The sequence below is a fragment of the Pan paniscus genome, chromosome 1, assembly GCF_029289425.2.
Source record: "Pan paniscus chromosome 1, NHGRI_mPanPan1-v2.0_pri, whole genome shotgun sequence".
Lineage (NCBI taxonomy): Eukaryota > Metazoa > Chordata > Mammalia > Primates > Hominidae > Pan > Pan paniscus.
In genome coordinates, this window is record NC_073249.2 from 166,550,192 (window position 1) to 166,622,280 (window position 72,089).

General features: G+C 37.7%; 1 long non-coding RNA gene across 1 annotated transcript; it reads left to right on the top strand.

The window, feature by feature from the left end:
• Positions 1 to 23,721: 23,721 nt before the first annotated feature.
• LOC117981443 (uncharacterized) lies at positions 23,722 to 55,587 on the top strand. Its single transcript, XR_004672974.3, has 4 exons — positions 23,722 to 25,376; positions 27,873 to 27,947; positions 28,778 to 28,878; positions 54,255 to 55,587. It is a non-coding gene; the product is annotated as an uncharacterized LOC117981443 (long non-coding RNA).
• Positions 55,588 to 72,089: the final 16,502 nt, after the last annotated feature.

The window sequence follows — 72,089 nt, forward strand, 5'->3', positions numbered from 1 at the left end:
AATCATTGGATTTCTAATGTAAGGTTTATAGAGAAGATGGGGTTTAAACTGTATTTAAAAACAACAACAACTAGAAACTAATGGCAACAGAATACATTGGAGAAGCTTGTTTCTTCTCTTAGTTCCACTCCTAAGCTGTGGCTCTCTACCCCTTATTTCCTTCTTTCTAAGGGAGGAGGAGAAATAGATCTGACTGGGAAGACATCATATCAGGAGATACATCAGGTAAGAGCCTGGTGTTTATTGAGTCACATCGAAGTCGCTGCATTGAAAAAGACAGTATAAATCCTATTTCACTCTCTTCTGAACACTCTGACATCTTGCATTCTTACCAAGATTTTGTTTCTAGGTCAAGACACAATTGTTTACCTCCACAAGAGTAGCTACTGTAGGATAAGTATACTTAGTCTTTGCAGAATAAATTCTCTCCAAAGATTCAAAGTCTGGACTTGAGGTAAGATGCTAAGAGTTGCTCTTTCTGGCATCAGGTAATTCCTCAGTTCTCCAATTCAGTCCTAGTAGGGATGCATGGAGAGAAAATGTTACCAAGGTCTATTAATAAAGACTGTTGTTCACTATTTACCATATATTATATTTTTATTACTTGTTGGAATCTGGTTTGGGGGAAAGGGAATGGGATAAGATGTTGCTGTTCCAAAAAAGAACTCCAAAACCTGTGAAAAAGTAGAGGAGGAGAAGGAAGAACCCACATATTATATTCGCTATATAGCAACACTAAAGTATGAGGGACAGGTAAAAAGGTAAGAAAGATTTCAGTGATCAGGCATGGTGGACCATGCCTATAATCCTAGCACTTTGGGAGGCCAAGGCAGGAGGAATCCTTGAGCCTAGGAGTTTGAGACCAGCCTGAGCAACAAAGGAAGGCCTCATCTCTACAAAAAATAAACAAAATAAGCTGGGTATGGTGGCATGCACCTGTAGTCCTACTCAGGAGACTGAGGTAGGAGAATCACTTGAGCCCAGGAGGCTGAGGCTGCAGTGAGCCAAAATCACACCACTGTACTCCAGTCTGGGTGACAGAGTAAGACCCTCCCTCAAGAGAAAAAAAAAAAAAAGAGAGAGAGGGAGAGATTCTATATTTACATAACACATACACACATATATATGTATACATATGCATATGTGTGTATGTATATGTGTATGTGTGTGTATGTATGTGTGTGTGCGTGTGTGTGTGTGGAGAGAGAGAGAGAGCCTCTATAAAGTGCTTGGCCCAGTTCCTGAAATGTAGTGTTCAATAAAATGTGTCTTAAACAAAGATAAAGACTTACCATTTATTCCTTCATCATGTTGAACTTTTTGAGTAGAGGAAGAAATAAGGGTAAAGAGGTGATATGAAATATTAGATCCAAGGAGGTAAAAGGTCTTAAATATACCTAATGTTAGCCTACCATATTAAATTTGAGAAGTGTAAGGCAGACCAGGGGGAAAAAGACTCCCATAGGATTATATGACAAGCGACAGGCAGAGCTGGTTAGAGGACAAGCGTATATCTCATATTGGGAGCAGAAAATGTAAATGTTAGGAAAATTTTTATGTTTAATACAGTTTGTGTTATCAGTGACCAACCAAATGCTTGACATATATTAAGTGTTAAATAAATTATTGTAAAAATAAAAAAAGATGCTGGGCATTGTGGCTCATGCCTATAATCTCAACACTTTGGGAGGCCATGGTAGGTGGGTCACTTGAGCCCAGGATTTTGAGAACAGCTTGGGCAACATGGTGAAACCCTGTCTCTACAAAAAATACACATACACACACACACACACACACACACACACACACAAATCAGCTGGGCTTGGTGGTGTGTGCCTGTAATCCCAGCTACTCAGGAGGCTGAGGAAGGAGGATCACTTGAGCCCAGGAGATTGTTGAGGCTTCAGTGAGTCGGGATTGCACCACTGCACTCCAACCCGGGCAAAGGAGTGAGACTTTGTCTCAAAAAAATAAAAATAAAAAAAGAATAGAAAAAAAGTCAAGTATTTAGAATATTGATAGGATATAAAATAGATACAAAAACTAGAGACAGCATTGTCAGCCCAGAAATAACTAAAGTCCCTTGTCTCCTAAGGAGATTCACCTTTGGCTTGATACCTTGAATTCTTAATATACTGTCCTGGGTGGGGAAAGGGAGAGAAGGGCTTAATTTGAACTTTTTGAAATTGAGAAGGACATTTCATTCCAGAAACTATAACTTAGGAATCCTTCAAGCTGGCCACTCAGAACCAACAGACTACAGAAAAATTCATTTTAAAAAGAGTCAAGTGAGGTTTATGAATAACAGAGGGTGTTGAGGAAAATAGGGCTGCAAGAAATTACGGACATTCCTCTGCTCTCCCAAACCTGTCTTTAGAGGGCCTCCTGTTTAATCGATAACCCAGTTTAGATTCTAAAGGTAATGAAAGCTGGACCCAAGTAAAAGTGTATCTGTTTAGAATAATTCAACCTTGAGAGAACCAAATAAGAACTTAGTCCCAAACATCCAAGAATTATTTGGCATCAAGTAGGTGCCAGTGGCAATGTAGTAGGAGATCTATTGCAAAAGTACATGACAGAAAGTGGCATTTACAGAACAGTAGAGTAAGGCTCCAAAAATATGCTTCTTCAAATAAGCAATGTCAATACTGGCAAAAATGTCAGAATCAAAGTTTTCTGCACTCTGGAAATTAATAAAAGGTTTGTAACAACCTGAGGAGGGTTATTTCAAGAAAATTGATATGTCTTAATAAGAAAAGTAAGCCTATTGGTGTTTTTACTTACCCTATTCCCATCTCTCTTTCCTCAACCTTGAAAACCAACAGACTTTCAACTACAGTAGCTGTGAAAAGCAGCAGTCCAGCAGACTTTGGAAGGTTCAGCATTTTCTTAAAAGCTCCATCTCCAGCAAATTGTCACTCTTTAACCTATCAGAAAATACCCGAAGAGCTATATTTAACTCAGGTCTTGATCTGTGTTAACATCCCTGTATTCAGTACATTTGTCAGAAATAATCACTGGCAATTGGTTAACATTGCAGCTTTTTGAGGTGGCAGTATCAGCTGTAGCTAAAAGAGGCTGGCCAAAAGAACTCAGAGAAATTAGAGAATGAGATGTCCCTAGGGTGCTCTGAAAAGGTCTGACATATTCCCGGGAATCTAGAAAGACACATGCATAAGCAGAGTTGTGTGCGTGCACAGGAAAAGCCATAGAAGACTCCACTTTCTCACTTCTGGCTTACCTTGAAGCTTTGCACAGCAGAAGGTGAAGATTAAGACAATTATCAATTGCTTACCAGAGCCTTGAAGGCATGTCCGAACACAAACACACACACAGCCTCTCAACAAAAGTTAATTGGTTCCAAATAGTTAGGGATCTTGGTTCAATCATTAGCTGACCACTAAGCTAATTAAACACACATGACAAAGAATACAAACTTTACAAAATTAGACCAGGAAAGTTACCAAACAAACAGCAGGAGCAACAGCAACAAAAACAGCCCTAAGGAGGAGAAAATCTGCTTTATCTACTTACCAAATCATATTACTTAGCATGCCCAGTTTCAACACAAAAATCATGCAACATGCAAAGAAACAAGAAAATATGGCCAATACACAGGGGTAAAAACAAAATCAAGCCCAAAAACTGTCAATGGAAACTATTTCTGAGAAAGCCCAGATGCTGAACTTAATCGATAAAGATTTAAGTCAGCTACTATTAACATGTTTAAAGAAAAAGGAAATCATGTCTAATGCATTAAAGAAAAGTATGAGAACCATGTGTCATCACATATAAATATCAATTAAGACATAGAAATTATTTACAAAAAAGGAGAAGAAAAAAATTCTGGAGTTGAAAAGTAAAATAATTTAAATAAAATGTGTGTTAGTGGGGCTCAAGTGCAGGTTTGAGCTGACAGAGGAAAGAATCAGTGAATTTCAGTAAAACCAACCTCCAAATATTAAAAAAAATTTCAAAAATTTTGAGATTTGTGCAGTCAGAGGAACAGAAAGAAAAATAAATGAAAAAAATGAGCAGAACTTCAGAGACTTGTGGGACACCACCAAGCATATCAACAAACATATAATGAGAGGCTCAGAAGAATAGAAAGAGGCAGAAATAATATTTTTTAAAATAATGGCCATAAACTTCCTAAATTTGATGAAAAACAATCTGTCCATTCAAGAAAATTAATTAACTCCAAGTAGGATAAACAAAGAGATGGATATCTCAGTGATGGATGGATAGTCAAACTGCTGAGAAATAAAGATAGAGAGAGTCTTGGAAGCAGCAAGACAAAAGTAATTTATTTATTACAAACAAGGGATCTTCAATAATATTAAAAACTTACTTCTTATCAGAAACTAGGAAGGACAGAAAGCAATGGGAAGATATATTTGATGTGCTTTGTCAACCAAGAACCCTATATTCAGTAAAACTAACCTCCAAATATAAAGAAAAATTAAGCCATTTCCAGATAAACAAAAACTGAGAGAACTCATCACTAGTACATCTGCCCTACAAAAAATACTAAAATAAAAATAAAAATAAACAATATCCTTTGGAATGAAATAAAAGAATACTAGATGGTAATTTGAATCCACATAAAGACAGAAAGAACACCAGGTTAAGATAACTACATAGCTAAATACAAAACACAGTATAAACTTATTTTTTACTTATAACCCTTTTATTATCAAGTTTAAAAGATACACAGATAAAGCAATAATAATAAAACTGTGTTGATAGGCATATAAAGTATAAAGATGTAATCTGTATGAAAATAAAAGCACAAAGGAAGTGGTTAATGGAGCTACATTGAAACAAAGTTTTTTGTAGTACACTGAAATTAAGCTGGTGTTAACATGAAGTAGATTATTTTAAGTTAAGATGTTAGATGGTGTACTAGAAAATATATCTTTAACATAAAAGAAAAGAGTAATGGAGAAATAGAGAAACAAAATGTAAGATGTATAGAAAACAAACAGTAAAATGTCAAATGTCCTACCTTAGCAGTAGTTATATTAAAAGTAATTGGATTAAAGCATTTCAATCAAAAGGTAGAGACTGATAGAATGAAACTCAAAAACCTAATGCTATCACACTTTTTAGATTCAAAGTCACAATTTAAAATCTAAAGAGACTCACTTTAGTTTCAAAGACACAAATAGCTGAAAGTAAAAGGATGGAAAATTATATATATACCTTGCACATAGCAACCAAAAGAGAAATTGAGTGGTTATACTAATATCAGACAAAATAAACTCTAAGAAAAAATGTTATTAGAGTATTAAAAAGACATCTTATAATGATAAAAGACTCAATCTATTAGGAAGATATAACTATTATAAATATACATATATATATATGCATCTAGCAACAAAGCCCCAAAATACATTAAACAAAATCCAAAAAAATTGAAGGGAGAAGTAGACAATTCAACAATGGAAGTTGAAGACTTAAATACTTCACTTTCAGTAATGGATACAACAATTAGGCAAAAGATTAATAAGGAAAAATAAAACTTGTACGAAAGTATAAATCAACTAGACCCAACAGAAATCTGTAGTTCACTTCAACCAACAACAGCGAAATGCATGTTCTTTTTACATGCACATGGAATATTCAGGACCTTTCATGACACATACACACACACACGCACACACACACACACACACAAAGTAGGAATAAAAAGCAACATCTTCAGCTTGATAAAGGCTACCAAACTCCCACACTTAACATTATACTTAATGGCAAAAGGAATGAAAAATGTCCCTCTAAGCTTAGAAATAAAATAAAGATGTCCACTTCTATTCAACATTGCACTGGACCTTCTAGCCACGGAAATTTGGAAAGAAAAAGAAATAAATGCATCCCAATTGGAAAGGAAAAAGTAAAAATGTTTTTGCAGGTCTTTTATATAGAGAATCCTAAGGAATCTACAATACAACTGTTAGAAGTAATAAATGAGTTCAGCAAGGCTGCAAGATACAAGATCAATATCCAAAATTCCACTGTATTTCTAAACACTGGTGATGAACAATCTGAAAATGAAATTTAGGAATATTTAATTTATGATGGCATCAGAAAGACAAAATGCACAGGAACAAATTTAACTAAATAAGTGTAAGATAAGTACTATAAAACATTACTGAAAGAAATTTTAAAACTCTAAATAAATGGAAAGATATCTCATGTTCATGGATCAGAAGGCTTAATTGATGTACACACTCAGCACAGTCCCTATTAAAGTCTCATCTCCCTTTTCTGAAGGCATTGACATGCTAGAACTAAAACTTTTACAGAAATCCAAAAGACCCAGAATATCTAAACAAATCTTGAAAAATTGAATTAGGGGAATTCACATTACCTGATTTCAAAACTTACTGCAAACCCACAGTGATCAAGATCATGTAGTACTGAAGAATAAACATACAGATAAATGGAAAAGAATCGAGAATCCAGAAATAAACCCAGATATTGTAAACTTCCATTTATATAAAATGTTCATAATAGGGAAATTCATAGAGACAGAAAGTAGATTGGGAAAGTAGATTAAGGAATGTGGATGAAAAAGGAGTTTCAGGCAGTGACTGCTAATGGGTACAGAGTTTCTTCTGAGGGGGACAAAAATGCTATAAAATTAAATAGTAATGATGGTTACACAACCCTGTTAATATACTAAATAATACTGGAGTTCGTACTTGGAATGGCTGAATTTTGTGCTATGTAAATTATATCTCAATAAAGCTATTATTTAAAAGATAAGTAGAAGAATAACCTCTTTAGGTTATAAATATTTTTAAAGAAGCTGTATATGCAATATAGGATAGTTTCATATAAAATTTAATATTTCTCTAAATTTAATATAGAAATCACAATACACTTTATTGAAAAAAGGTTTTATTTTCTTCTTCCATATTCCTCACTCTTTTTTCATCCAGTCAGCGAGCGTCCATTGTACTCTACTGTACAAGCCATCTCTACTCATTTCTACCATCTTATTTTCGGTCCCTTTCCTTTTTCATGCGTATCTACTTACTTTTATTAAAAAAAAAAAAGGCAAGGAAATAGCATCTCTTTTTTTTTAAGTCTTAGTTTGCTTTTTCCCAAACTTTCCTCCAAGAACATTCTCTGAAGTGACTCATTTGTCAGGAATAACGGCTCACCTGCTAGAATGAGAGGAGGCTGAGAGCAAGGGGAATGATGGAAAACGCATTCACAGTTTATCAAGGTGAAAGCATCGACACTTCATGTTCCTTTTAGAAAAATAGAGAATTAAAAAAGGAAAGAAAGCACTCTCATTGACATTCACATGCCCGTTTTTGAATATGAAAGTGGAGACAGAGATAGAGATGTGGGTGGGAAAGAGTCTCCTACAACACTGAGGTTGAAAGTATCTCGGAATTATTTCCTTCAACTCCTCACTTAAAAATGAAGAAACCGAGGACTAAATGACTTTCCATAGTGACTGGGCAAGTTACTGAGCTCTTCCGGTTTCTTTTTCAGTGTCTCTTCCACTTTGTCCTTACAGCAAAGATTCCAACTGTCCCCAGTCTTTGTTCTTTTCCCTTTACATTTGGAAAAAGGATACTCTGGATTTTACAGAATACATGACCTATCACTGCAGATATTCCAGTTCCCAGTAGGGATGGCTGGGAAATATGCAATTTATGCATCTCTTCCCTGAGGGAAATCAGGGGCCTTCCAGTGCTTTTGTTTTAGTTATCTTCAACTGTGATGAGGAAGAAAACTTCCTAGGAAATGACAAATACATAGTTAGCAAAAACTGCATTTTGGTACAATTTTATGGTGCAGAGGATCCCCAACAAAACTCTCCAAACTGTTGCATGAAGAAAGGAAAAGAAAAAAAAAACCTCTATCTTACATAACTCAACTGTATTTTGGGGTCTTTTGTAGGAACTTAACCTGTACTTAACAAGTAAAAACATGAAAGAGGATTTCTTTCTTCATGGAAGAAGTGCAATGGTTCACACATGTAATGCCAGTGCTTTAGGAGGCTGAGGTGGGAGGATCTTTTGGGGCCAGGACTTTGAGATCAGCCTGGGCAACAGAGCAAGAGCCCATCTCTACAAATATTTTCAAAATTAGTTGGGCATGGTAGCACATGCCTGTAGTCCCAGATACTCAGGGGGCTAAGGGGATTGCTTGAACCCAGGAGTTTGAGGTTATAGTGAGCTATGACCATGCCACTGCACTCCAGCCTGGGCAACAGAGGGAGACCTCATCTCTACAAAGAATAATTTTAAAGAAAAATGTCCATGGGAACAAGGAATGCACATTACCTGTCTGTCTTAGTCTTTTCTGCTGCTATAACGAAAATACCATAAACTGGGTGGTTTACAAACAATAAACATTTGTTTCTCACAGTTCTGGAGGCTGAGAAGTCTAAGACATAAGTGCTGGTAGATTCAGTGTCTGGTGAGGGCTTTTTCCTCACAGACAGCAACTTCTTCACGTCCTCACATGTTGGAAGTGGTAATGCAGTTCTCTGCGGTCTCTTTTACGAGGGTATTAATTTCATTCATGAAGGCAGATCTCTTATGACCTGTTTTCCTCCCAAAGGCCTCACCTTCAAATACCATCACCTTGGTGGTTAGAATTCAACCTATGAATTTTAGGGGGACACATTCAGACCATAGCACCATCTTTGCACTCCCAGTGTTTAGCAGAGTGTCTGCTGCATGACATGCATTCAATAAAGGGCTGCTCAATAAAGACAAAAGTGAAATAGGGAACAAATAGGAAAGCTAGAAAAGGGAAAATGTATGTGGTAGGCAAACTAACAAAATTACTAGTTTGTGAAAACTAAAACTGCTTTTAGGGGAACATTTCCACAGGACCTTTTATCTTTTTTTGCTAATTCTCACAATTTAGAGTCCACAGGGTTAGCTAGATTGAGATGCAGAGGCATTTTGTTATTGAGGCTTCCCCTAGAGGTTCCAGATTGCTTGCTTGGCCCTGATTCTGGATTTGAATCTTATCTTTTAATGAAAGGATACATTTGTAGTTAGTTTTTAAGAATACTGTGGTCGGCATTATTCCAAACCACCTGAATCTCAGGAAAAGGTCCATCTGCTCCCCACGAAACTCATGATTTCCTTCAGCCTGTGACCAAAGTTGCGTCTGAATATAGATAAATCGGACAGCCAGGCCAGGTCAATGAACTGATGAGTGAAGCCAGTAATACCTCCAGTCCTTTCAAGGCTCCCCAAAGGGGGCTGATAAAGACATTTGAATGCCCTCCATCATCTCAATAGAAGACATGTAATATACTAGAGACAGACCAGAGCAGAGTGTTTTACTCTGACCCTGAAGAGATCTATTTTCACTCTAGACAGCACTTTCTGTATTAATACTCAGCCAGTGAAAGGCAGTGCTTTGAAGACAATAAAACTAGTAAGAAAATAATTATTTTAAAGAAGGCAACGATCAAAACTTAATGCCCCAGAAGTTGTGCTATGGAAAGTAGGACTTTAAGGGACATATCAATTTATCTTGCACATCCTTGGCCACTAATGGATTGTTCCCTGGAGCACATTTCCAATTATTTTAACCAGGCTACTTTTAAATGACTCAGGTGGAGAGGATTTTTACAGCTTCCATTGGGGGAGAGTATTCTGCGGTCTGATACACATCACTGTTTCGAACTGGTTGGTTTGGTAGGAAAATTTCCTTTTTAAATTTATTTGTTTTGTTATTTTCCACTGAGAACCTCCTATATTGGGAAGAATTGGGTTACCACATGCTGGTTTCGTATCCTTTTCATTTCACTGTGAATCTCTGTTCTCATGAAGTTTCAATCACACTTCTGGATATCACAGCCTGCTGCATCAATTCTATCCAGTCTCAAGATCCTTGGGTGAAACCCCTGGGGAGGGCCTCACTGTTGCCATCAGGAATGATTTCGACCAACCCCTGCAGGCATCCTTCTGGCTGATCCATTCAGTTGCCCCCTCCTCCTTCTCTAAGGGCTGATCCCTTCAGACATCCCCCTCCTCATACACAGAAACTAGTCATTCTCCTCAAAGTGTTTGTGTGACAGTGTTCTTGAACTTTTAAAGACAATGAAAATATTGAGAATTATGAAACACTTCGTAATAACATTTAATAAAATACTGCTACTCAGATGTCTGTCCTATAGTATTTACTTATTCTCTCCAATACAGATATCATGGGCAAGAATCATGTCTTCTACTTTCTTGTATCTCAAGTTTTGTATCTCTCAGAGCTTGTGTGCCTGCATGTAGCAGGCACTTAAGATGTAGTTTTTAAAAATGTAACTGAAAGAATGTGATTATCTGGATGTTTTAAACATTGCTATGAAACTCAGGATATATATATATATTATATAAATATGTATATATGATATATATAATATAAATATGTATATATAATATATATTTGAACCGTGTCACCTTAATAAAATAGCTAGTATGTTGCTGTCTTCATAACTAGTTAATATATCTTCTAATTAAATTTGCATTTATACCTCAGTCTCTCTCCAGTGAGTTGTCATAGTATAATTAAAAAATGAATGAACCTTGGATTCAAACAGTCTTTGGTTTGTTATCTACTTAAAGTTGCGTGGATCATCTAACCTCTCTGAGCTTCTGTTTCCTTGTCTTCAAAATTAGCTTAGCAATAATTATCCCATGACCTTGTCTTGCAGATTAAATGGGATCACTTATTCGAAGGTACTTAGTCTGGTGCCTGGCGTGTCGTTTTTAAGTTGAATCAATTAAGATGCTTTAGTACATGGCACAGAAAGTCAAACTAAAAGTGGATTAAATGGTAAGGAAAATTTATCTCGTATTGTAAGAAGTGTGCAGGAGGGCAGCTTCAAGGTTGGTAAATTTAATGGCTCAACAGTGCTCATGAATGTGCTTTGTACCTTTCTACTCCACCATCCTTCATGTGATAGCAACGTGTCTGCTCAGAATTACAGAATGGCTGCCACATATGTGCTTGCAGAGACAACAAATAGGAGAGTCATTTCATCTCATGTATCTCTTCTTTATAAGAGAATAATTTTTTTTCCAAAGCCAGTAGCATATATTTTCTTCATATCCTGTTGGTCAATATTGGGTTATATGTCATGTCCCAGCAGCAAGAAATCCTGGAAAAAGAAGTTTCTGTCATTTTCAACCTTTCTGAAGGAAGTAGAATCTGCCAGGCAGGAAAAAACTGCAGAAAGTCTAGTGAGGGGCAAGGCTAGTGAGTTGTCAACCTCTTACCCTCTTCAGGTCAATGACATGTCCTATTTGGTAGGCATACAGTAGCTTGATAGTTGCTTTAATGTTTACCAATTTTATTCTATACCTGGGGAAATGAAGCAGATGATTATATAGAAACACATAGTCAACCTGAATTGTAAACTAATCCTAACTCTGTAATGCAGAAAAGAACTCTGGAGCTATACATTTGAATTATTTATGTGCCTACACATCTTCTTACCAGCTATGTAACACTGGGAGCAAGTCCTTTAATCTCCCTGATCCTCTGTTTCCCAATCTACATGAATAATTAAATAAAGCCCTTGTCTCATAAGCTTAGGATGAGCTTTAAAGAAGATAATATTCACATTGGCATCAAAATTGTAACTGACATATTGTAGGCTTGCCCTCACCATGGATTCAAACCAAATCTAAGTGGTCTGTTTAAAGGCATTTGCCTTTTCTCCTATCATAGCTATTCTGACAATCAAAATACATCATAGAAAGATGACTACTGAGACTGAGGATCCAAATCCTGTTTCTAGCTCCACTGTTTGTTTGTTTGTTTTCTGTGATCTTAGCAGGTAGATTTTCTTGTCTCCCTGTTTCATAGGGTTGTCACAAGAAATTACATGGGCGAGTCACTGTGCCTTCTCATGTAGTAGGCACTTGACTAGTGAACAGATGACATCTTTGAAGTTTTTATTTTCTTTTAGTAAGAAAGATGGAAAAATACCAGGTGCTGGTGATGTAGAAAAATGAGAATGCTCATACACTGCTGCTGGGAATGTAAAACTGTACAAGTTTGGAAAATAATCTGAGTTTCTAAAAAAAAACCATATATACCATATTACTCAGCCTTTCTATTCCTAGATGTTTATTCAAGAGAAAAGGAAATACGTATCAACACAAAGACTTGCATGCAATATTCATAGAAGCTTTATTTGTAATTGCCCCAAACTGAAAACAACTCAAATACCCATCAACAGGCACAAGGATAAACAAATTATAATATATATCTACACAATGAAATGCTACTCTGCAATATAAAAAGAGACTATTAATCCATGCAACAACATGTATACATCTCAAAATAATTATGCTGAAATGATTCAGTCAAAGAAAGAACACATAATATACGATTCCATTTATATAAGCAAGTAGAAGATGTAAACTAATTGCTAGTGACAGAAAGCAGATCAGGGGTTACTGGAGGTGGGGGTCAGGGAAGGACAGGATGGAAAGATTGCCAAGGGACATGATGAAACTTTAGGAGGTGGCAGGTATATTCACTCTCTTGATTGCTGTGATGGTTTCACAGTTGTATACATACATCAATAAATATATGTTGTATACTTTAAAATGGGCAGTTTATTGCATGTAAATTATACAGCAAAAGGTGTTTTTTTCTTAAAAGATGTTAAAAGTCATAACCCAGTAGGTGCAATCTTCTGAAGCATAGAGACACAACCAAATGATTAAGTTAAGTGGACCAGGAGCAATTACCATGTAACTGCATTTGTAGGTCAATGACTAACAAAAGTCTAATGAATTATTTTAACCTACATGAGAACTTTAAAGGAAAAGTGGCTTTGAAGATAGGATGTGGGTCTCAATTAGAATCTTAAGCAAAATAGGGCATGTCTAGACTCACAATTCTTACCTTGCTTAATTGAAGTGAGTCTTGCCTTTGCTGTGGAGCTGGGAGCTTGTGCTTTCCATTGTCCCCATTTTACTTGATCCAAAGATCTTGATTTACTGTTAATCCCTCTACCCCCTTGCAATTTGATGGCCATGTTCTACTTCTCAAGCACCTCTCTAGCTTATTATTTCTTTAATTGCACCCCTTACGCATGCTGCTCTCCTTGGTCACATTTGCTCAATTAGTTTCTTAATTCTAGACCAGGGACATCACAGCCTTGTATATCATGGTTTTCTAACTACCCTGCACACTCATGATAAATGATGAATGTTAAATACCTTTAACAGAAGGAGTTGCTCCCATTCCAATGCCAAGGCAGACTTGTAATTTTGTAGAGGGTCTTGTAAACTGGTATCTTATTTTACAGGGGGAAAAACAAAAACTAGTAAGGTGCTAGAACAGGGAAGACATATAGTTTTCAGCATGTCCCACATGGAAATACAGGACAGAAAGAAAGCCGAGATTTCAACTGCAGAAACATGCAGTCTGCATTGAGTTGCCTACCTTGTGCTCATAATTGCAAAAGCCCTTTCTGTTTGGAAATCCTGGGCATGACATTCTATTCCCGATGTGCTTTACATTCCCCATATCATTTGAAAACAATCATCATTCTTTCCTCTCCTGGCAATGAATTGTGATAAAGAGAAGAATGCCAAGGTTCTGAGGAGAGAGAAGACAGATTATGCAGAAGCCAGAAATAGGAGGTAACCCATAGCAGCAGCGTCTAATCCCAGCTCCAGGATATCTTTCTATTCTGCAGGCACCATTTTCTGCTCTTCAAAACTCTTGGGGCAGGGAATGTGTTTCATGAGCTCAGAGTGTGGTCTTGAATTCTATCTGAAATCAGATAATCTTAGAGATGTAAGAGTTTTTACTTAATCCAACCTTTTTATTTTATGGGTGAAAAAAACCTGAAGTTTAGGGAGCGAAAATTACTTGTCTTATGTCCCACTGTTACTAGGAAGAGTTGGAAAAATTGGGAGAAAGGAAACTTTTTTGACAATAGAAAGGTCAGACAGCAAGCTGGGCCCGTGACAGCAGGATGCATAACCAGCAGCTGAAGTCTAAAAGAGAGTGAACAAGGAGCATAGGCTAATACTTAAAGCAAGGACAGCAGAGGCTGAGAGGGATTGACTGGCTCAACCCACTGCCGGATGGGTCTCTTATTGAATGTGGTATCTTAATCAACCATCTCTAGTAGACTACACAACGAGGGCAAACACTCAAAATTCAAATTGAAAATTGTTTCCTCTGGGTTGGCAAGGCACAAAATTAAAAAAAAATCCCCATAAATCTGGACTCCCATGTGTGGTTCTCAGCTGGTGTGAACCCCTGAATGAATTACATGCAGCCAGATAAATTAATGGTACACACATGGGGGACCAACTTGAAAGGAAGAATTGCGTCTGAGAAGACTGCCAGGCATTAAGGAACTCTGGAAAGCAGACAGAGTCCACATTGATATGGCATGCTACAGAGGACCCCCAGTGACATTATGATCAAGCACAGGAATAATGTATAATAAATGAGAAATGACACAAATTGAAAGAAGAGCAAAAAAGCAATAGCAGAATGCCTTAATATTCAGCCTCTATTAGTTGGATGGAACTAGGTGGGTGTTAACTCTCACTTTCCTGCCTGTCGGAAATGCTGCCATGTTTGTGTGAATTTAGTGCTCTTTATACCAGTTAAAGCCTGGAGCCAAATGATTTAGGATGACCCCTTTTCCTCCTGGCCTCATACTAATTGACTTGAGAGTGAGTTACAGTCCCTGCAGAATAGCAGCCATACACTGGGTATATTTTTAATGTCAATTTCTACAGGAGCTTTTACCCAAGGAAATTGTTGTAACAAAGATTCTCTCTATCCTACATCCTAGGATAGATGTAGGATAGATATTGATTTTTAGCCCATTAGGTGGAGGAATGAATAGATGGGAATATGTAAATGGAAAGTGGGATGGCAGTCAGTCACTTAGGTCTTTATGTAAAAGGGTGATACCCAGATATTTGAGTGGTTGTGATTTTTGACCCCTCTTTAGAGAGTTCTATAGATTTGGAGAGCTGGAAAACAGGAAGTTTAAATGATTTTTGTGGCTATAATCACAGGGCTGGCAGGTAGAATTAAGGTTAGCAAATTCAGAAATAAGGAATATCAACAAGTGATTGTAGAGATGCTTTCTTTCTGTCATTGATGGCAGCTTTTTGTATTTATGTCTAAAACCTAAAAGTTAAGATTATTTAGATGCCCAGGAGACAGAATTGCTGTGGTGCACAACTCAAAGGACACAATTCGCTAGCAAGACTGGCTGGAGCAACCACAGATGGGTGAAGACCATGTCCTGTAGTACCTTATAGGTCAGAATAAGGCAGGGAAGGCATTTGTAAGATGCAATCCAATGATGTGTTAAAAAATTGAAATGAAAACTCCAAAGTTCAAAACTAATTTACTTAAAAAGAGAACTAAAGTTGATTAAAGGTTTTCTCTATTGTGATATATTTTCATTTGTTTTTTTTTTCAAGCAGACAGAAGTGAAAAGGTGAAATATATTATGCAAGAGAGAGACATCTTATGTAAGTTTTGGTCAGAGGACACCGAAAAAGCTCTAAGTTACTAAAGGAGGCAACTTGAACAATACTGGCTGAAGAAGTATGGGCTCTGATTAATGGAAACAGACTTCCATGGTACAGAGAGAAAACCAGAACATGTTCACATTTTACCCAATGTCTATGTCCTAAAGTGGGTGAAGGGCCAGGTCTTAGAAGTCAATCAAAAACAACCTTTTGGCCAGGTGTGGTGGCTCATGCTTGTAATCCCAACACTTTGGGAGGCTGAGGCAGGCAGATCGCTTGAATCCAGGAGTTCAAGACCAGCCTGGGCAACATGGCAAAATTCTGTCTCTACACGAAATACAAAAATTAGTTGGGTGTGGTGGCATGTGCCTGTAGTCCCAGCTGTTCGGGAGGCTGAGGCGGAAGGATCACCTGAGCCCAGGAGTTTGAGGCTGCTGTGAGCCGTGATTGCATCATTGTACCCCAGCCTGGGTAACAAAGTGAGGCCCTGTCTCAAAACAAAACAATAGCAACACCACCAAACCAAAGAAACCACAGAACCACATTAACCTTTAAATTAAAAACTCAATTATACCAGTAATTCCTAAAATCCAAGTGAAATGCCAATCCTTTTCATTGTGAGATAGCACTAGATACCTCATTTGGAAATGAGGAGATACAGTATTTTTGTCCAAGGTCACAAACATAGTAATTGTCAGAACCAAATGAAGAATCAAGACCATCTGACTTTGAACCCACATGATTTCTTCTGATCCAGCACAGCCTTCTTCCTACTTCAGAGGGGGCAAATCCCTGGCATATTACTTTCACATTCACCTTCAGGAGGTAGCTATTTCTTAACAATCATGGTAGATATTTCTTATCAATCAGGATCCTCTGACTCACCCCTGATGTCTTTTCAGAGCAGGCTTTCAGCAGCTGCTGTCATCTGATGGGAGGCGGCATAGGTGAAGAAAACTCTTTTTTTTTTTTTTTAATTTTGCCTTAGACTAAGATGCGTTCATAATTTAAAGCCAGGTTAATTTTTTTACCCTTTTCACTTTCCACTTTGTTGGGATAATAGAACTTGATTGGTCAGCATCATTCTTGCCCATTTTACTTTACACTACTCTTACCAGCCTGGGTAAGAGTATGATGCATCTATGATGCAATGGGGAAACGTTTTGCTCTTAAGTAGTGTTTCATACATCCTGGAGGGAAACCTGAAAAAGGGCATGGGAGGGGAAGGGAGCTTCATCTAAAATCATTCCCTTTAAGAGGAACCAAATTTCCTTTTAAAGTATCAAATTGTAAACATGGGGCCTGCATCCTCTGAGATTTTATTCTGAATCTTTTAATACGGTGTAAAATAATAACTGCCCATACCTTGTATCTGTCTGTCTGAAAGTTACCTCCACTGGTCTCTTCATTGACAAATGAGTACTTCTGAAGAATAGGTTTTATTTACAAATAAGGTAAATAATAGCTGATAAAGTCTTATGAAGAGAGGCAGAACAATGTAATAGAAAGAAAACAGAGTAAAGAACTGGTGTTTACACTAGCAACAGAGTCAGCTTTGTGCATCTGAATAATGGGAAAGGCAGTGAGGATCAAAGAGAAGGTACTTTTATACTATATATAAATGCTTATCATAGTTATCATCACTATTATTTATTAAACTTTCTCTGTATCAAAATTATGTGATAATGGGGGATGATGATTTTCCTGAAAATACTGCGAGCCAGGCAGAGCTGGCATTTTCCCCACCACTGAGATGAGGAAACATAGGCTTAAAGACATTAAGTTATGTGGTTAGTAACTTGGGGAGCTGGAATGAGAATCTAAATTTTCTAACTCACAGTCAGGTCTGTCTCCATTTTGTGTTGGTATTTTAGCATACCTGATCATAAGAACCACCTGGAGCTCTTTTTAAAGTAGAGATTTCTGGGCTCAATGCCTAAGCTTCCAAATCAGCATCTCCTAGAGTGGGATTTGTGTATCTGGTTTTTATCTAGTTCAAATAGTGGTTAGCCAGGTTTAGGAACCCAAGCTGGAGAATTTCTGTTAGTGACTTAATTACTACCACAAGATATTCTCATGCTGTTTGCATTCATACAGTTTGGAGCAGCCAGATAGAGGAGGATGTATGTGACCTGTGAGGCCCACTAGACTGTATACAAAGGCCTTAAGTTCTGCCTCCTAACAGGCTGGACAACCATAGGCAATTCCATACCTCCTCCTGGGCCTCTGTTTCTTAATCTGTAAGTTGGGTAGTTAAACTGGATATTTTCTTGAGGACTCTTCCCACTCTTGATCCAAGATTTTCTGAAAATAAATAAGGGACCAATTGTTAATTTTATTTAGTATGCTCTAATATGACTAGATGCACACTCTGTTGGGGTCTTTGAGGAATGCCTGAAAATGATACCCTTCTTCCAACTTGTACTCTGTTATCATGCTCTAGCTGGAGAGATTGTTTCCTTCAGCTACACGAGCATAAAAGCTCCTTCTTGCTCTATGAACTCTGCAGTCTTTGACCGCTTCCAAAATATAGTGTTCCATGATCTTTGCATGGCTGGCTCCTCCTCATCATTAAACTCTCATCTCAACAACTACCTAATCAGAAACAGTTTCCCTGATCACCTTATTCTCTGTAGCCCCCTTTCAGCAAAACTGTGTCATCTTGTTTTATTTTTTTCCAGAAAATTTACCTCTACAGGAAATTATCATGATTTTGTATGTGCTTCTTTTTTTTGATACTTAATCTATTGAAAATTAAACTAAAACAGGTACCTTCACCAATGTATTCTCACCATCTAAAAGAACCTGGCACATAGTAGGTATTCATTACATATTTGTTAAATCAGTGACAAATAAGTATAATCTTCTTAAATTTACTTGAATATGTTAATTAGCATATTACTCACTCTGACTGGCCTTTTCATTTTTCTGGTTCTTCTTACCTTTTGGTCTCTCATTGTCCACTGAGGTTTAAACTGGAAGGCCTAGGGAACACATATGCATTTCCTCTGCTATTTTATGACTATATCTGCTTGATTAGGTGTCTCAGCTGAGCAGAATTTTTGGACTGACATTCTGAGAGGCAATGCAGGGCTACCAGATGGCCAGCTTCTCTCTCAGATGATGTGGAACCTGGCTTTGGCCTGCAGAACCCCCTCTATCTTCCAACCACAGCAAACACCTCAATGAGGACAGCATTGTACTGAGATGTCAACGCATAAAGCTTTCTCCTAACATTCTGCTCTGTTTCTTTAGAGAAGTACTGTCTAGCATTTTGAAAGTGAGAAATGCAGTTGTCTATGCTCTTTTCAGAGACAGAAGGAGTAGGAGTAGGAGGAGGAGGACAAGGAGCAGTTTGTCTTACTGCATATTCCTCCTCCCTGCTGCCATTTAAAGACCTTAACAATACCCATATTGTCAGCCACACCTCTCCCATCCTCTTCTAACTTATGATCCAGACCTTCGGGGCTGCTGATAGACAGAATGGCTCCCACTTTATGTTAGAGTATCCCTGCTAGCTATATTAGTCATTCTCACACTGCTATAAAGATATTACCCAAGAGTAGGTAATTTATAAAGGAAAGAGGTTTAATTGACTCACAGTTCTGCATGGCTGGGAGGCCTAAGGAAACTTATAATCATGGCGGAAGAGGAAGCAGGCATGTCTTACATGGTGGCAGGCAAGAGAGAGTGTGGGTTAGTGTAGGAAAAACTACTATTTATAAAACCATCAGATCTCGTGAGAATTTACTCAGTATTACGAGAACAGCATGGGGAAAACACCCCTATAATCTAATCACTTCCCTCCCTTGACACGTGAGGATTACAACTTGAGATGACATTTGGATGGGGACACAGAGCCAAATCATATCACTAGCTGTTTATAAAATCCCAGTGGCTAAACAAAGTAAACATCGATAGCTGTTCACCTCACAGTCCAATTCCAGTCAGTGGCTCTTCTCCAAGAGTGATTGGATCCACACTCCTTCCATCATGTGGCTCCTCCACATCCAGGATCTCCAGGATTTTCTGCACTTAGAAAGTGGGCAAAAAAGAGAACCCATGAAGGATTGCTCAGGGTGCTTCAGGGCCAGGCTGGAAAGTGACAAACCTCACTTCTGCCCACACTCTCTTGGCCAGAACTCAGCCAATCTCACCAAAAATGAGAGAAACAAAATATTCCAACATGCCAGGAAGTAGAAATATGCTTGGCGATCACCTGGCCAGTCTAGATACTACTTCATTTGTATTCCCAGAGTACTATATTGCAAGCAGCAGCATTTCCATTTGCAATGTTCACCAAACTTCTCTTAATTTTTTTGACTCAGAAATTTGTTGAAATATCTTATTTCATTTTGCTCTCCTGTAATGACTTTGTTCCTTTTCAAACTTAGGTGTTTTAATCTAAGTGGGATAAGTAGTAAAGGAAATGTTTGGTCTGTGCCATCATCTTAAATTGAAATAAAATATCTCAATTTTTAAAGCCATTCAGCCCTTCCCAACAATGAGGATTTCTCATTGACTATATTTCAGTCTTAAGCCTCTAGCTCAAAAATTTTGACTTTCTCTATCTCTATAGAATATTTTTTTCACATGCACTTAGTTAACCCTTCCATGTTTTTCTCTTTCCTTTCTTTCTTGCTTTCTTGCTTTCTTTCTTATCTCTTTCTTTCTCTCTTTCTTTCTCTCTCCCTCTTTCTTTTTTCTTTCTTTCTTTTTTATGTAACCTGGAAAACCACAACATTTTTCTTAGTTTATTAACAAGGACAATTTTGTTTCTTCCTCATAACTCTACTTTCCAGCCCATCGTCTTGGGGCTTATGTTTTTACAATCAAAATGCATTTCTTCCACAGCACTTCCTCCTTAGTGAAAGTACGCAACTGCATGCACAGGTAAGAAAATTGAATATGTAAAGGCTCTGGAAGTAAATCACAGAGAACTCATGTTTGTACCAGACAGGTGACAAGGCTGGAGAGAAGAGGTTGGAAGCAGTGGCCTTAGTTCCTGGACAACTTTTATTCTCTAGTTCTAGTGACAGGGTGACCAAAATAAATACACCAAAATGCAATATTTGGAACTTAGAATATGCACAGGAATTATATATTATGAAATATTATAAATTAGGCATTTGCCTATTTTCTCATTTAACCCTTCAGCTTTATGAGATAGATATCATTAAATGTTATGCACATAAGGAATTAACACTCAAATAATTTATCTAATTTTTAAAAACACACAGATAGCCAATTACAGTTTTCCTGTTTGAATGCCTGTGGACACTTTCTTCAACACACTTAAACATGTTGCTTAGAGTCTGCAGTCTGACATTCTAGACTAGTATTGAAATGTGGTAAGAATAAATACTAGAATCCTGCAGCCAGAGAGAACTTGGAGCAAGGTCTGGGCTTGTAACTTACTATGTGACTTTGGGTAAGTGAGTCAAACTCTTCAGTTTCTTCATATATAAAATGGTGAGGATTTTAACGACTTCGTAGGCTTGGGATGGGGATTAAATAAAATGTAGAAAGGCTAGCATAATGTTTAGGTCAAGAAGGAACCCAATAAATGTTAGATATTATTACTATTTTTTTCATCCAAGTATGAATTTTTTGGCTCAAAGAATGGAAACATCCTGGTCAGGGTCATAACACAGCCAACTAAATGACTGACCTGGGATGTGCAGCATTGTCTTCAAACACCAGAGAAACCCCAATCTGTCTTCCATGCCACTTTCTGCTATACAGGCCTTCAGTCAACATTTTAACAAATAAAAGAGAATTGCTTGGCATGGTTATAGATATTGAGACGCAAGGAATTTGTAGACACCATTTTTTTCCCATGGACTCATCCTTGGAAGTACTTTAAGATAATAGTTTTTCTCCTCTGTCCAGAAGAGTTTAAATGTCGACCTTTTTAGAAACATGAAGACATGGTAAATGAATTCTCAAGTGCATCTGCAGATACAGGAACATGAGCCTAGATTCACAACAGACATGTTGTGATTTAAAATTAGAATGGAGAGGGCTATTTGTTGAGCTTCAAGGACTAATAACTGGAGCATTTTATCTTGATCAAAAGATTTTTCACGGGCCTGGAAGAATAGAAGTACCAACTGCCGTACCCCATACTTTCTTTTTCTAATAACCCAAGGTACACACACACCACACACACATGTGCATGTGCACAAGCCCTGCCTGCCCACACTCACCGGTGCCCATCCTCAAGCCACCTACGCACATTCTTGGCAAAACAAAACAAAACAAAGCAAAAAACAACTATTTAAATCTTTTTATTCATCTTTGTTGAATAGCTTTCTCCATCTGGTTTCCAGAATTCTTGTCTAAAAATTATGGGTTCAGCCTAATCATTAAAAAAAAAAAACTTGTCAAATTCTGCCATACTTCAGAATTGAGAAACTTGTGAAGTAAAAATAAGAGTATAAATTAGAATGATTTAACTGACCTCAACTCACTGAGTTAACAGTGTGTTAAAAAATGAGTATTGGAAAGGGAATCATATATTTGAGATTCTGGACATTCTTTGACTCAAATTAGCCACTGTGGGGCAATTCACATCTTCTTTGGGCTTCAATTTCCTCATCTGTTAACCGAGTATCCTATTAATACTTCCTTCCCCTTAGAGTTTATTCATTCATTCTACAGTTTTGTTATTTTCTTTCAGCACCTTCTTTATTCTAGTCACTATACTGAGTTCTACAGATACAACATGAAGTAAGACACAAATAGTTCTCTGAACTAACCCACATTCTATGGGAAGAAAGCACATAAAGTAAAAAGTGCTGTGATAGAGGTATGTCCAGAGTCCCTATGGGATCAAATACATCTCAAGGGATGTGTATAATATGAGTGCACAGAGTGCTAGATAAGAGGAGGGTGGGAGATGTGTCCCACCAGTGTCTGAGCTCCTAATAGAGCTTCAGTTTCTCTGGTCCAGTTCTCCTTTGCCCTAGCAAGACTCATCCTTCTATGTCCAGGGCCCCACAACAGATTCCAGAGGCTTAACAGTGCTCTGGACCATTGAAAATGGGTGGAAAACTCTCCATGGGATGGAGAGACAGGGAACTGACATGTTGCTGGGCAATGGGCAATGATCTAGATATAGTCAGCAGGTCATCCTTGTCAGGCTACAGTGAGAAGGATCACCTAATTTTCCAAGCGATGTACAGTGCTTTCTCAAACAGAAAATCTGCTATCCCAGAAAGCCCTTCCATGGCCTTGTGCTGCTCCCTGGCACCAGCAGCTGCAGGACATTTGCTCCCAATGAGTCAGCATTCTCCCTTTGTAGACTCTATCTCTGCCTGATTATCAGCTTTACTGTGGAACCTTCAGATAGTCAAGGGAAGGAACAGATCTCTTGCTCCTAACACCTTGACCATAGATCTTTAAATTGAACAACAAAAAATTTCTCATATGGTACTCTGCTTCTGATCTAAAAACTTGCTTTGGGATGAGGAATACAGGAAGAATGGTAATTCTTCTTATTTACCCTACCAAGGGAGATATGGTAAATAAGAATTGGACACAGTGGTTAATTCCAAATATCATTCCATCATATGAGCTGTTGTTATTTGTGATGTTACTAGCAGCCAGATCACACCATCTTCCTTAGCAATCCATTCTGCCCCTAGCATCACAGCTTTAAAATGGAATGGGGTACATTTCATAGACTCACAAAAATCCAGCTTTATTTATGTAGCAAGTTCAGATAAGTGATATGATTTGTTCAAATTCATACAGCAGAACCAAGGGTAGATGTCACTTTCAAGTTCAGGCTTCCTCCCAGACCAATTACTATTTTATTTTATTTTTCCAGACCAACATTTTGTTAACTGCTGATATCTTGTTTGTTGCACAATCCTTAAAGTCAGATTGTTTTCTTATCCTGGCCTTACTATTTGCTAGCTGGATGTACTTGAGCAAGTCACTTTACTCCGCTGAGACTTATACTCTAATCTGTTAGATAGAGACTCTCATCTGGGGGAAATAATATATGCCCCTTATAATCAATGTGATGATTATATGATTTAATTCATATAAAGGTTTTAGCACAGTGACTTGTATATGATAATTGCTCCATAATTTTTTTAACATTTTAGATAAAGTTGTTTTTTAAATGCTCACCTGGCTCTTGTTTTTCTCCCCTCCTTTATAATTATAATTATTATGCAACAAATGTTACTGTGTTTTAAACACTATGTAAGGTAGATATTTTTAAAATAAGAACGATTATTCTCTAGGTTTTGTGAATAAGAAAGTAAATAAAATCCATCACTTTCTACACATGTACCCCACAAGTATATACAAATATGTAACAATGAAAACATTTTAAAATCCATAACTTCATAATTAATTTACTATGTTTTATTAAGTTTTTGAGGTTATTTATGTCGATTTTAAGCATATGGTAGAAACATTATGTAATGATATACTACTATGAATCTCTTTTCAATTTCGTGTTCAATGACATTACCTTGATTTTGAAATCAACCATGGTGGAAATATTTATACCATGAAAATTGGCAAATGCTGTAAGTCAGGGCTTGATGTATTGTTTTGATGATTTCGCTAGACTTGGTAGGTTAATAATGCTGTATTCTGTCTGTGACTATTGAGTCATAAACAACATAAATAACAGGAAATATTTTTCAGTATTAGTGGATCTAACACTATTAGTGAATTTAACAAAGATTCGGCTGATACCATTAACAAACAAGTGAAGTTTTAATATATGCCTTTGTCCATTCACTTTTTTGCTCCCTGTTAACATAAATGAAAATATCAAGCACCATTCATTTCACAATCACACTTGTTGATCAGTGAAGTAAGAGACATTTTTGCTGAACCAGACAGTATTTAAACGTTTATTTGCAGGCTGATGTTGTCAAATAATGGTTGGATTGCAATAATAACTTGGCCATGAATACAAGAGTTCAACAGAAATTAACTAATGTATTCTATGAGAATCAATTAGCTATATGGAATTTATAAAAAAGATTATTGTATATTTTATATATATAACATGTAAATTGTGTGCTACTTGTCCTGTATATGAGTGATATGTATAATAAACTTATGTACATGTACATATGCACATATTTTTCCCCCAGGGAGCTGGTTGTTAAATATTTATCAGCACACTACTGCCCCCAATTCATATCTACCTTCTAGTCATCACCTCTCTGGCTTTGGAGCAGATCATAAACTCTAGAATCCAGACACCAGCCAGTGCAGTACTTCACAAGCTCTGCAGTACTTCTCAGGATCTGTTTTCCCAGGATGACCTTGTGTGAGCTGTGAGTCATCAAAACCTGGTTCCTTTGATCTGCCCCGGGGAGAAAGGAATTATGTCCCTTTAACATGGACAAAACTCCACGGGACCTCAGCTTGCAAATTCAGGATTAAGAGAACTTGAAATTCATTGACATTCTACAAACTCAGAGCTAACGAAGCCTGTGAGGGTCATCCCTTCCAGAACTTTCGTCTTTATGGAATGAGTATCAGAACAGGCCAGTCTCAGGCTCATGTCTGAGTGATTTATCATTTTCATTCATCACCTCTAAGGCTGAGCTGGCCCCAGTTTCCCTTGTCTGGGCTATGGATGTCCCCTGCTGGAATCCAGAGCTCACTGCAGCTCAGGGAATTAGAACAAATACTGCGGCCGTAGATTCATTGTGTGTATGTGTAAGAACACACTCGCTGTCTGCGTGCCTCTCGACATGAAACCACTCTGGAAATTCACTCTCTTGTCCTGGTTTTACAGGTCGGCCCTCATTTACTGATTTCATGTCCCAAATGATTGAGAATCATTATTTATCAAGTCTTTTGAATAATGTCTACCACATGGTAAGTTCTCAATAAACATTTACTGAAAAAAATGAGCATAGCCTTGTAAGGTACATTATGCGTGATCTAATTTCATCCTCAGAACAATCAAATAACTTAGGAACTATGGTTAACTCCTTCTTGTTTTCAGGTGTTGGAACTCAGGCCTAGAGGTTAGGTCACTTACATAAGGTCACTTAGCTTGGATGTGGCAGCATCAGCCTTAGGGCATAAGTGTCCCTGTCTGCAGGCTCGCTGCTCTGCTACAGCCTGCCATGCAAGTCTCCAAAGGGTTCCTTCTCCACAGCTTCTCCAAACAGAAATATCTGCTCCTTTTTGCTTTCGTATTTCCCCACTCCCAGTATTCACCCAGGGTGAATCTCGTCCTTTGTCCTGCTTGCTGTGTACCCTGGCCAAATCCCTTCGCCTTTCAGAGCCTGAGTTTCTTCATCAGATAAATAAAGGGGATGGATTAGCTGACGCTTAATTTTAAAATGCCAATTCTAAAATGCTGACGCTTTCTGAATTTAATTTCAGGATAGACATGCTGAGGTCCAAATTGCTAGGGATTTCCTCTCTGGCCAAGGAAACATAACTCAGTCATATACTACTTGTGAGTTTGTATCAGGAGGATGAAATTAAGCCCCAAAGTCTGCACTGCCATTTGGGAACGTACTTTTTCAGATCAGAAGCCAATGGTCACTTACATGAGAGGTTATCAGTAGATGGACAAAAAGCACCATTTCTCTCTTCTTTCCAGTGAGCCAAAGCATGGTTGCCAATTCAGACAGCCAGTTGGGAGTTTTCAACATGTGACAAGCCCAAAGGCATTTCTGAAGCTGCCAGCACAGAGGCCTGTCGAATCTGCTAAGGAACCAGATGCAGCAGATAAATATCTTCCACAGCTTGGCATCTGGGGCCTGTGCTTGCCAGCTGAGAGAAGGGGCTGTGTTGCACAGTGCTGGGGGTGGGGAAGGCAGAGAGACAGCAGCTGAACAAATCACACATATTTCTCATTGAAGTAGAAAAAAAGGCAATTCTAGAGAGCATTTCAAAATTCTAAAAGGACCAGATTAAATATGGATGGTTATATGTAGGTTATTATTATATGATGGACTGGATTATGAATAGGTAAGTTATATATTGTGGTCTTTGATACCATTGTTTCATTCAGTCTGTTGATATTATTTTGCATTTCTAGAATGCAATAGTCTTTATGCAATTCACTTAGTGCAATTACATTTACAAGACAATCTCTCTCTCACACACACACACACATACACACACGAATCTTGTATATCTAGCTCTGCACCAAATAAAAATTACAGAAATAAAGCATTCTTTTCATCATGAGGCAAAAAATGACTATGTGTTGAGTCATGTGTCCAGACTTTGTTTTTTCAAAAATATATTTCCCTTTTAGATTCTTCAAATGAATATTCAATTTCATCAATTTCCTCTCAATATAATTCATAATATATTTATTGAATGCCTACTATGTGCAAGAGATTGCTTGGTGCAATTATTATGAAGAGAAAGAGACAAAGTGTCTTCAAGGAGCTTATTAACAATTCCTGGCATACTAATAATCAATGGGATTTTCCTCAACTTCAACCTGATTAAGGGCATCTTGAAAAACCTTCTGCTAACATCACACTTGGTGGGGAAAAACTGAAGCTTTTTTCTTAAGCTCAAGTGTAAGGCTGTCCAATCTCACCACTTCAATGTCCTGTGAAGGTATTAGCCAATGCAAGAAGGTCAGAAAAGAAATGAAACCCATTCAGATTGAAGAGAAAGAAGCAAAACTCTATTTGCAGACAGCCTGGTTGTCTAAGCAAAAAATTCTAAGTAATCTACAAAAATGCTACTAAAACTAATATGCATGTTTAGCAAGGCTTCATGATATCAAGTCAAAAACAATAGTTTCCTCTTATTTGCAGGGGATAAGTTTCAAAACCCCAAGTGGATGCCTACAATCATGAATAGTACTAAACCCTAAATATACAACATATTTTTCCTTTTTTTTTTTTTTTTTTTTTTTTTTGAGACGGAGTTTCGCTCTGTCTCCTAGGCTGGAGTGCAGTGGTGTGATCTTGGCTTATTCCAAACTCCACCTCCCGGATTCAAGTGATTCTCCAGCCTCAGCCTCCTGAGTAGCTGGGATTACAGGCACCTGCCACCATGCCAGGCTAATTTTTGTATTTTTAGTAGAGACGTGGTTTCGTCATGTTGGCCAGGCTGGTCTCAAACTCCTGAACTCAGGTGATCCACCCATCTCGGCCTCCTAAAGTGCTGGGATCACAGGCTTGAGCCACCGTGCCCTGCCTAATATATTTTCCTAAACATACATACGATGAAATTTAGTGAATTGTGCAGAGTAAAAGATTAACAGCAATAATTAATAATAAAATAGAACAATTATGCCAATATATTGTAATATACTGTAATAAAAGTCATGTGAATGTGACCCTCTCTCTCTCTAACTATCCTGTTGTTACTATATGCACCTATTTTCAGACCAAGGTTGATCACATCTAACTGAAACTGAGGAAAGCAAACCTATGAGGAAAGGAGGACTACTGCATATAAGAAGTAATTTTATTTTTGTATACCAGCTGTTATGGATTGAATTGCGTCCCCTTAAAACTCATATATTGAAACCCTGGCCTTCAATGTGGCTGTATTTGGAGAAAGGGGTGCTTGGGGTAATAAAGTTTAAGTGAGGTCGTAATTGGCCTTACTCCAATAGAACAGGTGTCCTTATAAGAAGAGGAAGAGATACCAGAGGGATATCTCTTCCCCTCCCCCCTCATGAGTACACTGAGGAAAGGCCACATGAGGACACAGTGAGAAGGTGGCCATCTTTAAGCCAGGAAAAAAAAAAAAAAGCCTCACCAGACACTAATCCTGCTAGCACCTTGATTTTGGACTTCTACCTTCCAGAACTGTGAGTAAATAAATTTCCATTATTTAAGCCACGTAGTGTATGGTATCTTATTATGATAGCCCAAACTGACTAATGCACTAGCCACAAATAATGGAAATTAAAATAAAAATGATACAATTACAATAACATCAACAATATGAAATGCCTAAAAATAAATGTTAACGAGCCTAAACATATGTAACATAAAGTCAATATGCAAAATTTACGATATACAAAATGTAGTCTCAAAGACTAAGCTATTAAGAGTGACTTTCCCCCCTATATATTAGAAAGACAGATGCAGATGGCTATAGATAGCAGGAGTTATCATGAAAACTCACAGAGAACTGAGGAAGCTTGTAGATGCAACTCAGTAGCTACAAGGAAACTTGTAGACACCAAGTGCTTTGGTCATAGTATGCATTTAATTATATGAATTTCTGAAAGTTTTTGGAATGAATGTGTGACATCTTCCTGTTCTTGATATTTCCTCTAGCTGACTTCAACATTCCAAGCATTAATTAATTTAAAAAAGGCATCAGAAGCCATGCCAGAGAGACTCTTTGTCACAGTCTGATTATGAATCTGGAATGACAAGTAAGTTTCAACTTGAGAGCCAACTCTGATAGATTGGTAGTGACTACCTAGAGCAAAAGCATTGAGAAAATGATTTTGAAACTTTATTTGAACTCAGTAGGGGAGGGATGTATGGTCAGAGAGCTATGCAAACTGTAGGGGTGTCAATATACATAACTCATATTAGCCCTCCCTTCCTGAAACCTCACTGGATGCAGGAGGCAGAGGCAGGCCCTCATTTGGCATTAAATAATGCTGCATATATTCAACTTGTGACTTTCAGTGATCATTTAGTTTAGTTGCTATGTGTGGAAAAATCTAGATTTTTCTTGCTCTTTTTACAATTGCTAAACCATTTGATTAGTTATTTTGCAGTGTTACATAAAAATGAAAAATTCTGTTGTTTAATTCATATACACACAGGGATAAACACATACACAGAGGGGAGAATTAACATTCATATATGTATCTTGACTTGCCCAATCAGGCAATGGCTAAATGACAAACCCAGATCTGAAATTTAGTTATTTTGTTCCCAAGTCCAGTGTGCATTTCAATACTACAAATATCTTCAACTTATAAGAATCAGAGCCACATATCAGAGCAAAGTGATTTGTTGAAAAGTAGAAAGTTAACGAGTTGCGAAAGAACTCCATGGACCAATCTGGTTAGATATAGGATTATTTTTATTTTACAGTTAGGAGTCCTTTATGGGACATTTCATCTACCCTACAATGTTTCATGATGATGTTTGTAATTATCTATTTTCTTGTCTCTTCCCTACTTGATCATAAGCAAACTGAAAACATTCCTTTAATTTCTACCTCTGTAGAGCCTAACACAGCACCTGGCAAACTGTAGGCACCCTAAAACAGTTGGTAAATGCATAATTGAATAAATAGAAATTATCTTAAGCCTTTTACAAGATTATGACAATTGTCAAGAAAGTTATCTGGGATTTTGAAGAAAATGTAATAATATATCTCTATTGATTTAAATATAATCCATCATTTGTTAATATCTGCTAGAGGTCCATCCTTGAGCTAGGCACTTAAATCTGCATTATTATTTCTTGCTCACTCACAATATTTGTAAAATGGATTTGATTTTGGACTTTTGAATAGATGAAGAAGTTGATGCTCAGAGAGACCAACCAATATATCCTATTTTACACAGTAAAATACAAATATTTACATTGAAAGTCCAGCTCCTCTTTCCAGCGTAATACTACTTAAACTGGGGAAATACAACTGTGTTTTAAGAATTGCCAGGAATATTTCTTACGATGATGATGATCAGTACTCTCCATAGTTTCTTCAGAGATTAATCTTTCAAATTATGAGATATAAGAACATATTTGTGAAATATTTATCTTCCATTTTTAAGTTAAAGCCTTCTTTGTATCTTAGAATTTAAAGTAAACTTAAAGTAAAACCTAGCAATGTCCTAGCAATATAATGTCTTCCTCTGCTAAGCCCTGAGCAGATCCAACCACGTTGTAATTCAAACTTACAACAATTTTCCACTTGTACCATACCTTCCCTCCCCATTTTGTCCTTTGGATAACCTCATAATGACTTTTACTGTATTTATGCAAGATCTTTCCAATTAACCCATTGGAACTCTCAAATAGAAGAGAAACAGAAAAGAATGAAAAGAGGAAAGAAGAAAAACGATGATCTGGGGTAGCGTTTAACTAGCAGGAGCTTTTCACACTGTCGGGCCACAGAAACATAGAAAGTCAGAAGGTCCTAGAGTTCTCGTAATCCAGTCCCATAATATTTACAGATGTGTTTACTTTGGCATATGCAAAAGAACACAGGGTTCATAGTCAGTCAATCTGGGGTCAAATACTGACTTTGCTGCTTTCAGCTTTATGAGCTGTGGTATGTTGCTTAGCGTTGTTTTCCCTAATTATAGATAGGAATATTGATATCTAACTCATAGAATTATTTTGAAGATCAAACATGGTAATATGTAATCACTTAGCACATTTGTGGCACACAGGAAGGGGGCTCTTAAATGTGAGCCCCTATTGTCATTATTCTTGTAATACCGTGGTACTTCATTGCACAATTCTAAATTTATAATCGTGTGAGCACTGCTTGGTGTGGGTGCATACTGACCATACTGCTACTGTTCAGCTACTCTCAGGCAGGCCTAGAGCTTAGTAGAGGTGTTGAAAAGTAAATTTAGCCACAACCCCTAAAGATAATACTTTTTAAAAATTTTGGTGCTTAAAACACTATTTTAAGGGTGATACCTAGCAATTCTACAACAATTTTTCTACCTGAATATACATTTTTCCAGTGAGATCTCAATTATCTTGTTCTTCCTTTTATTCATTCAAATTTATTGTATTAAGCTTATTGACTGACCTCAGTAATGTGGACTCAGTTCCTCTAATGCTTTTGAACTCTCTCTCTCTACAAACTCTATTGCAGGGAAAATAGAAAGACACATATGCATTTATAATACGCAAATTTGGAAGCATGAACTAGTCATGCTCAGTGCAGCTCCTCCATTTTTCTTCGTGGGGCACGTAGAAAGGCATACATTCTCCCCTGCTCTGATATGCCATATTTTAATGAGAGACAGTCCCATTAGAGAAGACCTGTAGACTTTTGGCTATGACTGTAACTAGCTGGGTTAATCTATGTAATCTGGATCAATATTGAAGGTTTACTTCCCATGTATAAACTACATTCTCTAACTTAGTCTTATCAAAGTAAAGAAGGGAGGCAATATGTTTTGGCCCCTATCTGCTGACTAATTGTTTAAGAACTTGAACTATTAATATAAAGGAAAATACTGTTTAAAGGACTCCCAAAAGACCATTGTGTTGAGTCTGGGATCACAAAATCTTTGATTCAGACTATTTTCATTTATTTTTCTTGCTGCCTTTTATTTAATAGGTCTTTTGCACACTACATTCAAACATTGGAAGAATGATTAGTTTCATACCATGTAACATGCTTGTAAACTAGGTTTGTATACCATTCTGAGATATTTTAGGCCTTCAGATAATAAATATTGACCTTCACTTGGAACCAAGCCAAGGCTAGTCTAGAGTTGCATGTCTTGTCTAATTTTACATTATCTTTGAGGCTCTACATTGTAACAACTGCCAATTATGCTTATGAATATTGGAGATCCAGTGTGGCTTCATCCTTTGAAATAAAATTTATTTATTTCAATGATAAATTAATGAGCAATTTAGAAGAAATGTAGGCTACTATCAGTTTAGAGATGCAAGTTCTGCTTGTATGGAGAAAGCAGGAAAAATTACCACAAATCCAAAACAAAAAATTCATAGAAGAATCATATTTGTGATGTTTTATTGTTGGGAAATAGTCTGGCTCAAAAACAGTGCAAGAGCTATAGCAGCAGATTAGGTAATTGAAGGGCGTTTTGTAGGTGAAGAGAAAATGGGGGATTCAGCAAACATGTTCTTGTTCTGGAAATAACAGTGGATAAACTAAAATACTGGGAAATGAAAAAGTGAGACATGTATTTACAAAGGGAGTTGAGGTTTCTGAGGCCAAACTAGATCTGTGTGAATAAATGAATAAAAAGGAATTCATCAAAGAAACCCAGAGCTAACTGACCTAAAAGGTGAAAATAGAAAAACGGAGGATTTGGGCTGAGCATGTCTGGTTTATTCTCCCCAGATTTACCAATCAAATGAGTTGCTCACCCTCCCTTAGGATATATTGAGTAAACTCACAGAAAGAAGCCAGAAGTATAAGACTAACAGGGCTATCTCCACCTGAAAGAAAATATAAGGAATGGAGAGAAAAGAATTTTCTCCTAATATGTAACAGTGAATCATGTACAATAAGATCAATAAGTGAAAATATAAAATTAAAACACATGAAAGAAGGGAACAGAAAACCTAGTGACCATTAGCTTTATAATTACCACCATTTGGTTTATAATTTAGCAAAAATTTTCCTAAAACCTACAGCATACAAGGCACCAGGCTAGTTACTATAGATGAACTGATGTAAAAGATACATTTTCTGCTTTTAGGAGCTTACAGTAAAATTATGAAAAATATATTAAATGAATAACTTAAATATAATGTGTAAATGGTCATATAGAGGTATTCACAAGGGGCTTTGAGAGTACTTAACACAATCTAGAAATGGCTAAGCCTCGGGCTTAGTTCTTGGCTTCTTGGCAGCCAGGAGGAAGAGGTAACAATGGTGAATTTTATAAACTTCAATATCATAAAGGAAAAAATATAGCAATCCTTCAGGAAAGACCAGTGTGTCTTTTTTTTCTGTCACTACATTGGAAAGAAGCTTTTTACATGAGATTTTGTAAGAAACGTTGAATGATGTAATGGGTAAAGTTCTCAGCATCAGTTCTTCAGCCCTTGCAGAAGTAGATATCATCTACTTTGTCTTCATGAATTTTGATGACAGTAAAGAGCATAATATTGTAGAATATTCATTACCAAACTTGTTGCATAGCAGAATCATTTGATATTTTAAAAACACATATTCCTAGGCATCATTCAATAAGTTCACCCTCAAAGTCTTAAATTCTCAGTTTACATTCTGACAATACCTCACTCCTTTTATCTTTTCTTACACTTTATAACCACTACAGTTGTCTTTAGACCTTATAGAGAATGCCAATTTATTAATCTTTCCATTTCTTTCCAGTCTATTAATTCTCTCCTTAGTTCTCTTTCTTTTCCTAGGTGATTATTCGGCTACTTCCTTGCCAGAATCCTCAACTCCTTAAGCTACTGTAGCACTACACATCTTCAGCCACCACTTTATAAAACGTTAACCCTCTGTGACTTCTTTTTAAAAGAAGTTTATAAACACATAGATGCAAGAACGAATTTTACAATTGATCAAATAGTGTTAAATTATCTTTAGGAAATGTCTCCAAATCATGACTGAGGACATAATAGTGATAAAGAGCACAGCGATTGTATATGACACCTGCTTGCTATTTATGGAATATAATGGACTGAAAGATATGTTTGCAACATGCAAGTACTGCAAATTGATAATAAGAGTAGGATGCACTCACCTGTGTAATAGTCCTTTCCATGAGGAACTTATAGGCTACTTGAGGAGATAAAACAGATAACAATAATAAGATTTATTGAGTGTCTACTAAATTACAAATTTAAATTTGTAATTACTAAACTTCAAGATATCCCTATTTATCAAGTAGCTTTTGCCATATTAACAAACTACTTAAAAACCTAGCAGCTTAAAACAGTCATTCTCAAAATGTGGTACCCGGACCACCTGCATCAGCATCACGTGGGAACTTACTGGAAGCGCAAATTTAGGAACTTCCATGTGAGACCTTTAAATCAGAAATTCTGGGAGCTCATTGGTCTATTGTAACAAACACCCAAAGTGATTCTGATGCAAGCTAAAGTTTGGAAACCACCAACTTAAAAAAGCCGTATGTATGTATGTATGTGTTTACAGACGCGTGCGTGCGTGTGCGCACACGTGTGTGTGTGTGTGTATACACACAGAGAGAGGACTGAAAGTCCAACATATATATTGGACTTTGTAGTATGTATGCAAGTTTGCATACTTCGTAAGTCCAATATATATATTGGACTTTGTATGCATGCATGTAGGTATATGTATATACATACATACATACATACATACATATGGTTGTTTTAGTTGGTGGTTCCCAAACTTTAGCTTGCATAAGAATATATATACATATATATGTATATACATACATACATATATGTATATACATATATATGTATATACATACATACATATATGTATATACATACATACATATATATGTATATACATACATATATATGTATATACATACATACATATATATGTATATACATACATATGTATATACATACATACATATATATGTATATACATACATACATATGTATATACATACATATATATGTATATACATACATATATGTATATTCATACATATATGTATATTCATATATATGTATATTCATACATATATGTATATTCATATATATGTATATTCATACATATATGTATATTCATATATATGTATATTCATACATATATGTATATTCATATATATGTATATTCATACATATGTATATTCATACATATATATGTATATTCATACATATATATGTATATTCATACATATACATGTATATTCATACATATACATGTATATTCATAAATATATATGTATATTCATACATATATGTATGTATATTCATACATATATGTATGTATATTCATACATATATGTATATTCATACATATATATGTATATTCATACATATATGTATATTCATACATATATATGTATATTCATACATATATGTATGTATATTCATACATATATATGTATGTATATTCATACATATATGTATGTATATTCATACATATATATGTATGTATATTCATACATATATATGTATGTATATTCATACATACATATATATAGTGGATGATTCTTCTCATTTCAGCTATGTTCCCTCATACATTGGCTGGTGAATTAGCTGGGATCTGGCTGATCTACAATATCCTCAATTGAGACAGCTCATCTCTGCTCCATGTGGTCTCTCATGCTTTAGGAAGGTAGCCTTGGCTTGTTCACATGACAGTTGAACATGATTCTAGGAGAGCAAATGGGAGTCCACAAGGTCTCTTGACTCTAGGGGCCTATGTTCAGAACTGGAACCTTTCACATCTGTCATATTCTGTTGGCTAAAGCAAATCTCAAGAACAGTTTAAATTCAGGGAGTAGGGAAACAGACTCTGCCTATTGATGAATGAGCTACAAAGTCACAGTGCAAAGAGCAAAGATATAGGTTTGAAAATTGAGGCCATTTTGCCAATGGTTTACAGCATGGTAGATATTTTTATACTTAACATATGTAAGAGTAAGAAATTACAGCTCAGGAAATTTACAAGGTCATCCATCTAAAAAGCGGAAAATACTAAATTTAAACCTAAGCCTGTTTGATTCTGACTGACCAGATCATGTGCAAATAGCTATAATACAACATAGTATGTGCTAAGTAGAATACAGGCCCAGAAAAGAGATTGTAATAGTTCAAAAGACAGAGAGATGATTTCTGGCTGGAGAAATCAGAAAATCCTCAATGAGAACAATGAAATTTGAAGGATGAGCAATGTAGGAAGTGAAATAAGTTTGAGCATAAAACAAAACATTTGTTGAAGACTACCAAAATTCCATTGGTAAATACATGAAAGCTCTTTTAGCTGGAATTTAGGGTATTTAAAAAGGAAAAGAAAGAGATACGTTTAGAAAAATAGTCACCAACATGGAGAACTTTGAATACCAAGGTAAGGAGTTCGAACTTGAAGATTTTTGAGCAACACTTATTAAAATAAGGTATTATCATATAAGTTCCAATTATATATTTATCTTCATGCAAATTATCTTTTTGTGGATGTATCCATGGAAAACACTTCACTTTGGAGTGACCTTCCATCCACTATTTTCCAACTGTCTTCCATTCTCTTTAAGGAAATATTCAGGGAATACAGATCTAAGAAGCTAATGTGGCTTTATTCAGATCTGATATTTAGTAGCTGGGGGGTTGAGTTAGGTCACACTTTCCTTAAACCAAAGTTTCCCTAGTGGGCCTATGCAGTGTCATTTATGACTAATCCTCTCAGCAAGCTGGGAAGCCATATTGATTCTGGAGTGGCTGAAGGCCCCTTGGGTGGTTGCTTCAGGGCAGCCTACTGTGTTCCTTCATTCCAGTGTGCTATGTAAACATTAAGCATTATTATTTTCTATGTGTTCCATATGTATGAGTTAAGAGGCACCACCCTAGAGGCATTCTGTGACCAGGCTCCCAAAGCACAGGGGATGGGGAGATACCTATAAAGCTCCATAACTATGAAGAGATCCTAGTACATCCCAGAAATGTGTTTGTATTTTGAAGACTCCTAAGTGACTAATAGCCCAGCAAATTTCTGGGCACTATTGTAGAAAGCTTCTATCCAGTAAACTTGTCTTCTAATTTCTGGACTTTGGTTCATGACAAACTATAATGGGGAATGTAATGGGTCCCATGCCGCTCCAATTCTGAACTCAGCCCACATAATGGGTTTTCTTACTAAGCACCTACAAAGGCTTTCAATTTCACCTCCCTGCATGCTTTTACTCCATGAGCCACACTTGGGATAACCTGAATTCTTTGAGAAGGCCAAACTTGGAAAGAACACAAACAGATATCCGAACACATGTTTTGATTTGCATGTGGCCCTGGAGCCTCATGAAAGACAGCTTAAATCCAGACCCATAGCTGTACACTAAACTGGGGCTTTGTGAAGACAGCTGAACTGATGGAGAATAAATTAAGTTTCCTGAGAGAAAAATCACACTAAGAGAAGTAGCCTGGCAGAAGGAAACTGACTGTTGGAGACAGCTGTGGTTTCACTTACACTAGCAGATTCCGTTCGAGCATGCTCACATCTAGAGCATCCCTTACCACCATTAACTTGAGTCACCTGTGTATTCTGGGAAGACGACTCATTTGAAGAGGAAAACAGTGTCACTAGGGCACATCAGCTCTATTTTAGAAGCCCCCACTGGAAGAGCTGGCCTTGTGAAATGGAAAGAGTTGACCCAGTGAAGGAATCCCAGAGGTAGATGCAGGGGAGAAGTAAGAAGAGGATGAACACTTGCCTGAGAGAGATGGGGTGCCGTTGTCTAGAGGAGGTCAGGAAGGGCCCAGGCCAAGACATAGGCAGCAATTTGTGAGTGGCAGCATGATAATGGAAGAGCTGGCTCTCCATTCCAAAAAGGGTATGGTGACTGTAGAGGATGGTGGAATGAAAAGTTGTAAAGATACAGAAAACTTTGGTTATATTTATTAATTAATTTTAATACAAGCTATGTATTGAGTGATTAAGAGGTACAAAGTACTGTTCTAGATCATGGATTTTTGTCAGCAATCAAAACTCAAAAAAGAGAATATCTGTTCTTATGGAATTTACATTTTAGTAGTAGATTTTTTATATGGAAAATCGTGGGAAAGTGGGCGAAGGACATGAACAGACACTTCTCAAAAGAAGACATTTATGCAGCCAAAAAACACACGAAAAAATGCTCACCATCACTGGCCATCAGAGAAATGCAAATCAAAACCACAATGAAATACCATCTCACACCAGTTAGAATGGCAATCATTAAAAAGTCAGGAAACAACAGGTGCTGGAGAGGATGTGGAGAAATAGGAACACTTTTACACTGTTGGTCTGTAAACTAGTTCAACCATTGTGGAAGTCAGTGTGGCGATTCCTCAGGGATCTAGAACTAGAAATACCATTTGACCCAGCCATTCCATTACTGGGTATATACCCAAAGGACTATAAATCATGCTGCTATAAAGACACATGCACAGGTGTGTTTATTGCGGCACTATTCACAATAGCAAAGACTTGGAACCAACCCAAATGTCCAACAATGATAGACTGGATTAAAAAAATGTGGCACATATACACCATGGAATACTATGCAGCCATAAATATGATGAGTTCATGTCCTTTGTAGGGACATGGATGAAACTGGAAATCATCATTCTCAGTAAACTATCACAAGAACAAAAAACCAAACACCGCATGTTCTCACTCATAGGTGGGAATTGAACAATGAGAACACATGGACACAGGAAGGGGAACATCACACTCTGGGGACTGCTGTGGGGTGGGGGGAGGGGGGAGGGATAGCTTTAGGAGATATACCTAATGCTAAACGACGAGTTAATGGGTGCAGCACACCAGCATGTCACATGTATACATATGTAACTAACCTGCACATTGTGCACATGTACCCTAAAACTTGAAGTATAATAATAATAAAATAAAAAAATAAATAAATAAAAAAGAAAATCGTGTCTCCTCTGCAATACCCAGCCAGAATAATTGAATGTAAGAATCTACGGCAGGTAGTTGTAGAAGGGTAAGTAATAAAGCTGTATTTCTGGTTAATCAAATTAGTTGGAGCTCAAAGCTTTGAGACTCGAGGTATTATTACTTACCAATGAAGAAATTGTAATATTATCCCCAACAAAATACATTTTAAAAGGCAAAATTTTTTAAATCATATAATATATTCTAGTGTATGACCCAAACATTTGGGGACTATCTCTTCTGGATTACTTCAATCACTCATTACTGTATAAATACATAGAAACAACAACTAACTTGCAATCTATTCTGTCCATGAACTTTGAATGAATCATTATTTAGCTGTTTGATAAGTATTGGGAAAAAAAAGATTAACAGAACACAGCCCATACCTTCAATAGGCTCATGATGCACAAGCATAAATCCATAACAAATCCAAGGAATATCTACAGAAATCCATTTGTTCTGATTAAGGTATGTGCAAATTTCACTCTATTGTGGGAATTCAGGTAAATAACTGAATAAAGGAGGTGTCATTTGTGCTGGTTCTTGAAGCACAACCCAAACTGAAGTCTGTCAGTCAACCAAGGAGATGAGGGGTATCCCTGCCTAGAGAAACAGAATTTGCGCAGAAGTAGTCACATGGAAAAATGTGGAATATGCAGAGAACCACAAACTAGTTTAATAAGGCTAGAAAAACTAGATACATAATATCTTTTCCCTATATTTCTTGAGGCTTGCTTCAGTGCAATACAGGTTCTGACCCTGAGATGTGTCAATGGTGGGCAGTTTGAGGTTGCATAATGTTATGATGCTTACTTTGAAAAGGCTTTGAACTTTTTGTTTTGAACTTTTGAACTTTTTGTTCATTTGCCTAGTCACCCAGCAACTATGTCTGAGCACACCTAAAGGCTAACCAAGCCTTTTTGTGATTAGTTAGAATGACTACAGGGGCTACTAAATAAGGCAGTGGTATTTTAATAGCAGCAGGTGTAAATACATGCAAGAAATCACAATGACTACAATTGGGAAATCATCTTCTGCTACCCCCATTTCACCATTTCAGGACAGAGATAAGTAAAGATGGATTAAACAGAACTTTAAACGTGGAACAACAGGATAGGAGTGATTGGAGATTTCCTAGAACCTCACTCCACATTATAGCTCAAACATAGCAATTAGACTGGTTGGAAAAGAGTTTCAGCAACTGTGGAGTGTTATGAAGACAGGCAGAAAGAGTTTTATTTGCTATTTATAAAACACTTCTCTCTAGACTTGTACTGTTCAATACAGCAGCCACTAATAAAATGCGGCTGTTTAAATTTAAATTTGTATTAAATATTCAGTAGAATTTAAAATTCAGTCCTCAATTGCATTGTTTCAAGTTCTCAATAGCCCTATGTAGCCAGTTACTCCCTTGTTGGACAGCACTAAAGTGGAACATTTTTTTTTATCACAGAGAAGTTCTATTGGGTAGCTCTGCTCCAGATTATATCTTAAGTGAGGCATTCATTTATGTATTAGATTAAAAGGGAAAAATTATGTACTTCTATTGTGTATAAACCAAATATGTTTCTATTGTGTACACATACTTCTATTGTGTATCTACCAAATATGTTTCATGTCCTGTGCTTGATTCTAAGAGCATATGTCAGGGAATTGCAGAAGCAAGGGCATGTGGAGGATCCCATGTCGATGAACTTCGATGAATGGTTGGTTTTTTCTTTAGTTTTGGGTTTTGTTTGTTTGTTTGTTTGCTTTTTAACCTCCTTGGGGCCCAAGAGCATATTACATAGTAGAAGTTCAATGAATGTTTGTTGACAAAGGTATCAGTTGGTCGAAATTAGTGATTTTCAATCAAATCATTTCTTGACCATTTTAATATCCAATCTGCTGCAAAATCCATTAGTACAATCAATCGAATCATGCTGTAAAGACATCCAAATCCCACTGGATCACTTATTTTTCAATGCAGAGCTTTTCACAGGGCAAATGCCACAGTGGGAAAAAGATATTAAGATATATTGGAATTCATTTTCCTCTTATTCATCCTAGAGGATGCAATTACTCTTTACAAAGACCTTGAAAATCACTGCATTCCCAGCCTTATCCCCCATGAAAATGGTTTACTCACTCATGACAAATATGCCTTTCTCTCCCCTACCTCTAAACATTCCCACACACATTTCCCTTCCCCTAGTATGCCTTATCCCCCCTTCCCCAACTTCACCTATAAAATATACTATTCTTTAAGGACCTGGTCATCTCTTTATTTTTATTGAGTTCCCTCCTCCCTCACTTACCCTAAAGGAGTCTCTTCCCCTCTAATTAAATCTCTGCTCAACAGAGTTCCTCAGCATTTAGCATAGGGTCTTACTCATAATTGGTCCTCAGTAGATATTTGATAAATGAAAGTATGAATTCTATAGAACTGAAAAATAAGTTTATGATTACAAATGTTGGTACTTTTAAGTTTTCGAAGTACTTTTAACATATATTGTTTATCTTCGCAAAATTTCTCTGAATTACATGTTACTATACCCATTTAACAGATGAGACTATTGAGGCTCAGACAAAGGTGTGTCAGTCTCTGTCTCAACATAGATGGCACACTCAGTGGGCTATGTGAAGACAGTTGAATGAAGGTACTCTGCTCCTGAAAGTTTCTATATAAGAAGTATTAACACCCTCATGCCTGAAAGGACAAGGGGAGAAAGCTATTATAAGAACTTGGTAAAAGTTATGCTTATAAGAGAGCCACACTCTCCCACCCAGCTCCCAAGAGAAGAGAGTTCTTTAAGGCCTGGCCCAGTAGTTTGTAAGAAGTTAGGGGAAGGTGAAGGAATACCTTGAATTCTTTACCTTTCTCTGATGCTTCCTATTCCCCAAACCCAACAGAAAACAGATAGCAGGACAGCCTGAGAGATGCAGTGCTTGGAGATCAGCCTCACAGAACCCATGAGGAGGCACAGGGATGGGAGTATTCTGATGGAGAATGGATGTAGAAAGAAAACCAGATTGTATCCGGTATTTAGTCATGCGCTATTGGGTTACAGACCATGATACACAACCCAAAACTTCTGTTCATTTTACTACGCTTCAGCTTCGGCACATAAAAAATAACTCTTTCCCAAAAAAGTACTTGTGTTTGTGTGTCATGTGTGTGCATGTTATATTGTCTCAGTTAAATTAAAACTTCCATAAAATATAAATATCATCTCTGTGACCCTGAACAAGTGACTTAAATACATAGACATTAGTTTCCTTATCTGCAAACTAGTAACAATAGTACCTCTCATGGTGTGGTAGGAATTAAATAAGAAGATATTTATTAAATGCTAGCATGGTGTTTGGCACAGGGGAGGTGCTTCATATATTTCAGTCCTTTATTATTTGTATAACCATCCACAGGGCCTAGTTAACACTAGAACCTCAGTAAATGTATATTGATCAAGTAAAAATTAATTAATCGAAAGAAACAAATCAGAAATAAATATGATCAGAGTGTCTTGGGAATATTGAGAAAGAAGTTTCTCACTATGGCCAAATTACAAGGTTAAGTTGTTGCAGGTTGTTTCTATAGAAAGGATGCTATAAAAGAAGTAGAAGACAAAATATGATCCCCTTCCTTTAGGAGAACCCTGTCTATCAGGAAAGAAGGATATGTAAGCAGCCTATTACAACATAGTTTGAGAAGTGGTTGAATATAAGCAGGTGAAACCTGGAAAAGGGAGCCAGTGCTTGGGGAATCAAATAAATCTTCAAAGAGAAAGTGACTTTTGAGTTGAGCTTTAGAGAATAAGAGTGTGTTTGAAGAATGAATGAGAGAGGGTAAAAGAAAATTCCAGAAAAAGGAAAAAGATGAACTGTGAAATTAAAAGAGAAAATGTGTGCTAGATCATGTCAAATTTTCCATTAACTTCACTTACAAACATAAGTGAGAGAATGGTCCAGAAATATAGCTCTAAGCACCCCGTCACGAATGCAGAGTTTCTTTGAAGATAATTCTATCTTAAAATATCATGCCAGTGTTGCATTCTGTGCCACAATATATTAGTGTTTTAATAGAAGAAATTGTTTTCTCCCATATTTTCTTTAAAAAAGATAGGACAGATGTCTAAGGCTTATATAAGCTCTTTACAAATGTGAGTTACATTATTATTTACAGACTTTAAACTAGAGTTAGAAAAGTATGGTCAGTCACTCTGGCCTTTTCAACCCCATGGGAAAATTGGTTTTCATGCTCTCTTCTTCCTTCCAATATAGGTCCAAGTTCAGCGATCCAATGGCTCATCGCCATTTAAAGGAAGGATGAGAAAGTGCCTCTCGGTTTGGCAATAGAGTTTGGGAATTGTCCAGCCCAACTCACTTCAATGATTTTAATGCAAAGCACTCAGCAAATTAAACTTGTTGATGATAAAATGCTTTCCATTTGCCCCCAGTTTTGGCACTTTTATGGAAAGTTTTACTTCCAATGAGAGAAAAGTGCAAACTAAGAATATGTATAGTTCCCAAACTCACAAGGACAGCCTTGAGGCAAAGGGCAAGATAGAGTGGTGCAACAAGTGGTCTGTCTCTTCCATCTCCAGTCCAAGAGAAAACTTTCAATGGGTAGAACATAAGCATGAGATTTCCAGTCCAAAGATAGGATGTAACTTAAAATGAAAGACTTCTTATCTTTCATTTGTTTATTCACCGAATAGTTATTAAGTAATATTTTCAGTACCAAGCATTATGCAGAAGCTGATAATGCAAAGATGAGTATGAAATATGATTAGCTTTTCAAGGAGCTCATCCTGTAATAGATGAGACACAAAAATCATGTAATTATGAAACAATGTGATAATATGCATTCAGCATTCTGGGGCACCAAAAACAAGCAACTAAGCTAGCATTCAGTAGTGAAAGAGTGAGCTAGTACTAAATCTCTGGACATATTCAACCAGAAGCTGGAAAATTCCATATCAAGGTCACTGTAGACGAATTCTACTTTGGGAAAAATATGAACTGAATTAGAAGTTCTTTTTGACCGCAATACTATTGACATTTTGGGACAGATAATTCTTTATAGCAGGAGGATGTTCTGTGTATGGGGGGATACTTAGCAGCAGCCCTGGCCACTACTCACTACATGCCAGGAGCATCCTCTGCGCTATAGACTGAAAGTCTGTGTTCCCCCTAAATTCATATGTTGAAACCCTAATCCCTAATGTGATGGTGTTTGGAGATGAGGCTTTTGGGAGATGATTAGGTCATGAGGGTGGAACTCTCATAATGAGATTGGTGCCTTGCTTCCTCTCTCTCTGCTCTCTGCCTTGTGAAGACACAGCAAGAAGATGGCAATCGGCAAACCAGGAAGAAGGCCCTCCCGAGAACCCAACAATGCTGGAAGCCTGATCTTGGATTTTCCAGCCTCCAGAACTATGAGAAATACATTTTTATTGTTTAAACCATCCAGTCTATGGTAATGTGTTGTACCAGTCCACACTAAGACAAGCTAATTATCAATCAAAAATGTCGCCAGAGATTGCCAAGTGGCTTCTGGAAGAGAACAATCACCTTCAGCTGAAAACCACTAGACAAGATGGTCTCCAATATTTCTTTCATTTTTGGGAATTGAACACAGCGGCCGGCTGGCATTGTTGTAATACTCAAGGAAAACTTACTTCTACTCTCTGATATTGGAGCTACTTAGATTTGACCACAGCTCTGACATGCTCGTAAGGACACAAACCTAAACTAGGAGAAAAACTCAAATCATTAGTCTCAAAGCCACAAATACCGTCTATCTTCAATGTCATCAGGCAGTCTCTGCTTGGTCGATGTAAATTGAATAATAATGTCCTGTGCTCAAGCAGTTATACTTCCTGGAAGCCACAGTTACTGACTTAGAGGAACGGCATTGTTACTTGGGCAGAATCAGTACTCAGAATAAAAACGTGCATTTAAAACTGTGCTCTGTGTAACCCCTCCTCCCATCAGAGTTCTGTCCTTTATCTGTTTTATTCATCCATCCTTCTGTGCATATGTTAAGACAGAAAACATTTGGAAGAACTACTGGACTTCAATTGAGGCCCTGGCTTTTGGTCCTAGTCAGATTATTAAACTCACTGTATTAATTTGGACAAATTAATTCATATATTGGCTTTGTCATTGAACAAATTACTTCAAGTGCCTGCTATACATGAGAAGCTCTAATGGATGGCTGGAGATACACAGGGGATGACACTGCTCTCCCACTCACAATAGAAAAGAAGGAGAAAAAGAAAGCAGGCCGTATTACATGGGATGGTGTTGGTATGTCATTCCCGCACCACTCTCAGGGGAATTGCAATCAGTTGTTTGCTCCCACATTGCCAGGTTTTTCCATCATGACCCTTTCTCCATCAAGGTGACAAACATCCCTCTCTCTGTCCCATCAATTCATGTTGACTGGTGCTAACCATGCCTAGTAATGTCAATGGGCAGGTTATTCATCTGATGTGGTGTCCACACTCAAGGTGGTTCTGTGTTTGTTCTGTGTTGTAGCTTGTTCTGTGTTTCTACCATTTGCTCCCTGGCCCCTAATGAAAGTTGCTTTTTCTGCTTCCCAGTTAAAGGAATCCTATCCAGTCCCTCCTACCTTCTCTTATCAAAATCACTTTTCCATCTTCTCTTTTTCCTTCCCCCAATCTCAGAATTATCTAATCTCAAGGACTCTGAGATTATATTGTGACGAGTATGCATCTGAGAATTTTAAAATCTTCCTCTCTGTTTTGAGAGGCCCCAACTAAACTGAGGTTTTAGTACCAGAGCGACTAGCAACCCTACCCTAATGGGAAATAAAGGGGGGCTGCACATGGGTATTCACAGCATTCCTTTCACAGGATACTTCTTTTGCCTGGTGGGTGGCCTAATACCTAGTTGTCCAACATGTGATCCAGGGGTCTCTCATGCAGGAAACTTGTTTATGTTGGCAGATGCCCTTGTGGCTCTTGTCTGACCTGTGGCCAGTTTATGCCTGCCTAGGCATCGCTGTGGTGCTGGGGGCCTGATCTTGTGTTCTCCCCAATATCTTGGGGAAAATCTAGCCTAGGACAATTCCTAGTTCTTCAGGTGGAAGACACAAATTCAATGTACCACCACCACCAATAGGAAACAACCTCAAAGATTTTTACTTACAGATTCTGGGCAGGGAGTGCTCAATGAGTTCACAGGGCAGTCTTCTGGCCCCAGGTCATGGGTCATGGGAGGCAGAAATGAAAATTCAGGAAGAGAAAGAGACAACACATGACAACTAGCCGTATATATAAGGAAATAGGGTGTGGGTCACTTTAAGTGCGCAGGCAAATGCCTAAAAGTCTATTTACAGGAGGTGCAGAAAACGAGGGGTCTAGACTGCTAGGAAGGAGGGATGCCTCTAAGTTTTATCTCTGGCCACTAGCTTGAGCCATTTGTGTGTCGTGTGGAACTTGAAACTGTGTCAAGGGTAACTGATTGCTGCTCTTGGTATGAGAAACTTAAACTTGTATTCAAAATGGATACTGAGGCAACTTAAAATTATAAGAATTCACTACACTGTCTCACAGAGGTAAACAGTTTCTTTGAGGCTTAATTTTTGCTTCATTTTGGACTGGAAGCAAGGAAAATTATTCTGTGAGAGAGCGAAGGATGAGAAAAATGTTCAGAAAACAGTGAAATAACTAGTCAGGTAGAACCATAACTTGACTCATGAGCTAAATGGTGCCAGTAGCCAGTATGGTGAGCTCAGAGACAGAAGTACCATATTGATACTTCCCAATAAATGGCAGTTGGCAACTTGACCATCAATTTGTAACTGTATGTACTTTTTCTCTAGTGGCCAAGCACTGGTTCTGATTGAAGAGAATGGATCATTGAAGTTATTGGCCAAGACTTCAAATAGCTTTTCATTTTTCCTTTTAGGGCCTCAAATACCCCCAAAATGAAAATAAAATGTTGATTAGGAGCTCTCTTAGATCTGTGAGAGCATTAATATTATATTATTAGTAGGACTTGAATTCCTTTTCCTACCAGCATCCCTGGTGCACCTCTCTCTCTTACCTAAGAATTACTGGTTGGGGCCAGGCGTGGTGCCTCACAGCTGCAATCCCAGCATTTTGGGAGGCCGAGGCGGGGGGATCACTTGAGCTCAGGAGTTTGAGAACAGCCTGGGCAACAAAGTGAGACCCTGTCTCTACTAAAAATACAAAAATTAGCCAGGTGTGGTGGCACATGCCTGTAGTCCCAGCTACGGGGGAGGTTGAAGTGAGAAGATGTCTTGAGCCTGGGAGGTAGAGGTTGCAGTGAGCCAAGATCTCACCACTGCACTCCAGCATGGGCTATAGAGCCAGACCCTGTATTAAAAAAAAGAGAGAGAGATAATTGATGCTTGATCCAGATGTGAAGGCTGCAACACTAGGTAAAAGAAAAAGACAGACTCCATTTCTTAATCCACTGGGGAGGTCCTCCTGAGCCTTCATCCACTGGGTAAAGAATTTACCTGCTTTCAGAGTTTTCCTCTGAGAGGCTGCTCCATCATGATATGAGCATTGCTGTCCTTTGTGATTCTATAGCATGGACTTGAAGTCAAACCTGAGTGGATATCTTGGTGCCTCCATTTACTTAGTACCTACTGTGATGCTGGACATAGCAACTGAGACTCAGTTTGCTCCTCTGTGAAATTAGAAAAATAAATATATGTTGCATGGTATTTTCAGGGCAGTGCCAGGTACTTTTATCCCTACCTCCCAGCATCCAGCCCATAGTAGGCATGCATTAAATGTTAGCCACATTTACCTCCCCACTTCTTGGATTCCCTTTTTAAAGAGGACTTTAATAGCCTCTTGTGTCAGGCCACAGAGATATCTTCTTCCTACCATAATTAAGCAACTTGAGAAATCCTGTGAGGTCGATAAATTTGGAAAACGCTTACATAAAACAGAATATAAAATGGCAAGCCCTGCCATAAGAAGCCAGTAAAAGTCAATTGCTTTATGCGACACCTCTACAAATGGCATTATGTCATTGCATAATATTAGTAAGAAATTGTAAGATTTTGTTCAGGCCTATAAAATGTAATGAGTCTCACAGCATCTACCAATATAAAAATAAATTGAAAGAAAGTCATATTTTAAAAAGAAAAAATAAACCAAGCTTCCAACTTCTTGGCTTTGTCTATATTTGAGGAAATTTAGTCCATAAAGAAATAAATTTAAATGCTCTTTATTGTGGTTGATTGTCTTTCTCTTTCTTTCTTTCCTTTTTTTTTTTTTTTGTTGTTTCTCTTGATTATTTTAAATTTTTCTTTTTGTCTTTTCCATTTAACTGCGAACACCCAAAAACTCTGTTTCAAAAATCAGGCGGTCTTGGCTGAAAAATTCTCCCAATACATAAAAAAGGAACTTTAAATGTTCAAAAAATGGAAAGTCTTCATGGTGCCAATAAGGAGATGGATTTATTCATCTGGGCTAAAGTACAGGACATTAACTTTCACAGATGTAGTGGTTCATCCAGAAGTTTATGCTAAACCAACTTGAAAAGTCTTTGTACTTCCAAGGAAATGAAGGCTGTATGAGTCTGGGTTAGCAGTGTTTATTTTTTCTTTTTTTTGGTAACAAATAGTGATATGAGAATCCAAAGGCTTCCAGCTAGCATTTCTCTAAGGCAAGGTTGAATGCCCGTTGGTTCTGGAACAGAAGGAATTGATGATTCTGATGAGATTATGCCACACTACTGAAACCCTGGCTTGCAGCTATATTAAATATGATTTGGAAAAATGTAGGCAATAATCTCACAGTTCTTCAACAGTGAAGTCCCATGGATGTGAGCAAACATATCCACTAGGAATAATATATAACCAGATCTAAGTCATTGGGCTCTCTAAATAAACGGTCTGCATATTCGGGGAAGGGAAAAACCAATGTGGTATGTTTGGCTCAAAGAATGAGCTGGGGTTTTCTTCTTTGTCAACATTACCATTCAGTGGTGCAGGTGGGCTAGAGACTCTTGTGGGTAGGGGTACTTTGCTGTCTCAAAATGGAAATAGCATAGAGTAGTTTAAGCCAAGAAGGAAGGCTTGGATCCATGTAACTAATTCAAGTCACTCATAGACTGAGATAAATTCAGAGTTAAATTGAAACCTATAGGTCTTCTCTTCAACCTTTAACCCAGTGTTGGAATAGCATGGAGTAGTTAAAGCCAAGAAGGTAAGCTTGGATCCATGTAACCAATTCAAGTCACTCATAGACTGAGAGAAATTCAAATTTGAATTGAAACCTACAGGTCATCTCTTCAACCTTTAATCCAGTGCTGGAATCCTTTCTCAGATGGCTGAAAGATGGCCATCTAGCCTTGAGATGGACCTTTTCCAGGGGCAGGGAGCTCATTATCTGTGAGTAGCTCTGAGTATAATACTTTGTGTTTATTGTTATTGCCATTGCCACATGGATCATTACTATTTTAAACAGAACTGCAACAATAGCAATAATCCCCAAGGAAACACAAATCTAAGATGGCTGTAGAAGCTCATTTCCTTATTCTCTAGCTTTGCAAGAGCCATCTCAACATTCCTGAGCTCTACCAAAACAGTCTGATACCAGAGGTTAAACTTGGAGAGTCCTCACTTTATAAGCAGGAAGTCATTGAGATGACCCCTCTTCCTCCTCTCTTTGTACAGAAACAGTTTTATAGGGTCAGGGTTCTTATCTATTGCAACACATTTTGTGGTGTCCCCAATAGTGCTGTCTGCCTGAGTCAGCTCTCTATGGAATAAGAACCCAAGGTCTGTGTGTGCTTCCTTTCCACTTGTAAGTTTTATTCTCTATAAATCCTATTTTAGTTTTATACAAAGGGAGTGTGTATGTAGGACCCCTTTGCATGACACAATCAGTAACACTAATTGAGCACTTATAAAGTGTAGGCTTCAAGCTAAGCACTTGAGTTTTATTATCATATTTAATCCTCCCAAGGCCCTCTGATGGTAGACACCATACTGATCACCCATTTTGAAGAAGAGAAACCTAAGTCTCAAAGAAGATGACTTGCCATGGTAAAAACTGGACTTTTAGCCAAGGTCATGTTTTTAAACTCTGCTACATAGGTGGCCACTTCTGGTATAATGAATAAAGAATAACTTTTGAAGTCAGCCAAGCCTGGGTTCACCTCTTGCTTTTTCCCTTAGTGTCAGTGGCATTAGGTACTTTCTTAGCCCTTTGTAGTCTCAATATCTTTGTCAATAAAATGGTAACAGTATTTCTTCATAATTTTTTCATGAGGATTAAATGGGACCATGTATGTACCATGGATAGTAAGTGGGATTTTTCTTGTTGTCCGCAGACTGGAGAGTAGGCCATCAAACAGAAGTAAATATGCATTACATTTCCAACATTATAGAGCAAAAGAAACCAAAGGGCTACCCACAAGTGAGTGTCTCTTAAGGCTGAGGAAGAAGTAGGCAAACAATTCTACCACTGATGGTCAACTAGCTACCACCACCCACACCCCCAGAATATAAGAAGGAAAATGATAAAGTGGAAAATCAAATATGATGAGTCATGATGAGTTGACCTAGTGTGGGGAGGGCTGCTCATTTTTCCTCCTCATCCCAGAGGCAATGAGAGGCCCCAGGAGAATCAATGCTAAAGAATGGGAGCACCTTCAAGAAGGAGAGACTTGCATCTCATTCCCTAGTGAGACAACTGTTAATGCAGAAGATTCTTTATTTGCCCACTGTCTCTTTGAACAAGATAAAAGAGAGTTATAAGGAGAAGGTGGAGTAAAAAGTGGAAATTTCAAACAGGTTCATGTCCACCACTTGATGTGGTAAGAATAAGTTAGTTTCCTGTGAATAAAGAGCCCCCAGGAAAGGTGACTTGGGTTGAATTACCTTGCCAGTGTCACCCAAGAGAACAACTCCACACAGGCATGGGGACCAGGACTGCAAGAGGCTGAAGCATATTGCTGATGGTATTGCTGTATGTATATTTTGTGAGGGAAAAATTGAGTAGGAATGGAATATTCCAATTATGAAACTGTGCAAGAACTCATACATGACCCCTACAAAAGCATCTTTGTGTGGAAACCTGCCACACAGAATAATTTGTGTTAGCCTGAGGAGGAGTAGAAACATCCAGGAGAAGACACAACTGCAGACCCAGTTAAATGTAAATATTTTTCCTCATTTCCCATAAGCCTTTCCACCTGAGGAGGTAGAACAAGAAGGAGAGGAAGAAGGACAACATCCCACATACACACACCTGCAATTCCCTGGAGCCATGGGTCAAGCTTGAACTGGGAGAAGGAAGAGGGTGACTAATCAGTTTGGGGGTTAACTCTGTACCAGACTGAATTTTTAATAATTTAAAATAATTATAAAGTCATAGCACTCACTTCAGAAGTTAATACAATATGATAATAAAAAGATTTACTATGACATATCTGGTGGTAGTGGTTAGAAAAAAAAATTTCGTGTGTATACCCCAACCAACTTTATTACGGGTTTATCCAGTAATGTATGTCAAACACTGGGCAAATAATATCTCTTCAATAAATGTTAGTTTTCTCTTCTTTTATGTTATAGCATGTATTGGTTTTCTTCTCAGATTATAACATGAATTATAACTGTTTAGATAAACCAGCTGGAAAAGGCAAAAAAATATGAAGAGCATATTGAATATAAAACATAGCCCTCTTCCTACCTTTAAAAGCAGCATTGAGCAGCTCACTTAGCAAGATTTTCCTTAACATGAACCCATATCTGTTCCCTGAAATTCCCATGCACTGGTCCTAGAACTGCCTTCTGGAGACACAGATATTCAGTTTCCTTCTTCCTCCATGTGACACTCTTCTAAAAATGTAAAAAGAGATAGTTACTGTTTTTTTAACCCCTCCCTTTTATTAACAGGGGAAACATTTCAATTTCTCTCACCATTCTTTAGGGATTCTGGTTTCCAGTCCTTTCCTATTCTGGTCAATCAATGTCTGAGGTTTTCTTGCTGGGCCAATGTCACTCTTTAAATATGACACAGAACCTAGCCAAGCCCCAAACTTGACATGGGCTGATTATTACCACCTTCATTTGAACACTGTTCTTAAATTTGACAGTAAGTACAGCCAAAGAACGCAAAGAGACCAATTTGTCAGCTTGAAAATATTGCTTTAGATTATGCTGACCTATTTTCTTCTTAGGAACTTCTCAAAAAAAAATTCCTGGCTGCTTGGTTTTGAGATTTTACCAGTTCAACAGAAGACATTTTTTCAGTCTCTTGAAAGAAATAGAGATTTCTGATGTCTAGGTGTAAAAAAGAATTGTTTCAGAAATAGGTGCTAGGAGAGTTAGAAGCTCTTTTTTCTCCATTCATTCATTCATTCATTTGTTGTAAATAAGAAGGATACACTCCACAGCTTACGGTTGATAAGAAGTATAGTTAAGGCTTTTTTCAAAGCCCTGACCATGCCTATCACAGGCACAAATCATCATTACCATCCTCATCATCCTCTCCACAGTAATCCCCACTGTCACTATCATCATCATTATTCACATTGTGAAGGGCTTGGCATGTATCAAGCCTCTTTCCACAGGGGCATTTATCACAGTTTTCTTCTCCGCCTGTTGCTTATATTAAAAATTACATAATTCCTACTAATAGTGCACATTATTCAGAAGAATTTACTAAGTTTCCCACGGGGACGATCTCATTTAACTCTCACAGTTGCCCAATAAGGTAGAGACTATTGTTCTCTTACTTTACAGTTGGGAAACTTGAGGCCTAATAAGAGCTAATAAGTGGTAGAGCCAGTTTTATTCCCAATAATAAATGACATCAGAGTGTGTGCTTTTTTCCACTCTTTATTAATTTCAAGTAAAATAAAATATACATGTGCTGTCAAATATAGGTGGTACAAAAATATCAAATGCTTAAGGATGCTTCTAAGGGAAGCTGACCTACAAATTGATTTGTTAAAGTAATTGAAGGCGAAGTTGGAAGTTGAAGGAGAATCGTCCCTGCCTAAATAGTCAGCTATGGTTTGTCTTCTCCAGTGGTTTCCACAGGAAGTTGCAGTTTCTGTAGCATAAGGGGAAATAATAAAACTGAGTAAAGACTTATGTTTTATGTGACTTGTCCACTCCTGTATTTATTCAACAATCTTATTTAGAGTGGACTACAACTATGCACATGTATTAACTATCTCACCTTGGAGAGGCCATTTAGACTCTTTAAGTTTGGTTTTCCTCATCTGCAAGCTCAGTTTAATTAATAATCCCTGCCAGGATTAACCTCAGTGGTTTTTTGTGACCATCAGATCAATTCATAGATGGGAAAACTTTGTTATTACTAAAGAGTTACATAATCTGATTATTTTTGTTGTTACAGTCATAATTGTTACCAATATTATTACTTTAGGAGTCCTAAAGAGAAAGTAGAGGGCAATAAGCTCTGTACCATCAAGCCGTAAGACTTTACATTTTTTTATTTTGTGCTTCTGTTTCCTCAAAATAACAATAAAATAGCAATTTACAAGCCCAACATACCTCATAAAACAACTATGGCTATTTATGAAAAATTTTATACTGCTTTAGAATTTAAACAGATTAACAATATCTCAGTAATGCATCAATATGTACTGGCTGTTTACTGCAACAAGCTGGTTTATTCAATACCATACTCAGCCCTGTTCATACTCTATATCTAGAAAGGCCTAACTTCCCTTAAAAAATCTTTTGGCTTGGACACTCTGGGAAATGTGTCCCACTGGCAGAGAGAGACTTAAAATGATAAAAGCTGCCATTTATTGAGCACTAATTATATATACCTAATAACATTTCCAATACTAGCCTATGAACTTATTACTATCTTATTATTCTCACAAGAGGCTGCCATTTAAAATAAGAAATGGAAGGCAAGACAGTAATATTTATTTAATATCCACTGGGTTCCAGGAATGTAATACACATATATATATACATATTAGACATAATAGATATTATATATCTATTATGTCTATTATATATAAAATATTTTATTTAATACTCATGTCTATGAAAGAAGATGCCTTCAACTTAAATATATGGAAATTTTCCATTAGAGAAATTAAGTGACTTGCCTATTTTGTTCTTCACTCAACTAGTAAGCAGCTCAGTTGAGAGTCAGTCCCAGAGCAGTCTAGGGCAGAGGCCATGCTCTTTCCACCACAGTGCCCAATTGGTAGTCATACTATGGACTGACTAGTTCAAATTCTGCACTTTACTCACGGTGCACTTGAGGCCTCTCAAATCGTCCCAAGATGGAAAAGCAAGAGAGACAGTTGTGGAAAAAGTCTCCTACATAGGTGTTCTGAGCCTAATTGTGCTCCTTCCCAAATTTATATGTTGAAGTCCTAACCCACAATACTTCAGAGGGTGATTGTTTCTGGAGACAGGGTCTTAAAAGACAATTAAGGTTAAATAAGGCCATATGGGTGGGACCTAATCCAATCTGACTTGTGTCTTTATAGGAAGAAAAATTTGAACACAAAGAGACACCAAAGATGCTGGTGCAGATAAGAGACCATGTGAGGACAGTGAGAAGACAGCTCCTTGCAACTTAGGAGGGAGGCCTCAGAAGAAACCAACCCTGGTGACATATTGATCTCAAACACCTAGCCCTAGAATTGTGAGGAAATACATTTTTGTTGTTGAAGTCACACAATCTGTGGTATCTTGTTACACCAGCTCTGGAAAATGAATACAGGTGAGGAAATGAGAACAAACATGAGAAGACAGTGAGAGAGAAGGCTAGTCAGCAAGAGAAGGCCATTCGTACACCCTCTGCCCTGCTAAATTCTCCTCAGAGATCATCACCCTGTCCTAGGTTCCATTCAGACTCTAAAGTGTGAGTTTCTTGCTATAATCAATTTTTTAACATATAAGAACTATATTTTTAAAAAATCCCAAGCCACTGGAATCCCCCTGCCCTCTCCTACTCCGACTCCTAAGAAGGAAAGCCCCAGTCATAATGAGGAATAGGGTTGGAGTGGGGAAGTGGTGATATGAGGTGAGGGCACTCAAGGAAACTGAGGGAAACAAAATCAATATATCAATATGCATTTTAACAAACAAAAGATATGGAGATGCCAGGATGTCATCTTTCCAGAGAGGAGAGCTTCAGGCTTGAGAAGAGTGCAAGGAGGAGAGTAAATGATGAGCCACTGCCTTGGGCTCTGAGACTTGGGCTCCACTGATGTGTAAAGCAGATCTTTCAGAACTTTCATTGCATGTTGTTGACGGTATACACATAACTACTGAATTTTAAAGAAAACTTCAATAAATTTCTACAATACTTCTTGAATAAGATATTTGTTTCATTTAGATGCATTGCTTTGCTTTAAACGAACTAAAGGCAACCCAGCATATTTAAATTATATACAAATATAATGATGGAAAAGAAGTTCTGTGTTTTTAATTGGGGATTAAGTCTTCCATCTTGGTTGTCTTTTCTTTCTATCATTGTATTGAAATGCCTGGGTTGTGTGTAAACTCTGTGAGGTAAAGGGACAGCATTTACTTTGAATCATCTAAGTATCCAGGCACCTAAATCCTACCCAAATATACCTACTGGTTTCCCACTTGATTTATTCTACAGATAATTGTTGAGAACCTACAATGCTAGGCATTATTTTCTATATAACAGATATAAGATAAAAGTGTTTTCTGCCCTCATGCAGCTTACAATCTAGACTAGATGGAAGATGTGTGGGGGAACAGTTCCCCCAAATAAACATTCTTTGAAGAGAAAGAAGCTGGAATGTCTACAATATCATATACTTGGTATCTAATTTAATTTTCTCTTAAAATTGCTATGATATAGATACTTCGTATGTCACTTATACAATAAAAATGTTGAAACTCAAAACCATTGGGTAATTTGTTAAAGATCACACATCTAGTAGGAGGTAGGCTAGGTCTAGTGTTCATTGGCAGTGTTCTTAAAAATACACCAATCTCTCCTCTTTGAAGGCAAGGCCTTTGTCTTACACCTTTTGAAATTCCTATTATGCCATAAAAAATGACCCACTAAAAGACAGGTTTAATTATTTGGGGTTGAATAACATCTTCGCTAATAAATTATTAAAATTTCCTAGGGATTAGTCCATCTTTCCAAGATTTCTATTCTCTACCTGCATTAACTTTCTAGGTTTCATCACTTTAAACACATGATACCTACTGAATTTTTGACTCTAGTCATAACTGAATTCTGGAAGTTAGGAATACCTAACTTCCTAGTTGAAGCCTCCCTGGGATGGTTAATAGACATCTCCAACCTAACATGTTGAAAGAGAGTTCTTGATTTCCCACTTCAAGCCAGAATTACCCCCTTCCCACCCTGTTCCCCACCTTAATATACTCAGTTGTTGTATTAGTCAGGTTCTCTAGAGGGACAGAAATATATATATATATATATATATATATATATATATACACACACACATACTATATGTATATATAACTATATATATAACTATATATATAACTAACTATATATGTATATATATAACTATATATATGTACATATATATATATGGGAGTTTATTAAGTATTGTCTCACATGATCACAAGGTTCCATAATAGGCCATCTGCAGGATGAGGAGCAAGGAGAGCCAGTCTACGTTCCAAAACTGGAGAACTTAGAGTCCGATGTTCGAGGGCAGGAAGCATCCAGCACAGGAGAAAGATGTAGGCTGGGAAGTCAGGCCAGTTTCTCTTTTTACATTTTTTTGCCTGCTAATATTCTAGCCGTGCTGGCAGCTGATTAGATGGTGCCCACCCAGAGTGAGGATGGGTCTGACCTTCCCAGTCCACTGACTCAAACGTTAATCTCCTTTGGCAACACCCTCACAGAAATACCCAGGATCAATACTTTGTATCCTTCAATCCAATCAACTTGACACCCAGTATTAATCATCACAAGTCCACCCCTTGTCAACTTGAACTCATATACATCTCCTCAGATCTTACATAATCTTCAAGTAAAGACAATAATCAGGTCATAATTATGCCTAACATAACACAACTCTCCTTCATACAACCAGAAGCGCACCAATCCCCAACCCAAACGCTATTACATAAAGTTAACAATGCTTAAATGCTGATGTGAAGTCAATAAATCTTATGTCACATGATAAAGGAAAAGGAAATAAAATGAAGATATTTTCTTAATATAAGTGTACGCATGCACAAACATGTTTTTAACAAAAGGAGGAAATACTCAAAACAACTACAGTCCTTGTTTCTGCAGCTGGTTACGTGGCCATAGCTGGTATTGATGACCTTCTTCTATTACCCATTCTGTATTCCCTTTGCCTTCAGCAAACACCTCAGCAGGTCATGGGTTTTTTCCTGGTGGAGAGACCCAAACCTTCATTCCTGAAAGGTCTGGGTCATTTGTAGTCCTTCCTGGATTGGACTGTTGTAGTTTCCCATTGACCTTAATCACAGGGCATGGTAATACTAAGAGACACCATAATGGGTCTCCTGTATTCCATGCATAGTCTTCCTTACCTCTGTTATGTAGTAGTAGACTGACTTCATCTTGATAGTTTGGGTCAATCACCCCAGCCAACACTGTAACTCCCTTCTTAGCCTGTTGACTTAAAGACAGGAAGAGCCCAAATTGTCCAGGTGGCAATCTTAACTTCCAGGTTAATGGAATTGTTTTTGTGCCTCCTGGCAGCAGTGTTCCTCCCTCTGAAACTTAGACCTCTAGGCCAGCAGAATGTAATGTCCCAGGAACAGAAAGCAAACATTTTGCTAGTGGATCACTGGGGGTAACCCACTTCCACTTCCATCCCTTGATTCATGGACCTGTGAATCCTAGCTATGGGAGAAACAGTGCCATATATTGGACACTGATTCAGAGCATACATGGCCTTCTGGAGAACTTTGCCCCAGCCCTGCAAAGTATTGTCACCTAGTTGGCATTGTAATTGTGACTTCAAAAGGCCATTCCACCGTTCTATGAATCCAGCTGCTTCAGGATGATGGAGAACATGGTAAGACCAGTAAACTCCATGAGCATGAGCCCACTGCCAGACTTCTTTAGCTGTAAAGTGAGTGCCTTGGTCAGAGGCAATGCTGTGTGGAATACCATGACAGTGAATAGGCATTCCGTGAGTCCATGGATGGTAGTCTTGGCAGAAGCATTGAGTGCAGGTTAGGCAAACCCATATCCTGAGTAAGTGTCTATTCCTGTGAGGACAAACCCCTTCCCTTTCCATGATAGAAGAGGTCCAATATAATCAACCTGCCACCAGGTAGCTGGCTGATCACCCCAGGAATTGTGCCACATCAAGGGCTCAGTGTTGATCCCTGCTGCTGGCAAATTGGGCACTCAGCAGTGGCCATAGCCAGGCCAACCTTGGTGAGTGGAAGTCCATGTTGCTGAGCCCATACATAACCTCCATTCCTGCTAGCATGGTCACTTTGTTCATGGGCCCATTGGGTGATGACAGGAGTGGCTGGGGAAAGAGGCTGAGGTGTGTCCACAGAATGGGTCATGCTATCCACTTGATTATTAAAATCCTCCTCTGCTGAGGTCACCCATTGGTGAGCACTCACATGGGATACAAATATCTTCACAGTTTTTGGCCACTCAGAGAGGTTCATCCACATACCTCTTCCCCAGATTTCTTTGTCACCAATTTCCAATCATGCTTCTTCCAAGACCCTGACCATCCAGCCTCACCATTGGCTACAGCCCATGAATCAGTATATAATTGCACATCTGGTCATTTCTCCTTCCATGCAAAGCGTACAATCAGGTGCACTGCTCTAAGTTCTACCCACTGGGAAGATTTCCCCTCACTGTTGTCTTTCAGGGATGTCCTAGAAAGAGGCTGTAGTGCTACAGCTGTCCACTTTCGGGTGGTGCCTGCATATTGTGCAGAACCACCTGTGAACCAGGCCCTAGTCTTCTCTTCCTCTGTCAACTGATAATAGGGAACTCCCCATGAGGCCATCTGTGTGGGCTCGGGAAGAGAAGGCAAGGTGGCAGGAGTGGAGACCATGGGCATTTGAGCCACTTCCTCGTGTAAATTACTTGTGCCTTCAGGACCTGCTTGAGCCTGATAACGTATATACCACTTCCATTTGATGAAGGAATGCTGCTGTGCATGACCCACTTTATGGCTAGATGGGTCAGAAAGCACCCAGTTCATTATAGGCAGTTCAGGTTACAGGTGACTTGATGACCCAGTCAAATGTTTAGTTTCCATCAAAGCCCAGCAACAGGCCAAAAGCTACCCCCCATACTGTTCTTCTGGTAGTGAATAAGTCTCATGAAATCTGATGATTTTATCAGGGCTTTCCACTTTTGCACCTCTCTCGTTTTCTCTTGCCGCCGCTATGTAAGAAGTGCCTTTCACCTCCCGCCATGATTCTGGAGCCTTCCCAGCCATGTGGAACTATAAGTCCAATTAAACCTCTTTTTCTTCCCAGTCTCTAGTATGTCTTTATCAGCAGCATGAAAACGAACTAATACAGCTGTTCAAGCCAAAACCTTGTCATCATCAACTTCTCTTTTTCTTTCACACTTTATACCCAGTGTATTAGCAAATCCTTCAGGCTCCCCACTCAAAATTTATCTTGAATGCTAACTCTTCTCACCATTAACCCCTACTTCCACCTTTTGGTATAAGCCAGTCTCTCTCCCTCTTTCTTCTGGATGGCAGCAGTTAGCTCTTTTAAAAAAGAATTTTAATTGTTATAAGTTTTATTTTTAATTGGCAAATGATAATTACATCCATTTAGGGGGTGCAATGTGATGTTATGAGGTGTGCTTACTTGCCTGCCTGCATCTTCTGTCACCTTCCCAAGGTTTATTCTCCACTCCCCACTAGAGTGCCCCTTTTAGCACAAAAGTCAAACCATGCCCCTCCGCTGCTCAGAATATTCCTATGGCTTTTCCTCTAAGAAGTAGGTATAGTAATTCTCTAACTAACCTCTGGCTTCCTGTTGAACCTCACCTCCTACCACTGTCTCCTTTGTCCCTTCTGCTCTTGCCACATTGAACTCCATGCTATTCTCAGAAAACACTAAAGTGCTCTCATCTCAGAGCCTTTATCCTTGCCCCTGTCTCATAACCAGTCCCTAAATTTTCACAATGGCTCCATTAAGGTTTCTGTAAAACATCATGTCCTCAGAGACTATATATACTTCCCTGTATGTATATGCATACACTATAGTAGGAGCATAATAAATGAATATATGAAATGCATTAGAATCAGAAAATGTATGTAATAACCAAAATTGGATAAAGCTGGGGCTCCTTCTGTTGCTTTAAGGGCTCTGCTCTCTCTGCACTGTTATGTGAATATTCATAATTACTCCTTTGCTAGTTTCATCACTGTGATCAGGCTCAGAAGCTGGCAAGGAGACCACATAAAACCTTACATCATCACTGTCTACAGCCAGGAAAGTAATGGCACATGTTGCCCAGGATCCATTTGCTTTTCCCATTTGTCTTTAGTTACGAAGTTGGCAGCCATGGGAGCATCGAGAACCTTGTTATGCTCTGGAACAAAACTGATTCTAGATGTGAGGTCAGAAGAAGGATGTGCTGTTTGGAAAGGAAAAGTTTCTTGGACAAAGTGCCAAAGTCAGACAGAGCTGGGCCATGTGCCGTTGTGAGATGTCAAAGTAGCATGCTCTTGCCTGTATCCTTCTCTCCCTCTGTAGAAGCTGAACAACACAGAATCAAAGTCACCTTCATGCATTTGGACAAGATCCCAGCCCAACCAGCTGCATGAGAAAGGCAGTTTTGCTGTCAGTCCTTCAGAAATGAAGTGTTGAAAGATTGGGCATGGTATGGACACATTTTTCTTCCTCCATTTTCTTTGAGTTGTTGTGACATCCATTCATGGCTGGGGCGTGGTTGTGTTCTGGTCACAATTCATTTACCATCAGTTTACAGGTTTACAGTTCACAGTTTGCAAGGCAATATAATTTACTCCTGGTTTACAGCTTTCTTTCCTTTAGAAACAGAGGTGGGGTTAATTAAGAAATGTACCCAAGGCCTTTTTTTAAATGTAAGAATTGTTGAGCTTCAATTTTAATTTAGTCTTTGGGACCAGAGAGTCCTGAGTTTGAATGGCTGCCTCAGCACTTAAGAGCCAAAGGACTTTGGGCCTGTCACATCTCTTGCCTGGCCTCTGCTACTCATCTCTAACATTGGATGATCTTGAGGTCTTAATGAGGAAGCACATGCAGGATTCCTGACAAACTATTTACATATATTAAATCTTAAATAAGCATTATTTCTATATCCATTTGACAATTTTTACCTATCACCTACTATGGGCCAGGCATGTTTGGGAGCAAAGGACACAGAAATAAACAAGACAAAGCCTCTGTCTCACAGAACTTTAAATTCTCGTATGGAAGATAGACAATAAGCAAGAAAAAAAAAACTTCAGATTATATACATTAGTTGTCATTCTCCCTTTTGCCTAAGACCCTGAGTCTTATGCTAAAACGAGGGTACCTCTGTTTATATATGCATACATAAATATACATGCATACACAGAGAACCTGCTTCCCATCATACTCTTATTACTTCCTCATAGATAGAACTCAGTAGTATTGTGTGTTCCTTTATTCTTTAATTCAAACAATCACCTTTTATCCTTTAATTCAAACAGTCTTTTTGAGGACATACTATGTGCTAGATACAGCATTGGACGTTGGAATTAAAAGGTAGTAAGAAATATCTTTCCTGTCAATTGGCTCATGATTTTGAGGTAGAGACAAACCGCCAAATACACAATTACAATACCATATATTGCTTGTTCTGTGGAATGTTCTAGTACTCTGGTGATCTAGAATGTTTAGAGAAAAGTAAAGAACATCTCATGTGGCCCAAGAGGAGGGTGAAATTTTTTTTTTTGGTAACTCAGATTCAAACACCTAAATAAGAATTTTCTAGGAACAGAGAATCATTTGTGCAAATAAGTAACATAAACAACAGTTTGATATGACTGACCATTAGAGAGCTTCTATTCAATTCAACATATTCTGCTCCAATTAATATGCTGCCAATAGGAAATAAGAGCAAGGTACAGGGGAGTATAAAAGGCCAATGAATAAAGCGAAGATTATAACATGTGAGTGTTACAATATAAGGTAGCAAGAAAAAAAAAAGGAAGAGGCCCCCAGCAGAATCTAAGATGAGAATGAAAAATTTGATGAAATAGTGGACGTGGGGTCTGAAGTGAGAAATTTCAGGACAGTGGGACTAACTCCTACAAGTTTTTAGTGGGAAACTTTGAGAAATTCCAGAAATTTCCAGTAATTTGTTATGACTAGAAGGAACTCATACTTCATAACTCAAATACCACTGTTTGAAGGAGGCGTTCCCTGAGCCTCCAGACAAGCTCAGTGTCTTCCTCTATCCCCAGCTAGATAGTGCATTCTGTGAGGATCAAGACTCTGCTTCTGTTCAATAATGTTCTCTGTTGCCTCTCACTGTGCCTGGCACAGAATAGCCTTCAATAAATACTAACCAAAAGAGTAACTGGGGCTGGGTGCACTGGCTCATGCCTATAATCCCAGCACTTTGGGAGGCCAAGGTGGGCTGGTTGCTTGAGCTCAGGAGCTCAAGACCAGCCTGAGCAACACAGTGAGAACTTGTATCTACAAAAAATAAACAAAAGATTAGCTGGGTGCGGTGGCATGAGTTGGTAGTCTCAGCTACTTAGGAGGTCAAGGTGGGAGGATCACTTCAGCCTGGGAGGTTGAAGCTGCAGTGAGCTGAGATTGTGTCACTGCACTCCAGCCTGGGCAACAGAGTGAGACCCTGTCTCAAAAAAAAATAGCCTAATAAATAGGCTAATATTTCACACTAAGAATTTGAAATTCAAAGTCTGTGGTCTCCAAACTTTTGTTTTATCACTTACCCTAGTGAATAAATGTTTTTAAGAACTCATTCCCCATATATGCATATTTGTTCTATATAGAATTGCATGTTTTGCCCTAACAGATTACTTACGTTATAAAACATGTAAAAAAAATTGGAGGGTGGCTCCTCCAATAGCAAGAAATAAAACCTGGACAAGTGGAGATTAAGATGAAAATCAAGAAAGTTCTGGGGTTTTACCTTTAACATCTTCACTAATGAGATGTGCAACAACGGGAAAATCACTCCCCTCTCTGGGCTGTAGTTTCTCCATCTGTAAAATAAAAAGTAATAGCAGATGATCTCTAAGGGCCCTTGCAGCTCTGACATTTTATGGTTTCTATAAGGTATTCAGAAATTATTCTTGAGCTGCCTTTGTCAAAAAGCAATAAAATTTAATATAATATTTTAAAATCCACTATTCAAATACTAATGGACTTAAATGACAAGGGTGTTAAGAAGAACTAAATGAAAAGCTTGGGCTTTCTGACCTAATCAATCAACATAAATGGATGGCAGAAAAGAGTACAGAGGATGGAGTCCTGAATATTATCAAGAAAATTGACTTTTGAATTAAAGAGTCAAGCAGCAAGAATTTACCAATTGTGAAAGGTTCAATGTTAAGGATCATGTGGCACGAGCTTGAGGAAGGGCAGGACGAAGACTCACCTGGGGCAGACAGTGATGAAAACGAAGGGGGTACAGATTCAGTAATGGAGGACAATGAACTGGGGATGTTCTGTGATATGAGAGGCAGAGTCTACAGAGAGTAGCCATGATCCAAAAATGCAGACCACTATGGGGCTGTGCAGACACAGAGAGGAGCTGGCTGTTGGAATAGGAAGACTTCCAAAGATGGTTAAATCTATCTTGCTGAACTCTTTCTTCATCTGTTGGCTACTTTGAATGAACTAACTCAACACATAGTACTGATTTTAAATGTTTACTTTATAATAAAAACTAATGTACATAGAGATAAATATAATATATATGTATATTTATACAAGTATAAATTCTGGACCATCCATTAATGTACTTGCCTATTTTAGCATTAATATGATGATGTGCAGTATTTTAATTGCAGCAGCTTTGAAGCATTTTATCAGTTAGGAATTGCATTCTTCTTTGTGTAACCTAGTAACAGAAAACTAACTATAGTAGCTTAATGAAATAAGAAATTTATCATTCTCATGTAAGAGGAAGCAGAGAGTTAGAGTTCAGGGTTGATGTGGCCCTTGTTGACATTAGGAACAGAAGTTTTCTAACATTTTTCTCAAATATCCTTAGTGTGGGTTTCATCCTCATGTCATTAGTTCATGGTTGAAAAATGATTGCTTCATTTCCAGCAACACACTTCTGTTCCAGGCAAGAGCAGAAGGATAGGCTATAATGTTACCTAAAAGTGTAGAAGCGACTTTGGAACTAGCTAATGAGTAAAGACTGGAAGAATTTTGATGTGCATGCTAGTAAAAACCTAGGTTGCTGTGAATAAGTGATAATGCTTCTGGTAAGGGCTCAAAAGTAGAGAAAATCTATAGAGAAAGCCTCAGTCTTCTTAAAGAATATCCAAGTGGACATGAACAATATATTCATGGGAGAAATATAGATGGTAAAGGACATTCTGATGAGGTCTCAGATGAAAATGAGGAACACATTATTGGAAACTGGAGGAAAGGCCATCATTGTTATAAAGTGGTAAAGAATGTATACCATTCAGGACATAGGCATGGGCAAGGACTTCATGTCTAAAACATCAAAAGCAGTGGCAACAAAAGCCAAAATTGACAAATGGGATCTAATTACACTAAAGAGCTTCTGCACAGCAAAAGAAACTACCATCAGAGTGAACAGGCAACCTACAGAATGGGAGAAGATTTTTGCAATCTATTCATCTGACAAAGGGCTAATATCTAGAATCTACAAAGAACTCAAACAAATTTACAAGAAAAACACAAACAACCCCATCAAAAAGTGGGCAAAGGATATGAACAGACAGTTCTCAAAAGAAGACATTTATGCAGCCAACAGACACATGAAAAAAATGCTCATCGTCACTGGCCATCAGAGAAATGCAAATCAAAACCACAGTGAGATACCATCACACACCAGTTAGAATGGCGACCATTAAAAAGTCAGGAAACAACAGGTGCTGGAGAGGATGGGGAGAAATAGGAACACTTTTACATGGCTGGTGGGACCGTAAACTAGTTCAACCATTGTAGAAGACAGTGTGGAGATTCCTCAAGGATCTAGAACTAGAAATACCATTTGAACCAGCCATCCCATTACTGGGTATATACCCAAAAGATTATAAATCATGCTGCTATAAAGACACATGCACACATATGTTTATTGTGGCACTATTTACAACAGCAAAGACTTGGAACCAATCCAAAAGTCCATCAGTGATAGACTAGATTAAGAAAATGTGGCACATATACACCAGAGAATACTATGCAGCCATAAAAAAGGATGAGTTCATGTCCTTTGTAGGGACATGGATGAAGCTGGAAACCATCATTCTCAGCAAACTGTTGCAAGGACAAAAAACCAAACACCACATGTTCTCACTCATAGGTGGGAATTGAACAATGAGAACACTTGGACACAGGAAGGGAAACATCACACACTGGGGCAGTTGTGGGGTGGGGATAGGGGGTAGGGAAAGCATTAGGAGATACACCTAATGTAAATGACAAGTTAATGGGTGCAGCACACCAACATGGCACATGTATACATATGTAACAAAACTGCACGTTGTGCACATGTACCCTAGAACTTAAAGTATAATAAAAAAAAGAAAAAAAGAAAACACTAGTAGACACAGAAAAAAAAAAGAATGTGATTGAATTGTATTTGTGTCCTAGTGTTTTATGGAATGTAGAACTTTTGAGTGATGAAATAGAATACTTAGCTGAAGAAATTCCTAAGCAAAGTGTTGAAGGTGCTGAATGGCTTCTCCTGAATGCTTATAGTAAAGTACGAGAAGAGATAAACAATTTGAAGATGGAATTTTTAATCAAAAGGAAGCAGAACTTGAACATTTGGAAATTCTCAGCTCATCTATATATATATATATATATATATTTGAGATGATGTCTTGCTGTGTCATCCAGGCTGGAGTGCAGTGGTGCGATCTCAGTTCACTGCAACCTCTGCCTCCTGGGTTCAAGTGATTCTCCTGCCTCAGCCTCCTGAGTAGCTGGGACTACAGGCATGCACCACCACACCTGGCTAATTTTTGTATTTTTAGTAGAGACAGGGTTTCACCATGTTGGCCAGGCTGACAAACTCCTGACCTCAAGTGATCTGCCCGTCTCAGCCTCCCAAAGTGCTGGGATTATAGGCGTGAGCCACTGTGCCCTGCTCATTATTGTACAAAATAAGAAGTGTTTGAGAGAGAACACCAAGGGTGTGTACCATTTGATTAGGAGATTAGTGTAGATCAGCAAGGTGCTTATTCATCAAGATAACGGAAAATCATACTGAAGGCATTTCAGAATCTTCAATTCTCCCTCTTTCATCATGGGCCTTGGGGGAATAATGATTTCAAAGGAGGCCAAGACATTGGTGCTTGCTGTCCATTACTTCCTCAAAGCTCTTTGGCTGGGAGTCTTGGGGGCTCAACTCCTAATCAGCTAAGCTGAGGAGGCCGGATGTTTGCCTCAGTAAGCTTGGAGGGCAGAGCATCAAACCAAAGCAAATTATTTCCCAACCTTAAAGTTTTAGACTTACTTGGGACTCATAATCCCTTTTATTTCTATTTTTCCATTTCGAAATGGGAATGCCATTCCTATACCTATGGCACTATAGTATTTTGGAAGCACAAAACGTGTTTGATTTCACAGGTTCACAGCTGAAGAGCAATTTGCCTTAGAATGAATTGTACTTTGAAACTCACTCATATTGATTTAGATATTTAGAAGAGACTCTGGACATTAAACTAATAAAATGATGATGAACCGAATTAAGATTTTGGAGCTATAGGGACGGAATACATGCATTTTACATGTAAGAACGACATGAATTATGGAGGGCCAAGGTGAAACACTACAGTCTGCATGTTTGTGGACCCCTAAAATTTATATGTTGAAATCCTAACCCCCAAGATGATGGCGAGGTCTTTGTGGAGGTGATTAGGTCACAAGGGCAGAGCCCTCAAAAATGGAATTAGTGTCTTTATAAAAGAGAACCAGAGAGCTCATTCTTCTCTTTTACCATGTGAGAACACAGTAAGAAGGCACCATTCATGAACCAGGAAACAGGCCCTAACTAGACCCTGAACTTGCCAGAGATTTGATCTTGGACTTCCTAGTTTCTAGGAGTGTGAGAAAAAATTTCTGTTTTTTATATGCTACCCAATTTATGATATTTTGTCATAGCAACTCCAAAAAACTAAGACAGTGCTTGTCTTAGAAGTAAGGTTATTTTAAGATTTCTTGTCATTTCCAGTTTGTCGCTTTTTATGCCAATGTTGCTAATTTTTAATTTTACTTTTATTTCAGCTTTATTGAGGTATAATTTAAGTGCAACAAATTATAATTATTTTAAGTGTACTGTTAACAAGATATGACAAATGAAAAAAACCCTATGTAACCACTTGCCCATCAAGATACAGAACATTTACATCATTCCAAAAAGTGTCCTCAAGATACTTTTCAGTCAATTTCTCCACCTTCAGCCCGAGACAACCACTGTTTTCCTTTTTGGCCCTTTAGTTTTGCTTATTTTAAAATTTCATATAAATGGAAGCACACTGTATTTACTCTGTATTCTTCTAATCAGTATAATGCCTTAGAGAATTATGTTTTGAAGAATCATTCTGTTTTGGAAAAATCATTTATGCTGTTGCATGAATCAGTAGTGTGTTCTATTTAATTAATGAGTAATAACCCAATGTATAAATAGACCACAATTATTTTTATCCATTCACCTGGTGATGATATTTGGGATAGTTTCAATTTTGAGCTATTATGTACAAAACTACAACGAATATTTGTGTACAAGTATTTCATGCACAAAATGTTTTGATTTCTGTTTAGAAGCTAATTAGTGCTAGAATTACTGGGACAAGTAGTAGTGTATGGTTAACTTTATTTAAAAACTACTGACGTTCTCCCAAAATAGATATAGTATTTTATACTCTCAACATAAATCCATGAATGTTCCAGATGCTCTCACTTTTTGACAAGACTTAGTTTTTGTCATTCCTTTTAATTTTGGCCATTTTAGTGAATGGGTAGTAATATCTCCTTGTGCATGTAACTTACATTTCCCTGATAACTAATGACCTTGAGCATCTTACATGTTTCCATTGGTCACCATCTTCTTTGTAATGTGTCTGTTTAGACCTTCTGCCCATTTTTGAATTGAGCTATTTGTCTTTTGATCATTAATTTGTAGGAGTTTTTTTTCTATTCTTGATACAAGGTCCTTGTCAATATGATTTGTAAATATTTTTTTTCTGGTCTGCAGCTTAACACTTCTTTTTCTTTTTTAAAAATTTCTTTTTCACAACATTTAGAATGATATGCAACACTTTATTTTCTTAATGATATCTTTCTAAGATCAAAACTTTAAGTTTTGATGAAGTCCAACTTATTATCCTTTTTTAAAATAGATAATTCTTTTTATGTCTAAGAGATCTTTGTCTAGCCTAATGTCACAATGAAACCAACCATACTGGTCCTTGTGCTTCTTGAAAAATTGCATATCTTACCCTGAGCTTTGGGTACTGCAACTGCTATTCAATCTGCCTGGATTATGGAATATTTTTTCTCCAGATTTTTGCTTCAATCAATTAGAGTTCAATTCAATCAGCTTTCTGCTCAATATCACCTTCTCAGAAAAACTCTATTCCTCCCAAGTTATTCTACTGTTTCTCTATAACCACTTCTAAAAGTTTTATGTTTTAATTCTTAAAGATGTGTTGATGATCTGCTTTGCATTAATTTTCTTATATGATATGAGGTTAGCATCTAAATTCATCTTTTTGCATGCGGAAATCTAATCATCTCAGCATTGTTTCCTGAAAATATCAAAATGCTTTGTCATCTTTGTCAAATATTAATTAACCTCAAATGTAAGAGTAAAGTTCTGAATTCTAAATTGTGTTCCATCCATACGTATGTCTAACCATACTTTGGTATCGCACTCTCTTAATTATCGTAGCTTTATAGTATTTTGTAATTGGAAAATGTGAGTCCTTCAACTTTGCTTATTGTTGTTATTCTGAGTCATTTCAATTTTTATATAAATTTTAGAATCAGCTTGTAAATTTCTGTTAAAAAAAAAACCCAGAATTTTGCTAGAAATTTCACTGAGTCTGTAGACAAATTTGAGAAGAATTGCTATCTTAACAATATGGAGCCTGCCAATCCATGAACATGGAATATCTCTCATTTTATTTAGATCTTTAATTTTTCTCAGTAATGCTTTACAGTTTACAATGTACAAGCCTGACACAACTTCTTAAAACTGTATTTCCAATACTTTGTTTTTGGTGATACCACTGTGAATGAAATTGTTTTTTAATTTCATTTTTGGATCATTATTGCCAGTATATAGAAACACAGTTTTGTGAGTGTATGATCTTATATCCTGATTGTGCTGAATTCATTTGTTATTTTTTTGTAGATTCCTTAGGACTTCCTGGTTACAGGACTATGTCATTTGAAAATGAAGATAGTTTTATGACTTCCCTTCCAATCTGAATGCCTTCAATTTTATATATTTATTTATGTATTATGTTTGTATGTATACATACATTGCCTTATTATGCCACCTAGGAACTCTAGAACTATGTCAAAGTAATGAGAGTGGACATCTTTGCCTTCTGCTTGATTTCCGGAAAAATGCATGCATATTTTACATAACATAGATGAAATTTAATTAAAAGGATTTAAATAACCTCTTTTATTATTATGAGACAGGAGTCCTCATCTAAAGTAAAAAATCTGAGTTTAATTCCTTTCCCACTTAAAGTTTTCAGAACTGTTTTTAATACCAACCAACAAAGTTCATTTTTGTTTGTATGTTTTCTCTACCTAGTCCAGCTTGACCACCAGCAGCCATTTTAATTTCAGCTTCATAAGATAGCTGAAGAGATATATTCATTCCATCAGGCCTCCAGCAGACACAGTAGAAAAAGAGGAAGCAATCTCAGGATTTCTCTCAGGTCCTCCTGGACACGCAACCAGGACTCAAGTGTCTGACCAAAGCAACGTAGGAAAAGGAAACAAGCAGAGAAAGGGAATGGTGCTTATGTGTTTTAAACTAGCATAAGATAACTTAAATAATCCTATGGGAAGTTATTCTATTTTATCACATACTAAGTACTCGAATGGTAGCTTCTGATATTAGTATTACTACTATTAGTATCATTAACCTTATCATTACTATTATTATACATTCAGACTAAACTCTGTTCCCTGAAAAGGGGCTTGATCCTCTCACTTTTCTAATAAAGTAAAAACAGCCCATTAGAATAAAAATCCATTAGGAGTATAACTGGTGATGAAAATGTACACATCTGTTGACAATTATGACTGCATGTCTCCTGTGTGCTGTTCCCAGCCATAGAAGTGAATGGTCACCAGGGGAATGCAGGAGTGCTGACGCTGTGAAGCCTCAGCTCCATGGGTTGGGGTGACCCCTCCCCAGCTGTATGATGACAAAGCTGTCATTAGTTAGGGGAGCTCTGAATCCCAAGTGCAAGGACCTTATGCAGTGGTCTAGAGATAGGAAATACCTTCTGTCAGCTGCAAGGAGAGTGGGCAAAGAAAGCCAAGGAGTCGAAAGGGGGAGGGTTTCTGTCCTGCCTGATCCTTGGTCATCTTCGTATGAAGTTGCAGGAAGTCTGCTCTGAGAATCATTGCACAGGCCTCCTCAGCAATAACAAAGAGATCACCTCGAGATGAGGGCATTCTGTGGGTGTGAGCTCTCTTTGATTCCCTGCCAGGCAGCCACAATTTATTAAAGGTGGGTTTGTGAAGTAAGGGTTCTGCCAGGGAGAGATTGGCACAAGAGAAATGAAGACAGCTAATTCTCAGGGGGTCGTCTTTGGCAAAATCCACTATTGAGGCCTCATGCTACTTGTGCTCATAGCTGCTGAAAACCAAGAGTGCCATCTGCAAACTGTGATTCATAAACACTCTGTCAGTCTGCCATCTACCCTGACATCATAAAATAACAAGAAGCTGCATTGTAATAAAGGGGAGGTTTGCAGCCTACCAATTAAACGCATCTAATTTATTTCTCTTACAGCTGAGGCTTTATTTATTAGTAAACAGCTGCATTTGTTACACTTTTTACTCAAAACGTGCCAACTGGCACTTTGAATGATCCATTAATCCTAAATAATCATCTGTGTGCTTTATAGATCCTAGATATATAGGTCTATATGTATAAGACGGTTATTAAAAAGCTAAAGCCTAACCTTGCCAGTCAGCTGGAGGGTGTAGTTCTGGGCATCAGGGTGGGTGAGTTAATGTGACATGAAGTATGTGGACACAAATGAGGTCTGGCTGAGATTTTGGAAAGATTTTGCATGTGGCTTTATTTCTCCCTTTTCCCCAAGTATCTGTAGAGAAACATGCATGTTAATTTTCTACGATTGGGCGTTGCTACATTCTTGTCAAAGTCTAATTAGCTTGGTACTACCAGGAGCAGATTATAGGGTTACCTGTTTTTAATCGGCAGTGAACGGATGTGGGATAAGAAGGAAAATGTGTGCTCCCTCACCAGCTGAACTTTTGCAGACCCTGCTAACTGGTGTGTGCTTCTGAGGTTAGAGTTATACCATTTTGGCAAAGTGGATGCCAGTACACACACACAGTTCATTTATTTGAAAATGACTATAGTGCATGAGGGTAAGGTCCTATTTAATCCAGTTTTTGATTGTTTCCTTGATACACAGGAAAACTAGGTAACTGAGAATCACCGTCAGGGAGAAGAGCTGCATCAAGCAAAAGCTAAATGTTTTGCTGGACCACCTTTAAAGGGAGATGATTTATTGAATATTAACTTAGATTTATCCATAACCATTGATTAAAAAATAACGTTCAGTTGCACTGCTTTTTTTAATGCCAGTGGATTCACATTGAAATAGGTCATTGAAGGAAATATTTTCATCTCTAGAAAAGATTGGTTATCCTTCTGAATGTTTTGTTTTTATTTTCTGGGAAGTAATTATAAGTATAATCTATTCAGAGAAGTATAAATGACCGACTTTGGCCTACTTTAAACTCAATTAAATTAGAAGTCCTCTATAATATGACGTTGCACTTATAGTTGCTTAAATTATGTGGCTATGTGATGGTCACTGGCATATTATTTGCAAACCAATATTCTATTATGGTGTTTTTGAATTAATGGGCATTGATGGAAATAATCAGACTTTCAT